Source organism: Anolis sagrei, chromosome 1 (assembly GCF_037176765.1).
Source record: "Anolis sagrei isolate rAnoSag1 chromosome 1, rAnoSag1.mat, whole genome shotgun sequence".
Lineage (NCBI taxonomy): Eukaryota > Metazoa > Chordata > Lepidosauria > Squamata > Dactyloidae > Anolis > Anolis sagrei.
The window spans coordinates 50,981,982-51,046,793 of NC_090021.1; the positions used below are offsets into that span (position 1 = coordinate 50,981,982).

The 64,812-nt window shown below is 41.3% G+C and overlaps 2 protein-coding genes across 3 annotated transcripts in view; one reads left to right on the forward strand and one right to left on the reverse strand.

Moving 5' to 3' along the window:
- Positions 1-11,394: 11,394 nt before the first annotated feature.
- Positions 11,395-50,624, forward strand: RMDN2 (regulator of microtubule dynamics 2). Of its 2 annotated transcripts, none has more exons than XM_060753988.2 (11): positions 11,395-11,512; positions 15,813-16,275; positions 23,858-24,053; positions 25,800-25,902; positions 27,159-27,219; positions 34,228-34,303; positions 35,845-35,922; positions 38,392-38,490; positions 40,598-40,651; positions 40,756-40,836; positions 48,533-50,624. In XM_060753988.2, the coding sequence occupies exons 2-11, from the start codon at positions 15,821-15,823 to the stop codon at positions 48,584-48,586; spliced, it is 1,257 nt and encodes a 418-aa protein (XP_060609971.2). In that variant the 5' UTR covers positions 11,395-11,512; positions 15,813-15,820; the 3' UTR covers positions 48,587-50,624. The 2 variants fall into 2 exon arrangements, with proteins under 2 accessions (XP_060609971.2, XP_060609972.2); XM_060753989.2 differs by having other exon boundaries at positions 11,395-11,508.
- A 6,788-nt stretch (positions 50,625-57,412) lies between these two features.
- Positions 57,413-64,812, reverse strand: part of CYP1B1 (cytochrome P450 family 1 subfamily B member 1) — a 16,976-nt gene continuing 9,576 nt past the window's right edge. The window contains exon 3 of the mRNA XM_060753987.2: positions 57,413-63,175. Within this exon, the coding sequence (XP_060609970.2) occupies positions 62,569-63,175 (607 nt within the window). The 3' untranslated portion in view covers positions 57,413-62,568. The remainder of the gene's footprint in view (positions 63,176-64,812) is intronic.

The following is a 64,812-nucleotide window of genomic DNA, read 5'->3' on the forward strand; positions in this document are numbered from 1 at the left end:
AACCACTGCTCTAGAGAGAAACATGCCAAGATTAAGGCACGTCAAACAAGCATTGCTTTCCAGCTGGAAATGTATGCCCTCACTGTGAAAGACTGTGCAGATCCAGACTAGGTCATTACAGTCATTTATGGATCCACCATCAAGATTCTGCCTTTGGAAGACAATCATACTCGACCACAAATGATCTCCTATGATGATGATGATACATTTCCCAGCATTAAAAAGGTATGGGGCTGCTTAGCTTCAGCAAAATGGATGCCTTAGAAGTCCTCTGACCTTCAGACAAGTCTTCTCCGCCCTAGAAAGGAAAGACAAACAAACTACGTGGTCTGGCTTCTCAGGTAACATCTACCAGCTTCATCCCAGACACTACTAGCTTATGACTTCATCCCAAGCCTCCACCTGCCGCTATCCACTTGCATCTCCCCATAAATATCCACTGCTTCATCACATTCACTCTGTGTCTGCTATTTTCTGAACACTTAGCCCCAATCATACGTGCTCCAGACTCCACTAGTCTGGATGCTCCAAGTTGTTGGAAACATGCTGACTGCTCCAGTAGCTTTGTCCAAACGAACAAGAAGTGTGAGTCTAGCTGAAGTCAAACTGTCCAATGCTAGACAAATTGAATTCAGAAGTTGGTAGAAATCAAGACAGAAGAATTGCAATGTCAGGTCCAAGTCACAAAATACAAACAGGTGTTAGAACTCAAATCAGATTACCAACATTGTCCCCAGAAAGGGAGTGCTGGTAATGACTGGATTTATAGCTCTGGCTCAAGGTCTCAGCTGCTGCCTAATTAATGAGTGCTTTTCAGAAAGCCAAAGAGATCTACGAAGCCCCACCCACTGCATTAATCTCTGTAAGGGTGTGGGTATATTTAATTGGACTGTAACTTGCCGAGAAGTGCTTGCTTCAGCTCCATTCACTGGAACTTACACACACTGCTGGAAGATGCTTGCTTCAGCTGTTGACACTTTTCTCTGCTCATTTTCAGCACTGACTGAGCTAGACCATTGCTTGCTTCCATTTCTTCCACTGGCATGTCTGGAAACTCTTCCTCCTTGCTGTTCAAACTGGGCATGACACTCATACCTGCATGATCCATCTCCCTGTCTTGAGGAGGACCAGGTTTGGCAGGGTACTCCAAATGAAACTGACAAATGATGTCAGGGGTGTGGATATCCTTGACATGGTATCTTCCTCAAGAGTGCTCCTCCAGTCCATGCCAGTCAGGTCAATGAGATATTGGATGCCTGTTTTCCTTCTCCACAAGTCAAGAATTTGAGCCATCTCAAACTCCTCCTCCCCATCCATCAATATAGCGGGGGTGGAGGCGATCTTCCTGAATGCAAATGATCATCTGTGGCAGGAACTAAGAGGGAACAATGGTACACTGGATGGATCCAGAGACTCTGGAGCAGTTGTAACTGTGGAATGACCTGCTGAAAGAGACCCAACAACTAAATCAGCTGTCAGAATTTAAGACACAAGCCTTACCTCTTCTGGCAGGGCTATCCAGTCAATTTTAACTTATGGATTTTAACATGCATTTTATTGGTAAATGTTAAGCTACATTTTACCTATGTGTATTTGTTATATATATATTTAATGATGCTTTGTTTTACCTCACTATTTTAACCATGTTGTACCCTGCCTCAAGTCGCAAAGAGGTTCTTGATGCATGGAACATAGGACATTGGTGGTTCTTGATGCATGGAACATATGACATTCAAAAATTGGATCTGTCAAGGAACAAGGTCCAACATTGCTGCCACTGGTTCAATTTCCAGACAGTCCGTAGGTATGCCAAATTCCAGTGATCCATGTGTGCCTCTACCAGATGAGGGTCCCCATCAAGGAGATGTTGGCAAACTTTGAAGGCAGCTTCAGATGCCAATATCTTATTTTCCCAAATGGTGTAATGGAGACAGCTGCTGAGAAGAAAAGGCATATGGTAGAATGTGTGTCCCAGAGGGCTGAAGGAACAAGGTACCAATGGGAACATCCAAAACGTCTATCTGAACTATGAAAGGGGTCCGGGGATCTGGATCATGCAATGAAGCGCCCAACGTGACATACCAGACTGGGCAATCACCTCTGCCTGCCAGTTTGTGTCCCACCAGGTGGGCTCTCCTTCCCAATCAGGGCACTCCATCGTAGCATGTACTGGTTGGCTGCAGGTGTATATAAACAGGCGTGTATATGTACCTTCACATTGCCTGTTTACTGGTGACCCCATTAAGCAGGCCCCGGTCAGTTGCCTTTGAGCTCTTGAAAGTGCAGCATTAGAGCACAGTGCAGTAAAAAAGAGGATCAAGAATCAGCAATGAGGAAGAAGGACTGGAAGTGGTGGCAAAGGAAGATGCAGTGAGGAAAGAGGAAGGTGATCATTAGGGGCTAGTGCAGGGAACCCTCCCCCAACCCCCTTCAGGTTACCCCCCCCCCCCCCAGTGCCACACCAGTACCCAATGGAGGACTTTGTCACGCTAATTGGGTAAACATTCAATTGTACAGTGTTTGAGACATTTAGCAGACATTTAGCTCCTTGATGGGCCACTCATCATAGAATTTGTGCAATTTGGGGCTGAATGTCCTTCTTAGTGGGGTTTAACGTGTTGCCTGCATGGCAGGAGAAATGGAAACAGGATCTGAGCTACAAGTCCAATCAGATATGGCTGGTCGCATTGGGTTTGGTTCTATGCCACCGGTACACCATGAGGTGGCCAGGCAAGTGGAGGGATGGTGATATCCTTAGGGACCTTATCATCCTGGAGTTCTTCCCCATCCATGTAGCACTCTGAATTTAGACAAGTTGTAGGTCTTTAACAAGACTCTGTAAGTTGTTAGCTGGCTCCAATGACCACTTTGGAAGCAGAAAGATTTCCACAGAGCTGAACTGGTAATAACTGCCTTAACAAATAACTTGTTTGGTCTTTTTTCGCATACTTCCTCACACTACTTATTTTATTCTATTCTGTTTTATTCTTATTTTATTCTATTCTATTATTTTATTCTGTTTTGTGTATATGTACCTTCACATTGCCTGTTTACTGGTGATCCCATTAATTTCATAGGGTTTTCTTAGGCAATATCATGTATTATATATTAGAGCAGTGGTTCTCATCTTGTGAATCCCTAGGTGTTTTGGCCTACAACTCCCAGAAATCCCAGCCAGTTTACCAGCTGTTGGGATTTCTGGGAGTTGAAGGCCAAAACATCTGGGGACCCACAGGCTGAAAACCACTGTATTAGAGGAAAGGAGGTATATATTATTTCCTAATATTTGGTGATCTCCCATCCAAATACTAACCAGCACTAACTCTGCTTAGCTTCTGATCAGACAGGATCCGGTGCCACAATTATATCTATATTTCCCCTTTTTGTGGAATGGTGGGAGTGTTTTGTGTGTTATAAAATGTATGTTGCTGATGGGGGATGAAATGAGACCTGAAAATCCATCATCCCTCACCATACTAAAAAAGGAGCAAAAAAGAGCATAAGGTGGAAGTCTCAGGAAGCATATTGTCAAAGACTGCACCAAAGGTGCCCCCGTGTGGACACTGCTGAACTATCATCAGCAGAAGGAGGTTCTTTACCTAAAAGCTTATTCAGAATAGTCTTAAAGACAATGTTCTGCCTTCCAAGACAATATTTTGCCAGTGGGAGTGTACTGCTTGTTAACAGGATTTAGATTTTGCAGAAAAGCAACATTTTAATCTCATTTAGCAGGCAGGGGAAAGATCTGGAAATAAATGAATAGCAAAACCCATTGTGACTTCATACAATTGCAATGTAATTGTATGTTTGCTACATCTGTTTAGAAATATGAGGCTTACTCACAGATAAGTGTGTTAAGGATTGAGGCCATACAAATGTCTGTAATGCAATATAGTCATCCGTCCACATTTGCAATATTAATTTTTGCAGATTTTATTATTCATAGATTTAGTTACAAATGCTCTCACTAGGAATCTATGATTATACTGGAAGACCTACAGATTTCTAGAGAGAAATTGAGGAATCCTTATATATATATATATATATATATATATATATGGCACATAAAATAATTATTTCAATTTTCTCATGAACTTTGCTTCAAATTTAGAAAGATGGGACTAAAAATTCATCTGTTAATACACACACTCCTATTATAGCATTTTGATTACAATTATATTGTAATTATTATATTGTAATTATATTGTAATTACATATATCTCCCCTTTTGGGGGGAGAAGAGCGAGGTATAAATATAGGAAATAATTAAACATAAAAATTATTCTATATGAAATTAAAATAATAGTATAAACACTAATAATCATTAATAATTTAATCCTCCACAGATCTCCTGTGACAACATCGCCAACCTCCAGGGATCCCCGGACCCCAGGTTGAGAAACTCTGATATAAAATGTTGCAAATAAAGGTAGCACACAAACACAACATTCTTACAACTCAGGCCCCATCTACACTGCCATGCAATGCAGTTTAAAACTGCATTATATGGTCACTGTAAATGGAGCCTTGGTGGCCAGATTATGAGGTTGTTATGATAACCCAATCTATCTGTGTGAAAGAATGCCACCATATGCCAAAAGTTGCTATCTAATTACACTGACAAGGTTGAAAGCTTTCATCAGCAGTTCAGCAGCACAAGGGCTTAACCCATTGCACCACCCATGGTAAGTAAGAGTTGGGGCCTTTAAGGCACACAAAGCAGTTGCCAACAGCTTCAAAAAGATGGGAATTTTTAATGCACTAGAATCTGGATCTAAAGATGAAACACTGTGGCATAGCGACAAGGAAGTAAACACATCTGAGATGAGTGGTGCCAAGGACAGCGTGTCAGATAACAAAACCAAGTATAGTGGCACAGAATCTTCAAACACAGAAGATTACTTTGTACTAATCACAGTCCTAATCTTGCACCAAAGATTTTGTTGTTTATTCATTTGGTCGCTTCCAACTCTTTGTGACATCATGGACCAGCCCACACCAGAGCTCCCTGTCGGCCGTCACTATCCCCAGCTCCTTCAGAGTCAAGCCAGTCACTTCAAGGATACCAACCATCCATCCATCTTGCCCTTGGTCGACCTCTCTGCCTTTTTCCCCAGCATCATTTTCTTCTCTAAGCTTTCCTGTCTTCTCATTATGTGGCCAAAGTACTTCATCTTTCCCTCCAATGAGCAGTCAGGCTTTATTTCCTGGAGTATGGACTGGTTGCATCTTCTCGCGGTCCAAGGCACTCTCAGAATTTTCCTCAGCACCACGGTTCAAAAGCATCTATCTTCCTTTGCTCAGCCTTCCCTATGGTCCAGCTTTCACATCTGTAGGTGACTACGGGGAATATCATTGTTTTAAATATGCAGATCTTTGTTGCCAGTGTGATGTCTCTACTCCTCACTATTTTATCGAGATTGGTCATTGCTCTCATTCCAAAAAGTAAACGTCTTCTGATTTCCTGGCTGCAGTCTGCGTCTGCAGCAAACTTTGCACCTAGAAATACAGTCTGTCACTGCCTCCACGTTTTCTCCCTCTATTTGCCAGTTATCAATCAGTCCGGTTGTCATAATCTTAGCTTTTTTGATAGTTTAGTAATAAATATAGTTCTGTAGTAAAGGATGTTTAATTAATACTGGCACTTTTTCAAAGAGTTTCACCTAATGCTTGCACCCCATTTTTTGGCCAAAAACATTGACATCAAATCTGCAATAATGATGAATATGATACATCTGTTTTCCTTTGTGTGTTGGGGGAAGATGTGGTTGCGAAACTTTACAAATTGAATTTGAATAACTGGAAAGGTGTGTGTATGTGTGTGTGTGTGGGGGGGGGGGTGTTTCTTTATATTTTGTTTTCTTTATACCAAGTGTTTCAAAGTACATAGAGATTAAAAAGCATTCTTGTTTGACTTGAGAATGGCATTGTGCTTCCATCAGTCAGGAGATAAAAAGTCATTTTCCAAGGATAATGTTCAACTAGCAGTTGCACAACAACTATAAAGAACATAGCTTCAGGGTTGATTTGACAGGAGATGTACGCACCATGCTCTTTGAGATTTACGGTATACTCCTACACATCTCTAGCCCTTTTTAAGTTGTGGCTGAACAACTTACTCGTAGATGAAGTGAATTCCTTTTAACCTAGCAAAGGCTGGCTTCAGGCAAGGTCTGTAGGAAGAGCAGGAAGTTGAATAACAATTCTCTAGCAAAAAAACAAGCATTACGACAATGATATACCACATATAGCTTGTAGTCCTCTGGATGATGTTGGGCTGTAACTCTTATCATCCACCACCATTCATGATGCTAGCTAGAGCTGAAATGCATTCCAGGAGGTCTACAAACTGACCCGTTGCATATACACTGTAGAAAACAATGCAATCTGACACTGCTTTCACTGTTGTGGCTCCATGCTATAGAATACTGGGAGTTAAAGTGTTACAATTCTTTAGCCTTCTCTAAAGGCCGGAGCCTCGCCAAATAACAATTCTCAAGATGCCATAGCATTGAGCCACGGCAATTCAAGTGGTGTCAAACTGCATTAATTCTCATTGCAGATGCATCCATAGTCATACAGAGTTGGAACAACTTTTATTCATACCAACAACAGGTACATCATATTGAATTCATTGGTGGCTACTTGGAGTAAATTGATGTCGACGATGCTGCTGCTGGAAGCAGGCAGGGACATCTAATTACCTCCCAACAAAAGTTTGCCCCAGGCACAGTCAGGCCATTGTATGCTAATCAAGGCGGTCAGTTGAAACATTCACACCTAGCTCCAGCAGACAAAAGTCCTTTGTCTCACCCTGGTCATTCCACAGATATATAAACCCTTTTTCTGAGTTCCAACAGACCTCACTACCTCTGAGGATGCTTGCCATAGATGCAGGCGAAACGTCAAGAGAGAATGCCTCTAGACCATGGCCATATAGCCCGAAAAAACCTACAACCCGATGCTGCTGTTTTTTATTATATGTTATGTTTTTGCTTTTTACATGTTGTGTGCAGCTTTGAGTCTCAATCTTGGAGAAAAGTAGGATAGAAAAATATAATCTATATATATAAATCTGTTAGGCTCCCCCCGCCGCAGCACACACACACGCAACCCCACGCTCCATCACTCCCCCCCGCCACCGCACACAAACAAGCAACCCCACGCTCCATCACTCCCCCCGCTGCCGCACACACACACGCAACCCCACGCTCCATCACTCCCCCGCCGCCGCCGCACACACACACGCAACCCCACACTCCATAACTCCCCCCGCCGCCGCACACACACACGCAACCCCACTCCCGCCGCCACACACACACGCAACCCCACGCTCCATCACTCTCCCCGCCGCCGCACACACATACACAACCCCACGCTCCATCACTCCCCCCACCGCCGCACACACACACACAACCCCACTCCCCTGCCACCGCACACACACATGCAACCCCACGCTCCATCACTCTCCCCGCTGCCGCACACACACACACAACCCCACGCTCCATCACTCCCCTGCCCCAATCTTACCTCCTTTTACTTCACACCACCTCCAAACCCCACCCCGCCCCTTCCCGCCCTGTCAAAATCCAGGAAAGACAGGAAGGAAAGAAGGAAGAGAGAGAAAGGGAGGTAAAGAAAAAGGGGGAAGGAAGGAAAGTTAGAGAAAGAAGGAAGAAGAAAAGGAAAGAAAAGAAAAGGAAAGATGGAAGGAAAGAAAAGAGAGACAGCAGAAGAGAAAGAAAAAGGGGGAAGGAAGGAAAGAGGTAGAGAAGGAAGAAATGAGAGACAGAGGGAGGGAAAGAAAAAGGGGGAAGGAAGGAAGGAGAGAAGGAAAGAAAAAAGGGAATGAAGGAAGGAAAGAGGGAGTGAAGGAAGGGCGAAGATGTAGAGAAAGAGGGAGGGAAGGAAAGAAGGAAAGAGAGAAGGAAGAAAAGAGACCAGAAGAGAAAGAAAAGGGGGGAAGGAAGGAAGGAGAGAAGGAAAGAAAAAGGGGAATGAAGGAAGGAAAGAGGGAGTGAAGGAAGGGCGAAGATGTAGAGAAAGAGGGAGGGAAGGAAAGAGAGAAGGAAGAAAAGAGACCAGAAGAGAAAGAAAAAGGGGGGAGGAAGGAAAGAGATAGAGAAGGAAGAGGAGAAGGAAAGATGGGAGGGAAAGAAGGAAGGAAGGAAGGAAGGAAGGAAGGAAGGAAGGAAGGAAGGAGGGAGGGAGGGAGGGAGGGAAAGAAGGAGGGAAAGAAGGAGAGAAAGAGGGAAGGTTGGCCACAGCAACATGTGACGGGTAAAGGTTGTTATTTCTATTATTATTATGCTATTATTCCTATTAGACCCTGGGGGAATGGGAGAGGTGTCAGGTCCCAGAGGCAATGCATTGCATTCTTGTTATTGTTATGATGGTGGTGAAATAAAAGGAAATAAAAAGAGAAAGAAGGAAGCAAACAGGAAGAAAGGCAAAAGAAGAAAGGGGGAGGGAATGAAGGAAAAAGAGAAGGATGAAACCAAGGAGCGAAAGAAGGAAAGAAAGAAAGAAGTAGAGAAGGAAGAAAGGGGAGAAAGGGGGAGAAAAAGGGGGAAGGAATAGGTAGGTACCACTCTATCATAATAGTCCAGATATCAACCTCTACTTTGAAAACATTTACTATAGGCCACAGCAATGCGTGGCAGGGCACAGCTAGTATAATATAATATAGGTCATGTCAAGACAATGTGCACCTAGTAATTTAGAGCACAGATCCTTCCATTAAGCATTTGCAGAATAAAGCAATTTATAAGACTTTATTTGACTGCAATGGACTGATTTGGATGACGATTTTAACCTGGCGAACTGTTTTTAATGTATATTTATAACTGTTTTATGTATATGGTTGTATTTTATATGTTTTATATTGTGTCAGCACTGAATGGTTGCCTGTTGAAAGCCATCCTGAGTCCCTCTTTAGAGGTTGAGAAGGATTGGGTATAAATGCAGTAATCTTGGCACCTAGAAATACAAAGTCTGTCATGGCCTCTGCGTTTTCTCCCTCTATTTGCCAGTTATCAATCAGTCCGGTTGCCATCATCTTGGTTTTTTAAATATTTAACTGCTACCCAGCTTTTGCACTTCCTTCTTTCACCTTGATTAGAAGGCTCCTCAGCTCCTCCTCGCTTTCGGCCATCAGAGTGGTATCATCTGCATATCTAAGGTTGTTAATGTTTCTTCCAGCAATTTTTACCCCAGCCTTGGATTTGTCAAGCCCCGCACATTGCATGATGTGTTCTGTATACAAGTTGAATAGTTTGGGTGAGAGTATACAACCCTGCCCTACGCCTTTCCCAATCTTGAATCATACTGTTGTTCTGTCGTCTGTTCCTACTGTTGCTACTTTGGTCCTTATACAGATTCCTCAGGAGAGAGACAAGGTGATTTGGTATGCCCAAACCACCAAGAACTTGCCAAAATTTATTATGATCCACACAGTCAAAGGCTTTAGAATAGTCAATGAAGCAGAAATAGATGTCTCTGCTCTTCAGAATTTTATTGATAATGGTCACTCCTCCCAAGAAATAAACGTTTTCTGATTTTCAGTCTGCGTCTAGTAAATAAAATAAAATAAAAAGTTTGTTTTAAAAAAGGACAGACCCGGTATGAACTTGTAAGCTAATCAGGGTCAGCTCTGGTTAGTACTTGGAGGGGAGGCCAGCAACACATACCAGGTGCTGTGAGCTTATATTTCAGAGGAAGGAAACTGGCACAAGAACCTCCTGAGTATCCACTGCCTAAGGAAACCCTATGAAATATGTGTGTGTGTGGGGGGGGGGGGGGGCATATATCAACAGATAACAGAATCATAGAGTTGGAAAAGACCTCATGGACCATCCAGTCCAACCCCCTGCCAAGAAGCAGGAAAACTGCATTCAAAGCACCCCCAACAGACGGCCATCCAGCCTCTGTTTTAAAGCCTTCAAAGAAGGAGCCTCCGCCACACTCCGGGGCAGAGAGTTCCACTGCTGAACGGCTCTCAGGAAGTTCTTCTTCCTATGTTCAGATGAAATCTCCTTTCTTGTAGTTTGAAGCCATTATTCCGCGTCCTAGTGTGCCTTCCCAGAATAAGGAAACCCTATGCAACATGTTCCTAAGTGCACTTTACTAATGATCTAGGATTGTCTGCTCACTCCATCTCTCTCCAAATACCTATCCTAGTTATATGTCGCCTTGTCATGCCCAGCATTTTTAAATTTTTAATTATTACATTTGGACCTGCCATAGGTTTTTAATGTGACGTGGTGTTATTGTTACTGTTCATTGCTTTGTTTATGAGTTTATTTATTGTTTGTATTCCTGTTGTTGCTTTTTTATTGATGTATTTGGGCTCGGCCTCTTGTAAGCCGCACCGAGTCCTTCGGAAGATGGTAGCAGGGTATAAATAAAGTTTATTATTATTATTATTATTATTATAGTCTCCAGGGCAGCAGAAAACAAGCTTGCTCCCTCCTCCCTATGATTTCCTCTCACATATTTATATATGGCTATCATGTCTCCTCTCAGCTTTCTCTTTTCTCAGCACCGGGATTGTGGCGCAGCTGGCTGAGTGTCAGCTGCATTAAGATCACACTGACCAAAAAGGTCATGAGTTCGAAGCCAGCCCGGGTTGGAGTGGGTTTCCAACCAATTGTGTGTAGCCTGTTGTCGACCTTTGCAACCCGAAAGACAGTTGCATCTGTCAAGTAGGAAAATAAGGTACCACCTTAAAGTATGGGGAGGCTAAATTAACCGATTTATGAGGCCATAAAGGAGACTCCAGCAAAGCATTCCAGCGGGGAAGCATGCGGGGAATGCGGAAGTGCTTCATCAGCGACGCAGATGGACGATGAAAGCGACAGCTCCCCTGGCGGCCAGAAAAAGTTAAATAGCCTCTGTGTATGTCTGCATATGTTTGTATGTCAAAAATTGGCATTGAATGTTTGCCATATATGTGTACACTGTAATCCGCCCTGAGTCCCCTGCGGGGTGAGGAGAAGGGCGGAATATAAAAGCTGTAAATAAATAAATAAAAAATATAAATTCTCTTCTTCAGGCTAAACATGCCCAGCTCTTTAAGCCGCTCCTCATAGGGCTTGTTCTTCAGACCCTTGATCATTTTAGTCGCCCTCCTCTGGACACATTCCAGCTTGTCAATATTTCTCAACAATGTATATATCCCCCCAATGACTGAATGAACCAACTCAAGAACTAGCCAGGCCTGGCCCTGCTCCCTTCCCAAGACCAGATGGCACCTGGAACCTTGAGGATATTGACGCTTTGGGAGCCCCTCCTTAACTCCCACTCCTCCCTCTTCCCTGCAAGGAAACATCTAAGGCCTCACTTTGCCCCCTCTTTCCCCAGCAACATCCGGGTCTCCGGGGCAGTGGGCGGGGCTTGAGAGGCCCCGCCCCCTCGCTTCTGCCCGCTGAGCAGCTTCAAGAGCAGAGGCTGCGGCAGTGTTTTCAGAGCTGCGTCTTCCTAAGGAGCCGCCCCTCGCTTCACACCCTTGTAGGTGAGAGAGAGAGAGAGAGAGAGAGAGACCTCATTGGGAGGGCAGGGGGTGTTAATGCACTTCGACAGCCCTTTAATTGCAGGGGCTCAAGTCTATGGCATCCTGGGATCTGTAGTTTGGAGAGGCACCAGCCCTCTGTGGTAGGGAAGGCGCAGGACCTTGTCGAACTACAGCTCCCTGGATTCCATAGGATGGCAGTCAAAGCAATTGTTCTGCAGCAGATGCACCCTCAAGGCAGTGCATTTACACTGCAGAATTAATGCAGTTTGACACCACTTTAGCTGTCATGGCTCTATGCTAAGGAATCTTGGAAGATGTAGTTTGACAAGGTCTTTTGCTTTCTCTGCCAAAGAAGGATGGGGCCTCTCCAAATTACATTAATGCATTAATTCACTTCGACAGCCCTTTAATTGCAGGGGCTCAAGTCTATGGCATCCTGGGATCTGTAGTTTGGAGAGGCACCAGCCCTCTGTGGTACGGAAGGCGCAGGACCTTGTCAAACTACAGCTCCCAGGATTCCATAGGGTGGCAGTCAATGCTGTGTCAAACTTCATCGGTTCTGCACTGTAGATGCACTCTCAATGTGTCTACACTGCAGAATTAATGCAGTTTGACACCTATTTAATAGTCATGGTTCTATGCTATGGAATCTTGGGAGATGTAGTTTGACAAGGTCTTTTGCTTTCTCTGCCAAAAGGGGATGGGGGCTCTCCCAAGCTACAGCTCCCAGGATACAATAGAATTGAGCAATGGCCGTTAAAGTGGTGTCAAACTGTTTTAATTCTACAGTGTAGATCAGGCATGGGCAAACTTCAGCCTACCGGCTGTTTCCTAACAGCCAGTAGGCTGTTAGGAATGGTGGGAGTTGAAGTCCAAAACACCCGGAGGGCCGAAGTTTGCCCATGCCTGGTGTAGATGCACCTCCAGTCCTGGCTTTGTGGCTGTTTTGCATTGTGTCCCAAATTTCTACTTTTCCGCTTCTTTTGGACTTTAGCTCTCAGAATCCTTGATTGTTGACCTTTGGTTGCTAATGGTGAATTTACACTGTGAACTAATGTGGTTTGTCAACCACTTTAGCTTTCACGTCTCCTCACTACGGAGTCCCGGGAGATATAGTTTTACAAGAGAGATATAGTTTTTCTTGAGGCTTCTGGGAGTCAAAGTACAAAACAACTGGAGTAGGACTAGAGGTTGGGAGTGTCTACTGGGCTGTTGGTACTTTCCTCTTCTTCGGAGGTTTTTGAGTAGAGGCTGGATGGCCATCTGTCAGGAGTGCTTTGACCGTGGCAGAAAAGAGTTGGACTGGATGGCCCTTGTTGTCTCCTCCAACCCTATGAGTCTTGCTTCTAAGGTCATTCCCATTCAGGATTTTGCTGAAACAACAGGATGCTTGTTTTTCAGAGGAGAAGCCAACCTTCGCAGTGGCCCAATTTTTCACTGATTAGCATAATCTTTGTAAACATCCTGAGCACAACTTGTTTAGCAGCAAAAACAACAAGGAGGACTTCGTCACCATACGGAGAGAAATTGTTTATGGTTTCAATGGAATCCCATTCACAAAAAATGTATGCAATACCATGGCAGAGGTGTCATGGGCAGGAATGGAGAATTTGTTGGGAGTGCAGCTCCCAGCAGCCCCAGCCAGCAACGCTAAGGGAAGAAGCAGTGCGTGACAATACCTGGAGGGGTGCGGTTGCTTGGCCCTGGTTATGTATGGATTCCTTGTTTACAGGCCTCCTTAGGCAATTGGACTTCATTGATATTAATATAAATTGATGGACAGCCTTTCTGGAGTCACAGGATGCCTGGTTTTTGCTGCATGAGTGTCTCTTAAGAGATGGTTCCTTGGAACAGATTGTCATAACATTTATGTCTACTACATAACATAATTAAATTATGTAGCTGTTGTATTGACTTATCAAGTAAGAGTTTCTCAGGTATGATCAGCTTATATTGAGGTTACTTATTAGTATTCCATATTATTATTATTAGTAGTAGTAGTAGTAGAAGAAGTAGTAGTAGTAGTATTGATTTATTTATACCCAACATTGGAGCCCCTGGTGGCACAGCAAGTTAAAGCGCTGAGCTGCTGAACTTGCTGACCGAAAAGTTAGCAGTTTGAATCCAGAGAATGGTGTGAGCTTCCGCTATTAGACTCAGCTTCTGTCAACCTAGCAGTTCAAAGACATGTAAATGTGAGTAGATCAATAAGTACTGCTTCGGCATTCCATGCAGTCATGCCGGCCATATGACCGTGGAGGTGTCTATGGACAACACCGGCTCTTCGACTTAGAAATGGAGATGAGTACCAACCCCCAGAGTCGGACACGGCTAGACTTAATCTCAGGGGAAAGCACAGTGGGTTAAACCCCTGTGCCGGCAGGACTGAAGATCGACAGGTTGCAGGTTCAAATCCGGGGAGAGGCGGATGAGCTCCCTCTATCAGCTCCAGCTCCTCATACGGGGACATGAGACAAGCCTCCCACAAGGATGATAAAAACATCAAATCCTCCGGGCGTCCCCTGGTCAACGTCCTTGCAGACGGCCAATTCTCTCACACCAGAAGCGACTTGTAGTTTCCCAAGTCACTCCTGACACGACAAAAAAAACCAAAACAAAACAAAAAACCCCTTTCTCTCCTAAACAATATTCAAAGCTACATACTTCCAAAGAAGTGTTTTTTATTTGGGGGAAAAAAACACCAGTCCACTGAGCTCAGTTGTGCTTACTCCTAAGTTAGTGGTCTGGGAATAATAATAATAATAATAATAATAACAACAACAACAACAACAACACAACTTTATTTTTATACCCTGCCACAATCTCCTCAAGGGGACTCAGAGTGGCTTACAAAGGGACAAGCCCGAAGATTACAGATAAAAACAAACACATTAAAATAAATCAAATAAAAACATAACACAATCACAAAGCAATGTGAACAATATCATAGAATCGTAGAGTTGTAAAAGACCTCATGGGCCATCCAGTCCAACCCCCTGACAAGAAGCAGGAAAATTGCATTCAAAGCACCCCGGACAGATGGCCACCCAGCCTCTGTTTGTATCATGGCTGAAACAAAAATCGAAGCTGGGTTAGGACTCAAGTAACTGCAATGATTCCTAGGTAGAGCCAAGGGAAAGTGCAAAAATTCAAATGGGCCGGGCTAGAAGGGAATACTCTTAGCCGCAAAGTGTCGAGGTTACCAGAAGGAGCTTAGATAAGGTCGAACCAGTTCTCTGGTGAACAGCCTAATCAAAAGCACAACGGAACATCTAGGTTTTTAAGTCATGTGACCCTCCAGATATTGTTGAATTGCAACTTCCATTAGCCCTAGCTGGCATAATTAGTGGTCGGGATTGCTGGGAGATGTAGTCCTGCAACATCTGGAGGGCCACATAATGCCGGCCCACAGTGCATGGGATTGTATCTGGATTTTTTGGACCAAATGCGTTTTACTTTGAAGTTAGCTGCAGCTATTAATTTCCTGGTAATAATGATAACAATAATTTGATTTCTTATGCATGAGATAGGGCCCAACATAATTAAAATGCATTAACAAAATGAAGGACCATAAACATATATTTAAAAAACATAAAACACAGATTAAAATACAAATGTAAACTTAAAATGCATAATTTAAGGCTAACTGGGTAGGTTTGCTGGAGGAGGTAGGTCTTCAATTGGTTTTTGAATTATGACATCGCCTTTATCTGTCGAACCTCTTCCAGCAGGTCATTCCACATTTTAGGGACAGTGGATGAAATAGTCCTCTGTGTGACTGTTGCCAGCCAGGTTGTGCCTGTTTGAAGCTAATGTTTCCTAGAGGACCTAAGTGTCCAGAGTGCGTTATATGGGTGAATGTGATCCTGTAGATAACCTGGACCCAGATCATGTAGGACTTCAAAGGTTATAACCAACACTTTGTACTTTGCCTGTAAGGTAAATATGTATAGCGCTGCAATCCTAACTTGCAGAGTCAGTTCTGATCTTATCTTCCCCAGGAGGCAGATGGCTACTTCTGTTCACAATAGAGAATGAACTGAGACAGAGAGATTGCAATGTGCCTGTGATCTCTTACATGAGTTGGGCTTTTTGGCTAAGTGCCCATCTATACTGTAGAGTTAATGCAGTTTGATACCACTGTAACTTCGATAGTGCCTTTGAATTTACAAGTTCTCTTATTACTGGCTTGCAAGTGGAGTTACCATGTCTCTTTAGTCTACATTACTAAAAAAAAAAACAACCCTAAGCAAAGAAAGAATTGAATGACAATTCTCTTCTATTTTGTATGTTGTTTCAGGAGAAAAGATGACCTACTCTGAAAACAAAAGGCTAATATTTGGCCTAATGGCAGGGGCTGCTGGAATAACTTTGTTGGTAATCTGGTATCGTAAAACAAAGGAACACAGGAAAACCGTATATTCGCCCACATTTGCAAATCCAGAGAAGAGCTTTGATTTAATAGATTTTCCATACGACGCTCATCATGATCAAGGCACAGTGATGCTCTTGCAAGGCAGACAGCTTCAGATCCTGGAGAAATTGAATGGCTTATTGGTGAGTGTGGACAAGCTTAAAAAAGAGGTGCAGTCTTTAAAGGAAGCGATTCCAAAGTTGGAAGAACTTGTTCGAAATGAACTCGAAGGCAAAGCTGATGTTCGCAGGACCAGCCCTTTACATAGAGCAACAAAGAAGAGGAAGACTGAAACGGCCCAAGGAGGGACGGACACCACCAGTTCCGAAGAGGCAGAAAGTGAAGGCGGGTGGGTATCTCAACATATTTCAGATCTGTCCCAACTTTTAATAAAATATGTACATTTTGGTGCAGGGACGACTTAAGTTTCATGTTAAAATTTTCAGATTGTTTAGTCATTCTTTTCAGGAATATAAAGGTTAAGATAACGATTTTCCCCTGACATTAAGTCCAGTAGTGTCCAACTCTGGGGGTTGGTGCTCATCACCATTTCTAAGCCGAAGAGCTGGCGTTGTCCGTAGACACCTCCAAGGTCATGTGGTCGGCATGCCTGCATGGAGCACCGTTATATAAGCACCAGAAAATACTGACTTGCTGAGATTTTGAACAGTCCTTGATTCAACTGCTTGGTGTTGTGTGACTGAGACTTCTCATCCAGCGCAACTATGTAAAGGAGACTTCTAGCTTGGTTCTTTTTGCAACTAACTCTGTTACGTAATTTAATTCCTATTGGGGCCATCTGTGCAAAGTTTTATCTAATTTGTCCAAGCAAACGTCCAACTAAGATTTAGAATCCCATTTTGTTTGGGTAGGCCTTAGTTAAAACTTAACTGCAGTTTGTTGTTTGGTCAATATAAACTTTGGTTAGTTGAAAGCAAAAGCAAACACGTCCTATTTTGCTGTGATTTAGAGAAAAACCTTTTAGTGTTGTATATGAATCACGGCATGGGATGAGGGAGAAATAACATTGGGAATGAGTTCCATAAAATGAAGTTTTACTATTGCTTTTGGATATTTAAATGTTTTAGGAATTAGTGTTTAAAGAAGACGAATTGCTTCTGCCGGCTGTGCAAAGTTGAGTTGATTAGATATATCTAATCCTTCTCATTTTGACCTTTGTATGACTTGTTCGGGTTTTGCTTTGCCTAACCTCTAGTAACCTGTGATATAATTTGTGTCCCTTAGTCTTGTCTTATCTTTAAAGCAATTGACGATGGCAAATACAATTCCTGTGGTGAAACTTAATTCTTCTTCTTTAGTGCCTGCAGCTTTGCCAATAAGCCTTAATCTGACATTGGATATCTCTTGCTCCTAGATCGCTTTTCAGTGCTGATGCTGCATGGAAAGAGCTTAAATAGTTAATTCCATCTAGATGTAACACGTAAAGTAGGATAAAGGCAACATGCCAGGAGTCAAACTGATCTCATGGCCATTGTCCTATGGGGTCCTGCAAGGCTCAATATGAAGCCGCTGGGAGACATCATCTGGAATTTTGGAGTTTGGTGGAGTTTGGAGTTTGGTATGCAGATGACACCCAACTCCAATTCTCCTTTCCACCAAAAGCCAAGGAAGCAGCCCAGACCCTGAACCAGCGCCTTTCAGTTGTTGTGAACTGGGTGAGGATAAACAAATTGAAATTGAATCCAAACAAGACAGAGGTCCTTCTGGTCAGTTGTAAGACAGATCAGGGTATAGGGTGGCAGCCTGTGCTGGATGGGGTCACACTCCCCCTGAAAACACAAGTCCGCAGTCTGGGGGGTCCTCCTGGATTCATCGCTAAGGCCCAGGTGTTGGCAGTGGCCAGGAGGGCCTTTGCACAATTAAAATGTGTGTGCCAGTTGCAACCGTACCTTGAGAAGCCAGACGTGGCCTTTGTGGTCCACACCTTAGTTACATCCCGTTTTGACTACTGTAATGGATCCTACATGGGGCTGCCCTTGAAAAGTTCCTGAAACACCAACTAGTTCAGAGACCTGCAGGCAGGTTATTGACAGGTGCTGGACCCAGGGAGCGTACCCCCCCCCCCCCGTTACAGTACCTACACTGGCTGCAGATACGTTTCTGAGCCCAATTCAAGGTGCTGCTTTTAACCTTTAAAATCCTAAACGGTTCAAGCCCAATTTACCTATCTAACCACATCGCCGTTTACCAACCTGCCCAATTATTAAGATCTTCTGAAGAGACCCTTCTCGTTGCTGCTGGCGTCACAAATATGGTTGGCAGTGACGAGAGAGAGGCCTTCTCGGTAGCTGCCCCGGCCCTTTGGAACTGTCCCTTCCCTGTTATCTTTCGAGAACCAGTTCAAGCAAATGAATTTAATTGCTAAGGACAGTAAGGTCGATTTGCCCTGAGCTTAGCGAAATATGCTATTTAAATGATGAGTCTCCACAATAATTGTTATTAGTTTAAAATGTTTTGAATGCTTAATATTTATTTATTTCTTATTTATGGACATTATTATGCTTTGTATGATTTTATCTTGTATTTTACGTTAAATATACTTGGATTTGTTTGGTTGTTTGGGGGGGGCTGTGTCAGGAGTGACTTGAGAAACTGCAAGTCACTTCTGTTGTGAGAGAACTGGCAGTCTACAAGGACGTTGCTCAGGAGTTGCCCGAGCCGCTTTGGGTCCCATTAGGGAGAAAAACGGGATATACATAAAGAATAATAATAATAATAATAATAATAATTATATAAAATCAGCAAAATATGCATGCACTGTGACATGTAGTATTCAAGGTGTTTGTTAACGTCCAGTATACTATGAATTTAAAATATACCTGCCCTTTTCATAAATCTATTACAGTTTCCAATTATATATTTCTATTAATGAAAAGTTAACAAGACAAGGCATTTAAAAAGGTGACAAAACAGACCCATCCATTTTAATGGGGAAAGAAAGGAGGAAATGGTTCTTAATTATAGTAGCTATCCTCCAAACCCACAAATGTAGAGGATGATAGCACTTCACTAAAATCGAAGGACTGAATTAAGGATTTTTTGAAAATTGGAAGGTGAACCAAACAGTGTCTTTTATACTTTGTTTTACAAATATGATTTAGTGCTTTTTAAACATGAGCTATTTTTACTCCATATGCACATCACAGTATTTGAATATGAAAAGCATGTCTATGAGAAAGAGATGGGCAAGGGCCAAACAACCATAATAGGCTGTGAGTACAAAAACACTGGATCTTTATGCATTTGAAGTTAATTCAAACCTTTAATGTGATCAGTGCATGGACACAGAGAAACTGTGTGTGTCATGGGAGGCAATCCATAGATTTAGTTCTGGCTGCAGACCTCACTAGCAAAGGACCCTAGTATAGTGCTTTGGGGAGAGACAGTGTATGCAAGACTGAACAGATCAAAGATCCCGTTTTGTCCTGAATTAGCAGTATGTCTACATGTAAGGTGCTCTTTCTTGTATTAGGAGAAGTTAATAAAGTTTAGAGCTCGCATTATGATTTGCTTTTTATATCACCTGGATGACAGCACTTCACCTTCCCTTCTCTGGTTTGTCCCTTCCTTTATAAAATGAAAACAAGAACCTTGGAGTGCTCCCAGCAAGACTTACCTGGTTTGTAGTATTATGCAAACACTTTGAATTACCATATATACTCGAGCATAAACTGACCCGAATATAAGCCAAGATACCTAATTTTACCACAAAAAACTGGGAAAACATATTGACTCGAGAATAAGCCGAGTATGGGAAATGCAGCAGCTACTGGTAAATTTCAAAATAAAAATAGATAGCAATAAAATTACATTAATTAAGGCATCGATAGTTTAAATATTTTGGAATATTTACATAAAACTGCAATTTAAGATAAGACTGTCCAACTCTGATCAAACCATTATTCTAACCACCTTCAATGTAAATATCCTTCCAATAATAATAGAGTAAAATAATAAATGTAATAATAATAATAGAGAAAAATAATGGAAATGTAATAATCACAGTAATAATAAAGTAAAACAATAAATATAATAATAATAATTATAGAGTAAAATAATAAATGTAATAATAATAGAGTAAAATAATAAATGTAATAATAAATAGAATAAAATAATAACTGTAATTAAAATAATAGAGCAAAATGTAATAATAATAGTAATAGATTAAAGTAATAAATGTAATAATAATAATAATAATAATAATAACAACAACAACAGAGTAAAATAATAAATAACTTTGACTCTAGTATATGCCGAGGGGACTTTTTCAGCCTAAAATAGGGCTGAAAAACCTGGCTTAAACTCAAGTATATATGGTAAGCTGATTTTGCTTGGCTTACTTTTCATGAACCTTATACAGCATTCAGAAACCAGAAACTAACTCCAAATTATTGCATATGCATAATATAAATTAAATCATTATGAGAATAATTCCTCATGTGTTAAATTTTGTTGTACAGCAATTTTTGTAAGGTCAATTACAGCATTTTCAGCCTTGTAAGAGCAAAGCCTTGACAGACCTTCTTTTCAACCACAGGGTTGTTTTCATTGGCAGAGAAGAGATAATACCTCGTAACTCAAGGTCTGTTTTTCAATGAAGAACATTTTCTCCCATGGGAAATTAAAATGCCTATGTGCCTCAAACGGTATTTGATATAGTGACAAAGTACTTGTTAGCTCAAAAACCCAAATCATGCAGGGATCTCTAGTTCCGTTTTCTAATTTTTAACCTTCACTGTCATTCATTATCTTCAAGCGCTAAGTTCTCTTTTATAATACATAAATATTTCATTGTGAAACAATACATGGGATTAGTATGCAGTGGGAAAGATGAGTGGCTACACTTCATGTAATTCAACCTTGAGTTGACATTTAAAAAAAACAAAGCACTGTAAAGACTATATTTTCCCTACTATGGAAAACAAATGCCGAAGGACCCCCTGGATGTATAGAACTAGTTAATCAGATCTGAAGATTCCAGGACCACAACCAAAAAGGTTTCATGGGTTACAATTACTGCATATATTCACATATTAATCTCACAATTTTAGTGCAAAAATCCCTCAATCATTTGTTGAAGCTTTTCATGGCCGAAATCACTGGGTTGTAGATTTTTTGGGCTGTATGGCCATGTTCTAGAAGCATTCTTTCCTGACGTTTCGCCTGCATCTGTGGCAGGCATCAGAGATTGTGAGGTCCTCACAATGACGACCTCACAACCACTGAGGATGCTTGCCACAGACGCAGGTGAAATGTCAGGAGAGAATGCTTCTAGAACATGACCATACAGCCCGAAAAACCTACAACCACCCACCCCTCAATCAGTTTAGCCATGGTTCAGTGTAAGTGCTGTACCTTAACTCTTATTTTAAAAAAGGAAAGATTCCCTTCTCTGAGTAGAGTGGCAAAAGTCAAAAGCTTAGTCCATCCCTGAAGAGCCTAAAAGAAGAGCAAGCTCCTATACCAGTGGTTCTTAACCTTACTAATGCTGTGATCCCTTAATGCAGTTCCTCATGTTGTTCTGACCCCCAACCATAAAATTATTTTCATTGCTATTTTATAACTGCCGTTTTGCTACTGTTATGAATCGTAATGTCAGTAACAGATATGCAGGATGTATTTTCATTCACTGGACCAAATTTGGCACAAATACCCAATACGCCCAAATTTGATTTGGGGTTGGGAGGGGGATTGTCATTTGGGAGTTGTAGTTGCTAGGATTTATAGTTCACTTACAATCAAAGAGCATTCTGAATTCCACCAACAATTGAATTGAACCACTCTTGGCACACAGAATTCTCATGACCAACAGAAAATACTGGAAGGGTTTGGTGGGCATCGACCTTGAGTTCTGGAGTTGTAGTTCACCTCCATCCAGAGAGCACTGTGGACTCAAGCAAGGATGGATCTGGACCAAACTTGGCACGAATACTCAATATGCCCAAATGTGAACACTGATGGTGTTTGGGGAAAAGAGACCTTGACATTTGGGAGTTGTAGTTGCTGGGATTTATAGTTCACCTACAATTAAAGAGTATTCTGAACCCCACCAATTATAGAATTGGACCAAACTTCCCACACAGAACCCCCCATGACCAACAGAAAACACTGTGTTTTCTAATGGTCTTTGGCCACCCCTTGCAATCCCTCCAGGGCTCCTGACCCCCATGTTGAGAAACGCTGCCCTATACAGTGCTCTACTTTCTCTGCCATGGTGCCTCTTCTGGTCTTTTTGAATGCCTGGGTGGGGAAATAGTGGTGGTAATGGTGGCCCTTTGGCATTTTCCTTTAAAGAAATTCTTAGAGAGTAGATTCGTAGAGTTGGAAAAGACCACAAGGGCCATCCAGTCCAACCTCCTACCAAGAAGCAGGAAAATAGCATTCACAGTACCCCGACAGATGGCCATCCAGCCTCTGTTTAAAAGCCTCCAAAGAAGGAGCCTCCACCACACTCTGGGGCAGAGAGTTCCACTGCTGAACAGCTCTCACAGTTAGGAAGTTCTTCCTCATGTTCAGGTTGAATCTCCTTTCCTGTAGTTTGAAGCCATTGTTCCGCGTCCTAGTCTCCAGGGCAGCAGAAAACAAGCTTGCTCCCTCCTCTCTATGACTTCCCCTCACATATTTATACATGGCCCTCATCATGTCTCCTCGTAGCCTGTTCTTCTGCAGGCTACATATGCCCAGCTCTTTAAGCCTCTCCACATAGGGCTTGTTCTCTAGACCCTTGATCATTTTAGTTACCCTCCTCTGGACACATTCCAACAATTTCTACATCTCCCTTAAACTGCGGTTCCCAGTTTTACCTTACTTTGAAAGCCACTCCACGTCCCATCTTGGGAAAGCAGTAGCACAAAAAACTAACTCATTCATCCATGCATTATGTGCCTGTGAACATATCCTTTCAAATACTGAAACACCGCTGTCAAGTTCCCCTCTCAACCTTTTCTTCTCCCATCTAAATATAACTAGCTCCCTAAACCACTCCTAGCTCCGAGTGGATGGGATGTTTCTTTTAGATTTACCCTTGACTTTCACCACTTGCCTTTCACCACTCCATTCAGAGAAGGAGATACACCTTTTTTGTATATATAAGTTAAGACTGTACATTAACTTTTTATCAAGGAATCACTCCCTTCTCTGAACAGAGTGGCAAATTGCTTGGGTTGGGAAATGACTGTGGCCATGAATTGCAATTTGCTTGCACTGACGCTTCCCCTCTCCACTGAATGACACTCAACTTATCCGTGGATGACATCAAAATCCACAAATTTGGCCCCCAAACCTTCCCTCGACTTATACCTGAGGTCAGTTTTTTTCAGAGTATAATAACATAACTTTTTTACCCTTAAAACAAAAGAGACACATAGTACAATCCTATTCATGTCTGAAGTGAGCTATAATAAGTTACATTGACTTTTTGGGGAGGTAAGTCTGGATATCAGATTACAGTTTTAGAAATGCGTATTTTTTGCTGAATTGTATAGTTTAAATTAAATCCCTTCATAACAACTGTTGAAATTATTCTATGTTCAAAACCACAGGAAATAATGCCAGGAATGCAGTGTATATATTTTTTTCTGAATTTGCAGGTCATGTTGCAAATTGAGTTTTATGGTACACCAGCTATAACTTGTTTTCTGTTAATTTAACTGAAAAGAAATTCAGAGATTACGCACACAAGTGGGTGTAAAACTGTAAGCAGTAACATGAACCTGGGCACTCTTTTCTGCCGAAGATTTTTGGCCCTGATACATTTTGCTTAATGGCCATCAATGAATTGGCATGTATTCTTCAAAATGAATGCAAACCTAGTCTAAACTAAACAGCATGTGTTGATAAAACAGTTGAACATTGCATTGAAGCAGTTATTTGCAGATTTAGAAAGATTTCCACCTCTTGATTTTTTTTAGTTATGCGACAGCTCATACTGACACTGAAGGAGAATCTGAGGAAGAAAAAGGATGGATCGGTTCTTCCGCATCTTCTCTGACACCAGAAGAGAAAATAGAGCTCTTCAATCTTCTACAAGATGCCGACAGGTTGCATTCAGGTCCAGATAATGAGAAAACAGAAAGCTACAAACTCTTGCTTGAAAACGAGGAAAAGGTACAATGGGCATGTGCCATGCTAATGTTGCTTTCATATCACATAGTTAATGTGTGCCCTTCTCTTAAGTGTGCCTATAAAATGTGGACTAGAGAAGGTACTCGCGTGGGTTTGTCTTGTGAAAAGTTGCTTGGACCTTGTCACTGTGATATCTAAGAATACTGACTCTCATCCCTAAAGAGCAGGGGTATACTTTCTGACATTGTTTACATGTGGTGCCAAATACATTCTGGAAGAATTTCAAAATCCCAACTAAGTTCACCCTGTACTTAGTTGAATATTTGTATGGAAATCAGTAAATTTCTTGAAATATGGTTCAAGATCTGCAGCAAAGAGCTTAGAAGACTTCCTTTTATATCTACAACACCCATAATTCTGAGAAATTCTGGGACCTGTAGTCTTTAAAAATCCCATTCATTGCTTTATTGCAATTCATTGCCTTACCCCAAACAATTGATAGAATTAAAAATGGTGGTGTCAGAAGTTGAAAATGTGAAAGGAGAAACTGACAGAGATCTGGCTTTATCTCCTTCTCTGTAGCAAGACAAATGGCAGGGTTTGGTGCATAGTCTGCAGGCAGGAGATAATTCAGGGCCTGTTGTCAGCCTTCAAGTTGTTTCTGACTTCATAGTGACCCAAAACTATATATTTTTTTGCAACAAATGACAAAAATGAAGAGGCAACAGCAGAGACTTGGACATAGTTTGCAAAGGGATATTGTAGCACCTTAGTAACTAAGCAAGAGAATGATGTTTTGTGGAGATAGGGTGCATCTACACTTGCAGAATGAATGCAGTTTGGCCCCACTTTAACTGCCATGGCTCAATGCTGTGGAATGCTGCAATTTGTAGTTTAGTGAAATGCCAGCCATCTTTGGCAGAGGAAGTTAAATAGTGTGTAAAACTACAACTCCAGTGATTCCATAGCATTTAACCATGGCAATTAAAGTGGGGTCAAACTGCATTAATTCTACAATGCAACCTAAGTCTACTTCCTTAGATATGCTACCAACTTCAAAACAATTTTTTTAAAGAAGTTTCTTTATCACCGGCTTTGGTAACTGAGGCATGTTTGCATGAATTTTCATGTGCTGCAGGAAATATTTGCAGTAAACTATGAAGCTGTCTTGAAATGAAGAAGTAGATCTTAGTGAACTTTAGCTTATTGATTTGCACATTTCTACTGCTTTCCAAGTTCTAACCTATTTGTTACTACAGGTGATGTAATACTGTATGTAGAAAAGCAATAAACAATACTACAGTATGTTGTCGAAGACTTTCATGGCCAGAATCACTGGGTTGCTGTGAGTTTTCTGGGCTGTATGGCCATGTTTCAGAAGCATTCTTTTCTGACCTTTCACCTACATCTATAGCAGGCATCCTCAGAGGTTGAGGGGTCTGTTGGAAACTAGGCGAGTGAGGTTTATATATCTGTGGAATGTCCAGGGGTGGGAAAAAGAACTCTTGTCTGCTTGAGGCAAGTGTGAATGTTGCAATTGGCCATCTTGATTAACATTTAATAACTTCTGAAGATGCCTGCCATAGATGTGGGAGAACATCTGGAACATGGCCATACAGCCTGGAAAACTCACAGCAACCCAATACTACAGTAAATAAATAAGTCATGTCAAACCCAATGAAGTTTTTTAGTTCTATGGTAACATGTTTGCTAACATATTATACCCATGTTAAAATATTTTTTAAGTGAAGACAATCTAATATATCTAATATATCTGCTTGTGTGCAGTACAGAAAGTCTGCTGGCTTTCTTTGGAGACTCGCCCGCGCTTATGGTGACATGTTTGGGATGACTGCTGATGCTGAACAAAAAAAGAACTACGCTTCTGAAGGTTGGCTGGGCAATAAACCCTTTTTATAAAGTGTGAAGTGATATCTGATTGTTCAGGTCAACATAATTGCAGGGGTTAGGGTTAGGAACTCACAGCAGCTCAGTAATTCCGGCCATGAAATGCGATGCCAGTTTGATTGGAGCCAACATACTGCCCCAAACACAGCTGATTTTGCCTGCTTTGGACAATTAAGTTAGTTCAGATCTGGTTAGTATTTGGATGAAATAAAACCAGAGAATACTAGAGATCTCTAGATAGAGCAAAGAAAGAGTTTTGTCTAAACCCCTGAAGAGTTGCTGCTAGTCGGAATTTCCAGGACTGGGCTAGATGTTATTGTGATTCTCTTGATGCAGTGGTTCTCAACCTGTGAGTCCCCAGGTATTTTGGCCTGCAACTCACAGAAATCTCAGCCAGCTTACCAGCTGTTAGGTTTTCTGGGAGTTGAAGGCCAAAACATCTGGGGACTCACAGGTTGAGAACCACTGCTCGAATGTGTTTTGCTTTTGTGCCTATGTTGCTTTCGCCAATGAAATATTGTAAGGGATGTGCTTTATTCTTATTTCACTTCAGTCAGGATAGTTTGGGTCTTTGTCTTCTTCTTTGCATGCATGTCTTAATTTTTAAATGGCCAACTTAAGCTCTGGTAGTCTTTATCTGGAAATATGCCCTACCAAAACTACCACTGTTTTCCTCAGGACAAACGGGTCCAGTTTGGATCATCATGATTGTAAGCCATTTTTCTTTTTTAGGTTGATTTCTTGATCTGAGAGAGTCTGAGTCAGTTATAATGGAAGATGGATTTCTTTATATATGTGTATATTGTGTGTGTGCTTCCTTTTGTGTATATGTATTTACACATAAGTAGCTGGTTATTTTATGGCAACTCAAGGGTTTATAGACAAGAGATTAATTCAGAGGTGGTTTTGTGAGTTCCATGATCTGAAATGTAGCCTACAGCATCTGGTATTCTTTGATGGTCTCCCATCCAATATTAACCAGGACTGACCCTATTTAGCTTTCCAGATCAGACAGAATCTGGTGGCTTTAGAATATGTAAGTTTTTTATACTTTTGTATATGTTCTTAAAACAACATTGTTTGGCTTGTTGCAGAGACAGGGAGTGTGTGTTCAACTGCAGTTCCTGAAATCTCTTACCATTAGCTGGGTTAGCTAATATTTGTGGGAACAGTATCACATGCTTGGTTTATGCTCTGATCATATGTAGTATTAAAAACCCTAAAATATACCTTTTGCAGGTAAGCTTGTAGCTGAGAATGCTATCAACCTGGATTCATCAGTCGCTGAGAGCCACCAATGGTAATGTATTATTATTATTACTATTATTATTATTATTATTATTATTATTATTATCTGATTTGTTATTGAGCCACTCCTTTGGACTTAATGTAAATCTACCATTTGTCAGAGTATATGATCCTGTGCTCTTTTCCATTTTTGACCAGCTTAAATTCGAATAGTGGTAAGTTCGCATAAGCGTATTCTAAAATAGTACACTGTGCTTTAGAAAAGATACCTCCAAATTCCTTCAGTATGACAAAGAAATATGAATTCCCTGATTAACACCATGGAAACATTCATCTAATGCAGTGGTTCCCAACCTTTGGGCCTCCAGGTGTTTTGGAAGTCCAAAACCCCTGGAGGCCCAAAGATTGGGAACCACTGATCTAATTGAAAAGACCAGTATGTTAGGGAAATGAGCAGACTGAGCAGTGTTCACATTCCTGTCTTGGCCATTAGATGGAGTATGTGTTCCTTCTTTCCCCTTGGTTTTCTAGCTTAAGGCATGTTTATTGTTCCAGAATAGTCTATACAAAATCTTTTCTAGGTGGAACAGTTATTTAACAGTCCACCAAAACTGCAGTTCAGCAGACAGTTGAGTAGTTTAACTCCCATTTGTGGGATTTTAGTGAAACAAAACCCTCCCAACTTGCATGATTACAGCTCAGATCTTGCCTGATAACATCCGTACACCTCATTTCACGACAAAAACAAAACCTCATTTTCACCTTCCCTTTCATCTTGTGGCCTACATTATTTTCATTTATGTCTCCTCTTTTCACCACACTTGGACTAATGTAGATAAATATCCAAGCCCCTTTGAGTTTACACATTATATGTACCCTTTACATTTCTTCAATTATTTTTTGCTGTGGGGTCAGCTATAATATTTCCACCGCTATAATTAAAATGCAGGAGAATGCTTTTGGTTTCAGTGATGTGTATCACGTTTCACCCCTAGTCACTTTGTTTTTCCTACCTGCCGGGAATTTTGACCTACACGGCATAACCAGTTCTACTGTAATTTGGCATGTCTTTGTTTTTTAGCCTTACAGCTATCCTTTCCCTCTAACTTCATTTACAAGGCAATTTCTTTAGAGATTTTTATTTATTTATCGTGTCGGAAGCGAATTGAGAAAACAGTTATAATATATAGAAAAACCACAAAGTTTAAAAACTTGGCATTATACTAAATTTCCTTTGACCAGAAGCTGGCTACTTTGATTGCCTCTAGTGTCGCTGTAAGTAGATCCTCCATTGTGCATATGGCAGGGCTCAGACTGCATTGTAGTAAGTGGTCTGTAGTTTGCTCTTTTCCACACTTGCATATTTTGGACTCCACTTTGTGGCCCCATTTCTTAAGGTTAGCTCTGCATCTCGTGGTGCCAGAGTGTAGTCTGTTCAGTGCTTTTCAAGTTGCCCAGTCTTCTGTGTGCCCAGAAGGGAATCTCTGGGCACACAGAGGTTCTGATTGAGGTTCTAGGTTTTAGCCTGCCCCTTTTGGACTCTTGCTTGCTGAAGTATTCCTGCGAGCATCTCTGTAGATCTTAGGAAGCTATTTCTTGATTTAAGACGTTGGCTTGCTGGCTGATATCTAAACAGAGGGTCGGCCGGACATGTCAATGCCTTGGTCATTTCATTTCTGGCTTCTACTTCCCGGTGGATGTCAGGTGGTGCAATACTGGCTAAACAGTATAATTTCACCAGAAGCAACATACAGGCATGTTTAGAGATATGTGCCTGGCTTCGCATTACTTTGTCCCTGAAAGATAGGTGTTTTCTCTCTTGATTCCTTTCTTACTTACTTACTTACTTACTTAGGCGATCCCTCGTTGGACGAGTAAGATGGTCTTCCATCATGGGTTTCCCTGTGGGTCCGCATGTGGCTGTGGAGCCCTATTCTTGCTCTGCATCTTCTTCCGCAGTGAGGGCATTGGTTTCCAGGTGGAAGGCGGTCCCGGTCGGGGTTGGCTTGATGCGCCTTCCTCCTGGCACGTTTCTCTCTTTCACCTTCCACTCGTGCCTCCTCGAATTCTGCAGCACTGCTGGTCACAGCTGACCTCCAGCTGGAGCGCTCAAGGGCCAGGGCCTCCCAGTTCTCAGTGTCTATGCCAGAGTTTTTAAGGTTGGCTTTGAGCCCATCTTTAAATCTCTTTTCCTGTCCACCAGCATTCCGTTTTCCGTTCTTGAGTTCGGAGTAGAGCAACTGCTTTGGGAGACGGTGGTCAGGCATCCGGACAACGTGGCCTGTCCAGCGGAGTTGATGTTGGAGGACCATTGCTTCAATGCTGGTGGTCTTTGCTTCCTCCAGCACGCTGACGTTTGTCCACTTGTCTTCCCAGGAGATTTGCAGGATTTTCCGGAGGCAGCGCTGATGGAATCGTTCCAGGAGCTGCATGTGACGTCTGTAGACAGTCCACGTCTCACAGGCATATAGCAGGGTTGGGAGGACAATAGCTTTATAGACAAGCACCTTAGTATCCCTACGGATGTCCCGGTCCTCAAACACTCTCTGCTTCATACGGGAAAATGCTGCACTTGCGGAGCCCTTTTCTCTCTTGATTCCTTTCTAGTGATTGTTTTGCTCATCAGTTCCTCCATGTATATTTTAAGTTGTAGCAATTCCTCAAATAACATACTGTTTTTTAAATCATGGGATTGCTGCAGTTAGCAATTCCCATGTGCAAGAATATACATAGCGTTAAACACAATTTTTTATAAAAGCACTGTCCCTATTGCAACTATGTCCTACCGTAGTATGTACATATAGACTCTACTGGAATACATCAACTAGAGAGGCTGCTTATAAACGCTCTTGCATATTTGACTGTTCTGTGTTCTGAAAAAGAATAATACAGGAAGATTAAATTTGCACTCACTGTTCTTAGTTATCTTTTGCTTTTCTTGTAGTAGATTAGTTTTCTAGCTAGAGGCAGTTTTTTGTTTTAGTCTTTCAAATTTATACTCTTTCTCTCTTATATCCTACAAAGTGGCAGGATATACATACCTGCACTTTCATTAAGATCAGAGGTGGGCTGGCCTAGGGCCCAGGCTTTTGCCTCTGTTGTCCTTTTTGGGCTTTATCGGCTGTGAAACGTCGTATTTTTAAAACAAACCTTAAATCACAAGTTCACTTCTAATATTTGCAAAGAAAAAGGGGAAAGTAAAGGTAAATATTTCAAATCTCTCCTGTGACCTGTTTAAAAACCAAATCCATAAAGTCTTGAAGGCTTCCAGGAATGTTGTTCACAATAGGCAGAAATTCAGAATTTTCCATGAAAAAGGCAGTAAGGGAGGGAGAGTCAACACCTTAAAAATCCACATTGGAAGGCTTCGTTAAACTACAGGGGTTCTCCATTTCACACATCTGATCCAGATGCAATGTTTGTTAGAAATGCATTTCAGGGTAAAGTGCAGGAATAAGGGTTTGTTTTTGTTTTTTGTTGCTACATTTTGTGTACAGATGATTTTGTTTATTGTCTGCACTATTATTGTGTGTAAGCTGCACCAAGTCCCTTAGGGGAGATGGTGACAGGATACAATTAAAGTGTTATTATTGGTTGCTGTGAATTTTCCGGGCTGTATGACCATGTTCCAGAAGCATTCTCTCCTGATGTTTCGCCCACATCTATAGCAGGCATCCTCAGAGGTTGAGGATACCTGCCATAGATATGAGCAAAATGTCAGTAGAGAATACTTCTGGAACATGGCCATACAGCCCGGAAAACTCACAACAAGCCAGTGATTCCGGCCATGAAAGCCTTCGACAACATCATATTATTATTATTATTATTAGTAGTAGTAGTAGTAGTAGAAAGTAAAGGTTTCCCCTTGACATTAAGTCTAGTCATGTCCGACTCTGGGGGTTGGTACTCATCTCCATTTCTAAGCTGAAGAGCCGGCATTGTCTATAAATGTCTCCGGGGTCATGTGGCCGGTGTGACTCAAGTGAGCGCTGTTACCTTCCCGTTGGAGCGGTACCTATTGATCTACTCACATTTGCATGTTTTCAAACTGCTAGGTTAGCAGAAGCTGGGGCTAACAGTGGGAGCTCACCCTGCTCCCCAGATTTAAACCACCGACTTTTCGTTCAGCAGCTCGGCAGTTTAACCCACTTCTATTATTATAGAAGCCAGTTAAAGTGTCTTTTTAATCTAAGGGCAGCAAGATAGTTCTGGGGCACAAGGAAACACAACTCTGTCCTCCAAGAGAGGTAAATAGTCAAGGGGCTTAATCGGCATAGTTCCCTTTTGCTACCTAATAGAAGGTATTCCTGTAATATTTGATAAGAGTGCTATAGGTAAGCAATACAATCTCTCCATGTTTACTCAGAAGTAAATTTCTTTCAGTCCTATGAGACCACAAAGATTTTACAGATGCATTATAAATGTTAAAAGACTCTTTGTTTGTTCTGTTACCAAATTCTTCGGATTTGCTTCATTTACTGAAATTGCTATCTCCGGTACCAGTTTCCCACTCCAGGTTATTTCTTTCCTTGAACTGAAATTCAGTTTAGTCCCTCTCTTCCTTTTTTCAGTTCAGAAAGGATAGATGTACAGAATATCTATATGCCTTTCATTAAGTTTCTCCCATCTATGACTAAGGTACTGATTGAATGCTGGGCACACCAGTTTGGAGTTAGCGTGACTTTTGCACTAAGAAAAATAAGCAGCTTTTTATTTGTCTGGAAAGGCCTTTACATGTAAAAGTATCACCCTTAACTGGTTTAACCCAGCACCTTTCTTCCCTTGTCACGCACAGACGTGGAGATTCTGCGAAACCCAGGATTAGCTTGTTTGCATTTCATTGTTTTCTTTTCTAGCTGCAATCCGTTTAGCTATGGTATGCTGAGTTTATCTGATTAGCACCTAATGAGCCAAGGGAGGTTGGACGGAAAATGTTCCCTGCATGTCTGAAACCTACAGGAAATTAAGTTTTTTTGTACCCTTTTCTCTTCCAAATACTTAAAATTCCTTGTCTTTCGTGCTTAGAGTTGTCAGCAGGGTTTTGTGGCGCAGGGGGCTAGCGGGAAAACTGGCTAGTTGAGAACGATCTTCCATCTTGCCCTCCTTTTTGGAAGGAGGAACACAATAAATTAGTACCACGAAGAAAATGCAGATTTCTTGAGAAACATGCTTTCCTCTGTCCCTATAGAAATGAAAGTCTTCCTACAAATATTGGAAAACATTTCTCTCCCCATTGCCATAAATCATTTCTGTATGTTTGTTGGGGAAAGAGGTTTGCTGAACTGGTGGAGAAAATATAGTGTGAAGATTACGTTGTGTGTTGAAGTAGTCCCAAATCTGGGTAAAAAGAAAGATATAAAGTTGTTAACAGTGGTAGTAACATTAATGTGCAGATATACTCTGGGTAGGATTGTTACCTGATTAAGGGTGTCTTAGTTGTGTTGTCGAAGGCTTTCATGGCCAGAATCACTAGGTTTCTGTGAGTTTTATGAGCTGTATGGTCATCTTCTGTCTTGACGTTTCACCACATCTGTGGCAGGCATCCTCAGAGGTTGTGAGGTCTGTTGGAAACTAGGCAAGTGAGGGTTATATATCTGTGGAATGCCCAAGGTGTAAGAAAGAACTCTTGTCTGCTTGAGGCAAATGTGCATGTTCCAAATGGCCACATTGATTAGCATTTAATGGCCTCACAGCTTCAAAGCCTGGCTAGTTGCTGCCTGGGGGAATCCTTTGTTAGGAGGTGTTAGCTGACCCTGATTGATTCTTGTCTGAAAATCCCCTGCTTTTTGAGTGTTGCTCTTTGAGCGAAACACTAAAATCAGGACAGTAAATAAACTTGCCTAGTTTCCAACAGACCTCACAACCTCTGAGGATGCCTGCCATAGATGTGGGCGAAATGTCAGGTGAGAATGCTTCTGGAACATGGCCATACAGCCTGGAAAACTCACAGCAACCTGGTTTCTTAGTTGATCAAGAACCACTCAGTCTCTTCTTGGCCTTTTCGCTAAGATCAAGTGTGAAGAACCATTCAGTCCGTCTAATGAAATAAGTCCTAAGCCTGTTTAGTAGAGTGTAAGTCCTATTGAACACAATGGAGCCAGCCTCTGATTAAATAGGGATCACTACATAGAATCGAAGGATGCAACCAATTATTCTGGGGGAAAAACAACCCTAAAGTTATTGTTGAAGGCTTTCATGGCCGGAATCACTGGGTTGTTGTAGGTTTTTTGGGCTGTATGGCCATGTTCTAGAAGCATTCTCTCCTGATGTTTCACCTGCACCTGTGGCAAGCATCCTAACCTTACAACCTCTGAGGATGCTTGCCACAGATGCAGGCAAAACATCAGGAGAGAATGCTTCTAGAACATGGCCATACAGCCTGAAAACCCCACAACAACCCAACCCTAAAGTTACCTTTGTTTTAGATCAGGTTGGTGCCACCTTTGTGCCTCACGAGCCTTTAGGAACCATATAATCTATTGCAAAATAAAACAGCCCACTCACCCATCCACTCCCATGGTTGGAAGTCAACTTCTGATTCTAAAAAAAAAAATGTTATTGAAAAATAAAGTACAGGGAAGTTTTGCAATCTATTTAGAAGTTGTTGCCTTTGAAGGCTTCCAGGAGCAGCAGTTGCTCTTCTCTTTTTGGCCAGAAAAGGGTTATTTTGAGGATTTGGGAGGTGTGAAAAGCCACAAAAACATATTTCCAGCTGTTAGGAACCTTGGGAGTGGAAGTCCAAAACACCTGGAGGCCCAAAGGTTGAGAACCACTGTTTAGGGGCAGGGTTTCACTTACCCATCCCATTGAAGATGGTGCTGGATGTGAACTATGCATAGAGTACCTAAAACAGGTTGGGCATGGGTCAGCCATAAGAGGTATTTTTGCCCTTAGTGAGAGCAGAGGAATACTTTTACTGAGATGCTACTGCCTCTTGTTTTATTTTTCATTTCTTTTTACTGACACAACCAACACATCTTTCAAAAGGGCCTGTGCCAGGCAGGATTCATTGTAATCGGAAATGTCACAACAAATCTTTTTTCTTTCTTCCCTCTTTTAGGTTTGCAATGATGTGTGGCTACATGTCTCAGTTTGAAACCATACAGAATAAAATCAAGAATGGCTATCTTTTTAAGGTATGCTTTTGGGAGCTCTTTTAAGCAGCTGCCGTTATTAAATTACTTCATCCTGACAATTGTGAAGTTTGTATTTAGAGGGAAACGAAATATGCCTGGAGGGCAGTGCCAGAATTACGTTGAGAAGAGGAGATGATTCCCCCCCCCCCCCCCCCATGTTCTTAATAGTCATCATGAACTGGCTTTTAAACTAAAACCATTTAAGCATGCCTTTGTTGAACCAGCCACAAGACTGTAACTTTCCCTACTCTGAACGCTGAAAGAATTGCATGAGAAAGGGAAGAATATGTCTCTTTAATTATACGTTTGCATTTCTTCTGTAATCCATCATCATTTTTCCTTCATTTTTTTAAAAAAAATCTGTAGTTGGCTCAGAGCTATTTTTCTGAATCTAATTTCCCACAATAGCATTGTAAGTGTAGTACAAAAAGTAACTTTTTCTAGCTCTGCTGTGCTTATGTTTTGTTGATGCTAGTTGAGAAGTCTCTCTGTTGATCTCAACAGAGCAGGATTGAAGCAGGATTCAAGCTTTAATTATAAAAAAGAAATTACCTTATATACTCGAAGGTAAGCCAACCCAAATATAAGCCGAGGCACTTAATTTTACCACAAAAAACTGGGGAAACGGATTGACTCGAGTATAAGCCAAGGGTGGGAAATGTATCAGCTACTGGTAATTTTCAAAATAGATACCAATAAAATTGCATTAATTGAGGCATCAGTAGGTTAAATGTTTTTTTAATAGTTACATAAAACTGTAATTTAAAATAGGATTGCCCAACTCTGATTAAACCATTATTCTAACCTTCTTCAATGTAAATGTGATTACATATCCTTCCAATAATAATAAAGAGAGTAAAATAATGGAAATGTAATAGTAGCAGTAATAATAGAGTAAAATAATAAATGTAATAATAAAAACAATAATAAAGTAAAATAATAAATGTAATAACAATAGATTAAAATAATAATAATGATAACAATAATAGAGCAAAATAATAATTGCATTATTGTTATTTATTTATTTAGAACATTTATATCTCATCCTATTCTTGACCTCTGAAGAGGGACTCAGGGCGGCTACCAGCAGACAACAATTCAATGCCAATACAATATAAAAACAGCAATAAAATACACAATTACATAAAATGATTATAAATATACATTAAAAACAGTTTGCCAGGTTTAAAACATTCTCCGAATCTGTCCAAATTGCGGTCCATAAAATCTTAATGAATAATAATAACAGAGTAAAATAATAAATAACCTTATTCTCAAGTAAAAGGCAAGGGAGACTTTTTACATATAATTTTGTTCTTAGCTATAGTTCACAGGTTATTTTTTAAAAAGGGATTTTTTTTTCTAAATCTGTGTTTGTTTGTTCATCCTAGTTTGTGACTTTTTAATGTACATATGGCTTTTGTAAAATATAATATTTACAGAGTTTCTGGACAAACAATGCTGTCTTGGGACTTAAACCAATAGTCAGACAATGAAGAACGAGAAAAGTAACCCTTCACTTTCATCTCCTTTTTTAACAGGAACATATAGACAAAGCAAGAGAGCTTAAGCCTCAAGACCCTTTTTTGTATTATCTTACTGGAAGATGGTGCTATGAAGTAAGCGTACCGTAAGCCTCAAGTTATATGCTTGGTACTAGTTACACTCAACTCTTTAAAAATTGTCATTGAGCAGTTTTACTTAACATAAATTTGTATCCAGTGCAGTGCTAGTAGTAAAAAGTGTAAGAGCTGGTGTTTTCCAGTAGTGGTGGCTCCAGGAGCCACTACAATAGGTCATTTAAGCAGAATTTTAAAAAATAGAGCAAGGGCAAAAACGGGCTTTTCACCAGTCGATAAGGCAGTGCTCTAGCCGAGTTCTTTTAGATGCACTACATCAACTTGAAGTTCTGTTGAGCCAAATTTATAAACATAAAAGAGGCAAGATATAGGTAATGGTAAAGGTTTCCCCTTGACATTAATTCTAGTTGTGTCTGACTCTGGGGGATGGTCCTCATCTCCATTCCTAAACTGAAGAGCCGGTGTTGTCACAAAACCCTCTTGTAGTGTCGAGTCTTATTAATTATGGTTTTTGGTGGGCAAGCAGATGGCAACTACTGGATGGCATATGTTTTGTATCAGAAACTAGAGCTGATGTGGTCTATCCAATGCAATTTTCTGAATCAGCACTCCAAATAACCAAACCCAATCTAAAGTTGACCAAAAACTGATTTATAACCCTTTTGGTACTAATGTTGGAGAGTGGTCCCTTGTCAAAGTGGTCCCTGGTCAAAAAAAAGTTGGGAACCACAGTCTTAGACCAATGAGTTCCCTTTTCCTGGAGTCAAGGCTGCTCTTAAAAAGTGTTGATAGAATATAATAGAAAAACTTTATTAATGTCTCTTCTTGGAAGAGAGACAGAATAGAAATATGGTAAACACATGATGATGATGATGATGATGATGATGATGATGATGATGATGATGATGAAAGTTCTTCATTGTATAAATTGATGCATTCCTTTTGGATAATTGGTTTCATTCTTAAGAGCTAGACATTATTCATAGATCTGCTGCTATTGAAAATGCCAATTTTAAAATACTTCTGTAGCAAACCTCGGCAATGAAAATACTCTTGTACTTGGCACATTTTACTTTAAAGCAGCTAAAATATAAAATCAAAGCTGTGCATACAGCTAATGATGTTATTTTAGTGCTACTTTCCCCCCTTTTTTGAAGTTACTACAGCCAATAAAACAATTTCTTTGTGGGGATGGCTTGTTGAACAGTGCCAATCAAATTCTGAGCAAATCAAAAATGGAAACTGAATCTCTCTCCATTACTTCTTATTAAATGTTGTAAGAAAACATACATAGTGCCAGACAGACCTCATACTTTGAGAAACTAATTGTACCTTCCAGTTAGAAGTCTCTATAGGATGACATCATGGGTAAAACTAGTGTGAGATCCATCAGTTTTTGGTATTCCGTGTGTATATATATAGATGTTTGGGTGGTCTACAGAAATTTTTATATATGCAGTATTTCATCTAATCATATATGCTTCAGCTGAATTTAAATACTTTAACTTTCAAATGTTCCTATAATTCTAGGACTACAAAGTTACCGCAAATACTGCACAAAATTGTGTGAAAGAGCTTCAGGGTTTTACGGATTGGGAATAGGGTATCTGATTTGGAGGGGTCTGTGTGCTTCCACGATGGTGGTTTCTTTCCTCCTGGAGTCTACAGTGGGGTCTTGGTATCTGTTGGTGTTTGGTTCTAAGATCACGGCCACCACTCTGTAGATGTGAAAACCTTTGGATGCTCAAGTCCCACTATATACAGTGACATAATAAAATTGTGTCTGTTATATAAAATGGCAAGATCAAAGAAAGACTATAATTGACATAGCTGTAGTAAATGGAATCAAGATACTCTACCCAGATAATGTTGGTCCCTATGTGTTTTGTATTCTGTGGCTAAATGCTGTCACAGTTTTTGGACTTTATAGCTTAATGCTTCAGAAGTACACAACATTGAATTAAGTGGGATATCTAATACATTTTTCTTGGGACTAAAACCAGTGCCAATTTTGCCTTTAGTGGTCCCATTCAAATGAAGAGTAACTCAAGTCCCATTCCTGTCGCTGGATTTACAGTAGATAGAATTAACAGTGGAGTTCATCTGTTTTGTTTTTGCAGTTGGCCTTCTATACTAGAAATTATTGTTTACTTATGAAAAATACTTTGAGAATGTGTGTCCCAGGCCTTTCCAACCTAATGTAATCCAGGTCTGTTGGACTACAACCTCCATCATTCTAAGGAAACATGGCCACTGGTTAAAGGTGATGTATGTTGTAACGCAATAGCCTGGAACACAGTTTTGAGAAATGCTGTTCTTTCCTTTAACAATGTCTCTTTCTGTTTCTCCCCATCACTACTCACCCTAGAAGTTGTTTAAAATATATATTTTTTTGGCTGGAAGGTACTTAATTATGGTAGCTTGCTTGCAAAACATTTTGTTTCTTATCTCTAAATCATCTATAAACAAGCGTATTTTTTTATCCTTCTTTCTCTGGGGTTTCCAAAGGTGGCTCAGTTGTCTTGGCTTGAGAAAAAAGTAGCTGCTGCTCTTTTTGGGACGCCGCCAACTTCAACAATACATGAGGCTTTGCAGAATTTTCTCAAGGTAGATATTATTCTTCTCCCCCTCCTTTCTCCTCCCTAAAATCATTTCTATTTAAAGCCCACCTACCAAGTGGCTGGTGTTCAAGAAATTTGCTCAACAAGTTGTTCTCAGCAGCTATAAATTCAAAGCTCTTCTAAAGGCCAAAGATTTCCACAATGATACTGAACATCAGCTAAAGTTTCAGGAACTTTCTTTATTAATCTCCTTGCAACTGTGGCAGATGTACAGCTCTTTGAATTCCTCATGAAGAGTTGTTTATATGTTCACCATGTGCAAAATTTAATCTGTTACAGCCTTTGCGGTATCAGCAGAATCTGGATTGGAACAGGTCATGGCAGCCTGTGCAGTTCACAGTCCTTCCTTTGGTCCCTGGCATTGGCGCCAGGAAAATACTAGAAGCATAGCGGTTGGAAGGATCCCACAATAGCCTTCTAGTCCAGCCCCTAATGATCACCATCCATTTTATAGACTTCTTAAGAAAGAGTCCACTACCTCCTGAGATAGTTTATTCCAACATCAAATAGTTCTGGCACTGAAGAAGCCCCATCCTGGGCCTGGGTCTGTTCAACATCTTTAGTAATGACTTAGACGAAGGATTAGAAGGCACAATCATCAAGTTTGCAGACGACATCAAATTGGGAGGGATAGCTAATACCCCAGAAGACAGGAGAATAATTCAAAACAATCTTAACAGATTAGAGAGATGGGCCAAAACTAACAAAATGAAGTTCAACAGAGACAAATGCAAGATATTCCACTTTGGCAGGAAAAACGAAATGCAAAGATACAGAATGGGGGATGCCTGGCTCGATAGCAGGATGTGAGAAAAAGATCTTGGAGTCCTCGTGGACAAGTTAAACATGAGCCAACAATGTCATACGGCAGCAAAGAAAGCAAATGGGGTTTTGGCCTGCATAAATAGGAGTCTAGTGTCCAGATCCAGTGAAGTCATGTTACTCCTCTATTCAGCCTTAGTCAGAACATACCTGGATTACTGGGCAATGCAGTTTAAGGGAGATGCTGACAAGCTGGAATGTGTACAGAGGAGGGTGACTAAAATGATCAAGGGTCTGGAGAACAAGTCCTATGAGCAGTGGCTTAAAGAGCTGGACATGTTTAGTCTGCAGAAGAGAAGCCTGAGAGGAGATATGATGAAGGCCATATATAAAGATGTGAGGAGAAGTCATAGGAGGAGTCAGCAGGCTTGTTTTCTGCTGCTCTGGAACAATGGCTTCAAACCACAGGAAAGGAGATTCCACCTGAACATGAGGAAGAACTTCCTAACTCTGAGGGCTGTTCAACAGTGGAACTCTCTGCCCTGGAGTGCGGTGGAGGCTCCTCCTTTGGAAGCTTTTAAGCAGAGGCTGGATGGCCACCTGTTGGGGGTGCTTTGAATACAATATTCCCGCTTCTTGGGAGGGGGTTGGACTGGATGGCTCACGAGATCTCTTCCAACTCTGATTCTATGATTTTAATGTTTAAGTAGAACATCTTTTCTTTTAATTAGGTTTGAATTCTAGTTTCTGGACCAACAGAAAAGAAGCTTGCTCCATCTTCTACATAACATCTCTTCATATCACCTCTTACTCTATTTCCCAAGATAAACATATCCAGCTCCTTAGGTTTTTTCCTCACAGAGCTTGGTTTCCAGGCATTTTCCCATTTTAGCCATCCTACTCTGAACATGTTCCAAAGTTCCTGTTCCAGACATTGCTATAAAATAACTTTGCACTACCCTGAATCTGCCCTTGTGTTATAGTGGTTAAGAGTGTTGGACTTTGGGATATCCTGATACTAGATGTAACTAGGCCATATGACTAAGAGGAAGGCCTTGGATTAGTTACTTTCTCTCTCATACCTAACTAACCCCACAGGATTGTCATCAGCAGATAGCCATGGATAACCATGGATCTTCAGCTCCTCAAAATTCACTTTAGCCTTTCATTTGCATCTTTCACAGAAATGAAGAGAGATGCAAGAGTATGTGTTATGCTCTTGCACCTTTTTGTTTCCTATTTGCTACTGGCTTTTTTTAACGTGCTTCATGTTCAATATGTTATTGCTTTGCTGAGGTGGTCATCATCTTCTCTTTCCTCTTTCCACTCAGGCTGAAGAAATTCATCCTGGATATTCTAAATATAATTATGTCTACATGGCAAAGGTAACCGGGATTGTTCCATTTTTTATTACCCTTTTAAAATGATGGATGCATATAGTCTTTATATTAAATCAACGTTGGTGTTTTTTTTTCTTTGCCACTCCCAGTGCTACAAAGAACTTGGGCAGAAGAGCAATGCCCTGAAGTCCTGTGAAACTGCACTGTCCATTCTGCCTGTCAACAAAGAGGTGAGTCTGAAGCCAAATATCTGGTTTCCCTTTCTGGTATGCTTGCTGCAACAAAGTCTTCTGTGCCTCATCAGTAACATATAAATGTTAGGATTGTGAGAGGAGCTCCTTTTTTGGATGAAAACTCCCAGAAATCCCCCAGACAGTCTGTTTAATACAGCGATTCTCAACCTGAGGGTCCCCAGATATTTTGGCCTTCAACTCCCAGAAATCCTAACAGCTGGTAAATTGGCTGAGGTTTCTGGGAGTTGTAGGCCAAAACACCGGGGGACCCACAGGTTGAGAACCACTGGTTTAATACAAGGGGCGTTCATTAAAGATTTCCCCTGACCCACTTTGATTTATCACAGGACACTGAAACTGCACATGTGTGATGACAGAAGTCTCTATAGGTTATGTGCCAATTTACAACCCAGAACTGATAATGGTCTTGATTTTACAAGTGATGAAATGGCGTAAGGTTTGATAATGGATCCAAAGGAATACAGAGCAGTCATCAAGTTCCTTTGCTTGAAAGGCCACACACCAAAGGAGACGTTTGATGAAATGAAAGAGGTTTATGGTGATGATTCCCCAACATATGATGTAGTCGAGAACTGGCATCGTCAATTCAAATGTGATTGGACGTTGGTGGAAACAGCTCCAATTCCAGGGTGACCCCACTCTATTGATAACCACACTATTCAGCAATTGGAGGTCACCATTTTGGAAAATTGCCACATTAACATTCACCACCTGGCCCAAAATGTCAAGATTACTGTGGGGTCCATGGAAAAAAATCATCCAAGACCATCTTCACATGCATAAGGTATCCACTCACTGGGTTCCCCGGCTGCTCACACCTTTCCAGAAGCAGGAATGAGTCAAGCAGGAATGATACTTGGAGGAATGAGACCCACCACGTCCATCCTAGACCCCTGCCCATCCTGGCTTCTGAAGGAGGCCAGAGGGGGATTGGCCGAGTGGGTAACGGTGGTGGTTAATGCCTCCCTTCGGGAAGGCAAGATTCCAGCGAGCCTAAAACAGGCTGTTATAAAGCCGCTGTTGAAGAAACCATCACTTGACCCCACTAAATTGGACAACTTTCGGCCTGTTTCCAATCTTCCCTTCTTGGGCAAAGTCATGGAAAGCGTGGTGGCCTCACAACTCCAGGTATTCTTGAGAGACACGGATTATCTGGATCCGGCACAGTCTGGTTTCAGACCGGGACATGGTACCGAGACGGTCTTGGTCGCCTTAGTGGATGATCTGCGCCGGGAGCTAGACAGGGGGAGTGTGTCCCTGTTGGTGCTCCTGGACCTCTCAGCGGCCTTCGATACCGTCGACCACGGTATTCTTCTGGGGCGCCTTGCAGAGATGGGTCTCGGGGGCACTGCTCTGCAGTGGCTCCGGTCATTTCTGGAGGGTCGCACTCAGAAGGTGTTACTGGGGGACTCCTGTTCAACGCCACAGCCGTTGACCTGTGGCGTTCCTCAGGGTTCCATCTTGTCCCCCTTGTTGTTTAACATCTACATGAAGCCGCTGGGTGAGATCATCCGGAGTTTCGGGGTGCGGTGTCACCTGTACGCAGATGACGTCCAACTCTGTCACTCCTTCCCACCTGCTACTAAGGAGGCCGTCGAAGTCCTGAACCGGTGCCTGGCCGCTGTAATGGTCTGGATGAGGGCGAACAAACTGAAACTAAATCCAGACAAGACAGAGGTACTCCTGGTCAGTCGCAAGGCCGAACAGGGTATAGGGTTACAGCCTGTGCTGGACGGGGTCGCACTCCCCTTGAAGGCGCAGGTTCGCAGCTTGGGTGTGACCCTGGACTCATCGCTGAGCCTGGAGCCTCAGGTTTCAGCGGTGACCAGGGGAGCATTTGCACAGCTTAGGCTCGTGCGCCAGCTGCGCCCGTATCTTGGGAAGTCTGACTTGGCCACGGTGGTACACGCTTTGGTCACATCCCGCCTCGACTACTGCAACGCTCTCTACGTGGGGCTGCCCTTGAAGACGGCCCGGAAGCTTCAGCTAGTCCAACGTGCGGCAGCCATGTTGCTAACGGGAGCAGGACGCAGAGAGCATACAACGCCTCTGCTGTCCCAGCTCCACTGGCTGCCGATTCGCTACCGGGCCCAATTTAAGGTGCTGGTGTTATCCTACAAAGCCCTAAACGGTTCCGGCCCAAAGTACCTTGCAGACCGCATCTCGGCCTACGAGCCCACGAGGGCCTTGAGATCATCCGGGGAGGCCTTTCTCTCGGTCCCGCCTGCCTCACAGGCTCGTCTGGCGGGGACGAGAGAGCGGGCCTTCTCGGTGGTGGCCCCCCGGCTGTGGAACACCCTCCCTGCTGAAGTTAGACAGGCGCCCTCCTTGATGGCCTTTCGTAGGAGCCTGAAAACATGGCTCTTCGAGCAGGCCTTCAACTGAGTGTATCTTGGAATGACATTGGAATGAACTAGGACTATGAATTTTCGGCTATGACCCCAGGACTCGACGAAGCGGATTTTTAGTATAAGTATATGTTATGTTGTATCTGTCTGGTTTGTATTGTCGTGATTTACTGTACACTGTTTTTCCTTGTTGCTGTTCACCGCCCCGAGTCGCCCTCGGGCTGAGAGGGGCGGTCAATAAATGCAAGAAATAAATAAATAAATAAAATAATAATAAATGCTCCCAGGCTCTATTGATTATATGCCGTGGAAACCAGGAGGACTTTTTCAGCAGACTGATCACACAGGATGAAAGCTGGGTCCATCATTATGATCCTGAGACTAAAGTCCAGTTGATGCAATGGAAGCACCATGACTCACCACCTCATGTGCCCAACTCTCGGCAGGCAAGGTCATTCTCACAGTATTTTGGGACCAGCACTGAATAGTATTGATGGATTTCCTAGCAAAGGGTACCATGATCACTGGGGCATACTATGCTTCACTGCTGTGGAAATTGCGAGAGGCCATCAAAACCAACAGACATGGCATGCTCACCAAAGGTCTGCAAGGCGATGCACCAGTTCACAACTCACATGTTGCCAAATGGAAGCATGCTCCTGTGGCATTGAAAGTCTACCGCATCCCCCTTATTCACCTGACCTCACACCATTGGACTTCTACCTCTTTCCAACAATGAAGTTATTTTTGAAGGGCAAGGCATTTTTCAGATGATGAGACTCTGATTTCCGAAGTCACAATATGGCTTTTGGAGACACCTGTTGACTTCTACAAGGGAGGTGTTTACAGTTGCTTCGAAAGATGGGAGAAGAGTGTGTCCCTAGGTGACACCTATATAAAGAAGGAATAAAAACTGTGCCAAGTTTCATTGCTCTCGGTCCACAGGAAGTGTCTTAAGAATCTTAAGACCTGGCTCTGCCGTTGTGCATTCGGAGAGTAGCCACATAACTTTATGCTAGTGCTTCCTCAACGTTCTTGTCCCAGGAGTCCCGTCCCCCCCCCCCCCGCCCATGTACGAAGGTTTGTTTGTTTTCCTATCTCTCTGAGTTCACCCTTACAATTAGTTCTGCTCCCTTATCTCACCCGGAGTTTTTAAAACATTTTATGTACATGCGGACCGCTCTCTATCATTATGTTTGTTTCCTATGTTCTGTGTATATAGTTTTATATGTTTTGATGTTTTACATTTTAATGTTATGTTGTTTATTTTATTGCGATTTGTATTATTATATTGTAGTTTGTTGTTTGGGCTTGGCACCATGTAAGCTGCTCCGAGTCCCCGTTGGGGAGATGGTGGTGGGGTATAAATAAAGATGATGATGATGATGATGATGATGATTATTCGTGGGGTCAGGGAAATGAATGCCCCTCATCCCTATGCTGGCTGGAAAATCCTTGGAGGCATAGTTGAAAAAATATAAATAAGCTCTGTCACTTCCTGCATGTCAAAATCTCCTTTCAATTGCGGTGCCCAGAATTGGACACAGTGTGATTCCACGTGTGGTCTGACCCATAGCGGCAACTGGGGAGGCATTGCAAGGACATCTTGTGCTGTTCTCTTTCATTTCAGTGGGGCTTGAAGAAGAGAATATTTTTGGTGGACGGTGCCTTGATTTCATGAAGTTAATAATTTTTTATAGAGGTATCGTGCAAAGTGTGGCAATTGGATGTAAAGTGGAAGTGACTTGTGACACTCTGGCATGGCTGGTCGCAATATAGCACATGGAAAATGTGGAAAGAGGGTAAAGACCTTTGTTATGCAACAGTGTTTGAGCAGATGACGTTCACAACGGTGATGTCAATTTTAATGGGGAACTTGGCAGCCTGCACTGTAATTAGTCACACAGATCCCAAGACACTGTTGCTGTCTAATTTTGAAGTTGAGGTGTTTCGGAATTGCCACTGGCAGTTCAGTAGTTACTTTATCCTCTGGCAGGGCTCAGCACTTCCCAGCCAAAAGAACCACCATGTAAAACATGCTGCAGTTCTGCTAGGAAATAAAAGAGAGGCACTGGGTGGGAGGCAGCAGTTTCAATTCAGGGAAATCAAAATCATGATGATTTACTTTTGCAGGAATTTGGCAGGGGGGGGGCGACACAATTATAGAGTGCAGACTTTGGGCAAGGAAGCTAAGATATTGAGATTTATCTGACATTTCTTCCTGTTGCTGACAGTCTTTTGGCAAAGATGCACAGTGATTACAATGAATACCTTTCAAGGTGTTGAATATGTGAATTGCTGAAGTAGTTACGTCTTACTGCTTTTGAAAGAGCTATCTCCTGAAAACATTTCATCAGACACATAAAGGACTTGGATGGATTTCCCAAGTCATTTAGGTTGAAGGTGAAACCCTTTCATTTCTATTGCTGCTTAAAAGTATTTATTTTGCTGTCAGGTAACAAAAAAATAAAATTGCACTGCTGAGCATTTTCTGTTTGAGTGTGTGTGTGTGTGAAGTCTGGCAGCTAAGACTGATAGTTGTAGATTGCAATATGTGCCTGGCCAATGACCAATTTTGACTGACACTCTCACTTTGTGTGAATTTGAGAGCCAATTCAGACTGTGAAGGAAACTGCTGAGACTAGAAACATGTCAGTGCAGCTCCACAAAACAGTAAAACTGCTCCATGTCATTCAGGTAAAGGGAAAGATAAAGGTTTTCCCCTGACATTAAGTCCAGTCGTGGTGCTCCTCTCCATTTCTAAGTCGAAGAGCCAGTGTTGTCCGTAGACACCTCCTAGGTTATGTGGCTGGCATGACTGCATGGAGCACTGTTACCTTCCTGTCAAAGTGGTACCTATTGATCTACTCACATGTCCATGTTTTCGAACTGCTAGGTTGGCAGAAGCTGGGGCTAACAGCGAGATCTCACCCTGCTTTCCGAATTTGAACTGCTTATCTTTGGTCAACAAGTTCAGCAGCTCAGGAGTTTAACCTGCTTTGCCACTGGGGGGCTTATGTCAATTCCGTTAACAGCAATAAAACCCAATTTCAGTGTAACGTTTTGTGATAATGGGCATCCCTCAAGCTTCAAAATTCCAGGAAAGTTTAGGCTGTTAAGATACAACCAGTATTCCTGTAATAGCTGCCAAGGGTTCTATGCCGTCAAAAAAACTCCTGTTCTTGCATAAGTGACTGTATTAGTTCTATTTAAGGAACCAGGTATCCAAAAACACAGTTGTAGTGGTCTTCTACTCAAACAAAACAAAACAAAAAAACATTTAAGAGATTTTTGGTGTTTTCCCTAGATAAGCAGGAAGTCTTTTCTTTCTCCTTTGCTCAAGCAGTATACAAAGTATATACAAAATATATAGACTTGACACCATCTTCCTCGCTACACACGGCAATAATTCTTCCAACACACTATCCAAACCACCACCTCTTCAACCTTCATCAAACATACTCAGTATAATGACAACCTATATATTTCTCCCATTGCATTAACCACCACACCCTAATTATTCATTATTTATTTATTTACTTCACTTGTATACTGCTTTTCTCACCCCAGCGAGGGACTCAAAGAGGTTCCCAACACAATAATGGCAAAATTCAATGCCTCATATACAGAAACTTAATATAACGATAACACACAATTATCAATTAAATCATAAAATATGATGTCATTTAACATTAAAACTTTGAATTAAAAACCTATCAATATAAACAATTAAAACCACACAATCCAACAATCGTACTCCAGGCTGTTCCAAATATATTTCACATAATCCCTGACCATTCCTTGTACTGCTCACTGCCCAAAGGCTTGGTCCCACAGCCAAGTCTTTACCCTTTTTTTGAAGGCCAAGTGTGAGGGTGCTGATTTAATTTTGTTGGAGAGGGAATTCTAGAGCCGAGGGGCCACCACTCCGAAGACCTGTCCCTCGTCCCCACCAGTCGCACTTGCAAAGGAGGTGGGACCGAGAGCAGGGCCTCCCCAGGCTGTCTTAATCCCCGAGATGGTTCATAGAGGGAGATACATTTGGACAGGTAGGCTGGGTCTTAACTCTTTTACAGGTGGTTAGGCCAGAGGTTTTAACTTAGAAAATGTTGGGTAGTTTCCAGATCCTGACAACAGCAAATGCAGTTCCTTTCATTCACCATTAACAGAAAGTTGTGACTAGATTCTGTAACATAGCCCGTGTGTTTCGCAAGTGCAAGATTTCCCAATTTGACATAGAATCGTTAAAACTGCCCATTGAAGCTGTGCCAAATGTTAGATTCAAAAGGCTACTTAATTTTGTATTTGAATTGATCATGAAGTTCAAGAATAATGCTCTGCTTCAAGACACCTAATAATGTAAGAATGGAAACAGCTCCAAAAGCAGCACAACTATTGGAAAGTGCTGTACAAAATCCCCGAATACCTGCTTTAATGACCTAGGAAGCGTGAATGAAAATGATCGAAATTAAGCACAGCAGGCCACAGGAATGCCGGGTTAATAGAAACGCTTTCAAAGGTGGTACTTGGGAGGATGAAAACCTCTAATTATAGCCCATTAGGACTCTATGAAATGAATCCTTCAGTGCACTCATTTAGGAGGAAGTTGGAATGGACAAGCACAGTACGTGCGTAGGGTCTCCCCACCTTTCCCCAGTCTGCTTTATACTCTGCTGTTGTATGGTCACTAAAAAGAGGAATTGAATGAGTTATTCTTTTCTGAACTATTGGCACTGAAAATAATCTCCTGCATTGATACAGAAATTGGCATCAGGTCCAGCAGCTGGGCAGGAGAAGGTTGTGGGGATCTGTAAAATACACCATGATGTAATGGGTTTGACTGGAAAGACATGTGTCGGTAGTTGATTGGCTGAGCATGCCAGGAACCAGAGTTCTGATTGGCTACTGTCACTGCTAAGACAAACGGTTTTAACTGCCACTTTCAGTTTGGAGAGTGAAGAGAATGCTAACTGGAAACTGCCAGAAAGGATATGGCTGCCAACTCTCTGAAGCCTGATCATTTCTAAGGCATGAAGCATATTGTATAGACTATTTAAAAGGACTGTTTTAATTCCCCTGTTCTTTGTATGAATTCAGAGAGACTGCTGTATATATTGTTGCCCTGTTTGTCCTTTTGAACTGAAATATAGATACTGTTACTTGTTACATAAGCCTGAGTGGCACTTTATTATACAGCAGGGTATATCTTGGTTCAGAAACTGTGGTAATGCTTCTGTTTATTTTCATTTACCAACCTCCACAAAGGATGTTTTGGAGATGCAATTGCATACATGTAGTTTTCTTCTTTCTTTTTTTGCTTTAAGGATGAAGAGGCCGAAAAAGAATTAGAAATGTTGCTTCCATCTCTGAAACTGTGATGAAAACAAGAAGAAACACTCTTGATTGTGTTGGTTGAATGGAAGAATGCTGAGAACTCCAGTCCCGGCTGTGAAAACACATGTGTCAAGAGTTGGGATTTGCAGTTATTTGATGAATAGGATCGGGGAAGATAATCTTGAAGAAGGAAGTTTAATTCTGAAGTTAGAAATGCAAATAAAAAAAATGATGGGACAGAGTTGTCTTGGCCCAAGTCAAGTTTCTTCAAGGCCAGAAAGAAAAAGATGACAGGTGCTTGTGTATTATGAATGCCATATTCTGAACAGAACTGTCTTCCACATCACCACAAGGTGGGTTTCTTAAGGACAGTCAAATACTCTGGCTAGTATCCTGTCGGGAGTTTACACTTATGTAAATGTCCAGTTGTGCAAGTTGCACTTTTTGCTGCCTTGTATAAATGGGTCTCTCAGACCTCCTTGTGCAAATAGCCCCCAGGAATAAGCAAGCCTCTGTGGTGTGCCTGGAAAGATCGACAGGTCCAGCTCTTCCTCCTCCTGCCAATGAAATGTCTTGGTTTTCTTTGTGACCAAACAGCATGGCATTATGATGTGCCAGCTCCCATAACATTTCAGCCACAGAGTATCTGTATGTTTTTTCATGTCAGGAGCAGCTTGAGAAACTGCAAGTCGCTTCTGCTGTGAGAGAATTGACCATCTGCAAGGATGTTGCCCAGGGGACACCCAGATGTTTTACCATCCTGTGGGAGGCTTCTCTCATGTCCCCACATCAGAAGCTGGAGCTGACAGATGGGAGCTCATCCCGCTCCCCATATTCAGACTGCCGACTTTTCGGTCAGTAGTCCTGCCAGCACAAGGGTTTAACCCTTTGCACCACTGGGGGCTCCTAACTGTATGGTAACATATGGAAGGATAAACAGTAGGGATAGACTTTTTAAAATAAAATGACATGTACTGAAGACATTGACTTGACCAAAATGAAGCTGCTTCTGGAATGAGTTTTCAGTCATTCCTTTAGAATACGTGGAGGTTGTGAATCCTGGCACAAAAAGATGGGTGCTGTTGAACATATGACAAGGAATAATGAATTATTTCCATTTTAAATCCATAGCATCTATTTTTCTAATTTAAGTTTTAAATCTCAGCCAGAATATTGTCGAAGGCTTTCATAGCCAGAATCACTGGGTTGTTGTGAGTTTTCCAAGCTGAATGGCCATGTTCCAGAAGCATTCTCTCCTGATATTTTGCCCACATCAATGGCAGGCATCCTCATAGATTGTGAAGTCTGTTGGAAACTAGGAAAATTGGATGTCCAGGGTGGGAGAAAGAACTCTTGTCTGTTTGAGGTAGGTGTTAATGTTTCAATTGGACACCATGATTAGCATTTAATGGCCTGACAGTTTCAAGGTCAGGCTTCTTACTTCATAACAGTAAATAAAGAACAACACTCAAAAATAGGGGAAATCCAGACAAGAAGCAATCAGGGCCAGCTAATCACCTCCCAACAAAGGTTCCCCTCAGGCAGGAAGCAGCCAAGCCTTGAAGTTGCAAGGCCATTAAATGCTAACAAGATGGCTAATTGACACCTACCTCAAACAGAAAAGGGTTCTTTCTCCCACCCTGGACATTCCACAGAAATATAAACCCCATTTTACTAGTTTCCAACAGACCTCACAACTTCTGAGGATTCCTGCCATAGATGCAGGCAAAATGTCAGGAGAGAATGCTTCTGGAACATGGCCAGACAGCCTGGAAAACTCACAACAACTCAGCCAGAATCTTCAAAAATGGAATGCACTGCTGACAATGGATGACTTGTAATTGCTGGTGGTAGATGTTGATTGTGTGGGGAATTATTAACTAGTTAACACTGTATGCCTTTCAACAAATACATGAATATTTTTCTGATGCAAATGATATGGAAGGAAGTGAATTATGTGTGTATGTTTCTTTGCATTTTGTGTCAGAAAGTACAAATTTGGTGTTAGAACTGCACTTCATGACATCATTTTAGTCTCTGGAATATAAATAGCAATAAAATAAAGATTTTATAAACCTGTTATTTATACATTGTGCTACTTGAAAAAATTAGATTTTTCCTGTTGACATTTCCTGTTGACATTTCCAAGTAAAATTGAATATTGAAGCAATGGAATTAACATGTTGATTTGCCATCCGATAATAAATTGAGTGTGTCTATTCTCATTCAGAGAGCTAATATGAATTAGGCTTAAATGAGATAGGATAGGATGGCCTGCTGTGGTGGAATCTTCATTTACCTGTAGCCGGTAAGGGTAACTGCAGAGGCGCCCATCACTCCCTGGCTCCCCACATCTACAGCAAGATTAAGAAGGTGATTGAAAGGAGATCACGTTTCTTCCTGTTGCCACTTTTGGAAGGACTGCAGAGGAAAAGAGGATTTGAAAGTTGTATGGGATTTGGGGGTACTTGTAGGAAGGGAGGTGGTTTTGCATGTTTTCATTCATCTCGGAATGAAATGGTTTTGGGGAAAACTGTTAAAAATCAAAACAATATAGATAGGGGGAGGGGGCTTTGAGGGACTGGTGAGGGGTTTCAGGAGACATAATGAAAACAGGGATCTTATAGTAGACGTCAGTCCTACGCATTGCCCACCCTGATCTACAAGGACAAAGTTCCTCTCATAGAAGTGTTACTTCTGGAGAACGTAGATAGAATTTTTTTTCTCAACCTTAAGTTCAAAATGTTGGTATCGTCCAACCAAAACATATTTCACATAGCATATAAACGATTGAGTTCACTGTCCCAAGGTGTTGCTCCTAATATAGAATACAGTAGAGTCTTGCTTATCCAAACTTCGCTTGTCCGACATTCCGTCTTATCCGACACTCTTATCAGACACCCCCTTTTCCTCCAGCATTTCTCCTTCCACTAAAGGAGTGCTCCCCAACTCTCTCTCTATTCCCAATAAGTGAAAAGGGCAAGACTAGGAGGAGAAGAGAGGAAAGTGGGAAAAGAGGCAGGACCAGAAGCGGAAGCATCCTCCCTCCTTCCCTCTGTGGTTTCCACATTCCTCATCCACATCCAGGCACTTTCTGCTGGGCCACTCTAGCCCCGGGGTGTTGCTTTGCCTTAACCTTTTGAGTCCCTGTTGTTAGTTTTCTAGGTATCTAGTGCTGCGTCGGACAGATAACAGTAGGAGACTCCATATTATCTGACATTTTCATTTATCCGACATTCTGCCAGTCCGTTTATGTCAGATAAGCGAGACTACTGTAGCTTCCGTTATGCCTTTGGAGAGTGACCATATACTTCTTTCTTGTTGTTCCTCCCATAATGTTGTCCTCATATTGCATTTCCCTCCACCTTTCTGAAGGCCTGTCTCCACTATTCCGACCCCTACAAGCTCCTCCCTTACAAAGATACCTTTTTTTATTTTGTATCTCATCCAGGGTTTTATCATTTTATGTCATACATGTGGCCCGCCCATTGCGTTTGATTTTTCATTTTGTTACTTTGAACTGTTTTATTGTACTTTTATGTTTTTACTTATTTTATTGTGTTATTTTTGTCTTTCTGTATTTATTTTGCTGTAATGTATTACCGGGCTTGGGCTCATGTAAGCCGCCTCGAGTCCCCTTTGGGGAGATGGTGGCAGGGTATAAATAAGGTTTATTATTATTTATTATAGCTTTAATTATATAAAATGAAATTGTTATGTAATGCCAGGGCCACCTAGTCCCCTGCAATGGAGGAATATACAATTAAAGCACATTCAATCTCAGGAGTGGGTGGAGAAAATTAGAGAAATAAAGGATATAGACGAATTGACTTTTTTGTTGAAGAAAAACACAGGCAAGATAATGAGAAGAACAAATTGGGACGATCTTCAAGACAATCTGGACAATGTGAGAAAATAAAAAACAAGAGAGACAATTCTACTATCTCTTTTCTCCTTTTAGTAAAAAAAATATTTTTGAGTAATAAGAAAATAATAACCAAGAAGATGGAATGGAAGTCACTTTTTTTGTTTTTAGTGTGTTTTTTGTGTTTTTGCCTTTTTCCCATTTTGCTTTTTGTGTGAGTATTTTTGTAGAATGTGTTTTATCTTTATCTCTTCTTTTCCCCCCCTCATTTTTCTATACTTTTATTGTTTTCACTCTTTCGTTGTATTCTTTATAAAATCTAATAATTTTTTTAAAAAAAGCACATTCAATCTCTTCTGTCCTTATGCGGGCATAACAGAAGCTTGCACTTGTGTATGTCAACACAGACAATTTCAGCCAATACATTCACATGGGATCCTTCTCATCTCCCTATACAATTCTTTCATACAGAAATTGAGACACTGGAAGTAGTACGACACTATGCAAGTTTCTTAAGTTTCCTTTTCACATTGGACCTACCTCTCTATGTTTGCAGTATTGAGAGTGTTTGGGTCCAAGATGTGGACAATGGCTCACAGCCCAGGTTACATTTCCATTAATAAAGCACAAGCAAATTCTAGCGGAGTAGAAATGGATTTTGCCAAACCACTAATTGCTGTGTTTAAGCAGTTAATGCCTGCCCTTGTGTGACTGACAGATTACTTCCATACCATACATTAGGAACTTTTTCTGTCAGGGGAGTATAGAAAAGTAAAAAATGGATTTTCTTTGTCTTTCAGTTTAGTCTGCTTTCTATCACCAAATGAAAATATTTCATGCTACAAACCCAGTCTCCTTAGAGAGTGATATTCAATATCCCTTGTTTCTGATGAGAGTTTTAAACATGGAGCCATTTATTATCCGTGTTTTGCAGTATTTTAATCTATGCAATGTCTTAAGATGATCCTTCTCTCTTATGGAATAGGCTATAATTTGCTTTTCAAAAAAGGACTTAAGCCTACTGAGAGTCTCAACTTCAGTAGGCCCAGTAAATTAATGGGATTTCCAATAATTTATGTATTTTTTTATTTATTTGCAGTATTTATATCCTACCATTCTCCCCCCAAAGGGGACTCAATAAGTGTTGGGTCAGCCCAGCAACTTATTTAAATACTCCAAGCTAGGAAATGATATCTGCAGCACTTTCCCAGTAGTCAAGCATACAATCAGTGAAGCGTAAATTTGCAGTTACACTGAGAAATCAGCAACATCTATTCCTGAGCGGTTCTAATCTGGCATATTAATATGGCACATTAGCCATGCCTTGGCTCCATCATACTTAAACACCTACTACAGGCTGTGCAAGGGGTAGCCTTTGAAAAGTGTCCAGCACGTTCAGAGGGTATAATGGTACTGAAATCATATTATACCAATGTTTTAAAAAACCTGAACTGTTTGCTCAGTTGTATGGTCAGCTCTCTTCAGGGTGTTAGTTTCAAAGCCCTAAAAAGCTATCTCAGGGGTTCTGCAGGGAAGGTCATTTCTGCCAGAAGAAGCATAATATTTGGGTATAAAAGTAAGGGAGATATATTATGAAATTGTTTTCTTCAAGTATGTTTACCTTCTTTCGGCCTTCAAAAGGAAGATATCCTTTAGAGTTGTTTATCGTGGCACGTTTTAAAAAGTTTTCTTAGTGAAACATTTGTGAACCCACCTATGAGCATCTGGCAAAAAGTATTGTAGAAGCATTCTTAATAAACAATATATTTTATTATCAGTAGCTAGAATTAATACGGTTAAGGCAGGCATGTAGCCGGGGGGGGGGGGGGGGGGGGGGCTTGAGGGTCTTCAGCCCCCCCCCCCCAAATTCTCATGGTGGTTTGCGAAAAGGCCTTACTGGTGCATTATTTAAACTGTTATGTTTATTCATATCATGATCTGATCACCCTGCTCAATATATCCCATATGCATGGGGGTATTGGGGTAATGATACAAAAGGTTTGCTAGGCTAGACCCTCTTTCACTCAGACTCAGCCCCCCCCGAAACTCAGCCCCCCCCCAAACCCCCCCCTGAAATTTTTTTAACCCCCCCCCCCCCCCCCCCGAAATGAAATCCTGGCTATGGGCCTGGGTTAAGGGATGGAAACATGCTAAGAAAATAGATCTTTCATGGTGGAAGATGCTATGAAAACTGCCATTACATGAAAAATGAAGAGATTAATTTAAAGTTCTTAAAGGGGTAAGTGCAACAGACAAGTTTATTGAAATATGATAGATAGGTAAAGGTAAAGGTTTTCCCCTCACATTAAGTCCAGTCGTGTCCAACTCTGGGGGTTGGTGCTCATCTCCATTTTTAAGCCAAAAAGCCAGTATTGTTCGTAGACACCTCCAAGGTCATACGGCCAGCATTACTTCATGGAGTGCTGTTACCTTCCCACCAGAGCGGTATCTATTGATCTACTCATATTTACATGTTTTCAAACTGCTAGGTTGGCAGTAGCTGGGGCTAACAATGGGAGCTCACGCTGCTCCTCGGATTCGAACCTGCGACATTTCGGTCAACAAGTTCAGCAGCTAAGTGGTTTAACCCACTGCACCACCGGGGGCTCCTCAATATGATAGTATTAATTACTTTATGACAGACTTTTTTCATTACTGGATTTTTGATACATTATTTTTTTGAAAGTGAAAAATGTTTTAAAAAAAAAAAAAACTACCAGAAAACTGATTCTATCTTTGGGATGGTTTCTTTGTAATGTGTTCTGTGATATATGTATTATGTGTGTATGTATATATACATACACACATAGTACTTATTATATACTGTTTATGTAGTTGATTAAGCCATCCATTGGACCCTGTCAAGTGTTTGTCTTTGAACAGATTTTTGCTCCGCTGTTTTTGGGGCTCTCTCTGCCCCCTTCTCCCTCTATAAACACCCAGAGAGTTGCTTTTCAGTTGGCTCATTCCATTTTCTAAATCCCTCATCCTCTGCAACAATACCAAGACTTGGTTTCTGTTGTGTGTTTTGTTTCTCCCACTCCAGACTGGATTAGCTGCTCTTCAGCCTATTCTGTGTGGCAAGCAAGCTCCCTTCTCACGCAGTGAGGTTAAGACATGACTTGGCAACAAGGTACAGGATGTTAGCCAAAGGAGACACCCAAAACAAAGAAAGAAACGGAAAGAATTGAACAGAAAGGAAGAATTAAACAGAAAGACACGGGGAAGGCAGAAGAGGTAGCAAAGAGACCACATTGCCCTTTCTTCCCTTATTCACTTGTGAGTTTGCTCATGAGGCACATTGCTCTGGGTTGTAAATGCCAGTCTGCCTTCTCCCTTCTTGCCAGGAATAGAGGAAGCCAATGCAGTTCATGTTTCACTGCAACAAGCTCCAACAGGACCTTTTCCCTTCAGAATGAAGCAGTTCAACTTAACTGAACTTCAGCAACAGGAAGGAAGCATAGTTGCGCTGGCCTAGACTTCAGAGAAATCCCTCAAACAAAGCTTCCTTTACACTCCAGAAGTTATCTAGGAAAAACATTTTAATCTTCAGTAATATTGTTCTGCTTGAAAGAAACAAATCAATCATCTCAAACCAGCGTTCAATCCAAAATCCACAAGCAAAGGTGGGAAAGGCTCTATTAGAATGAAGGCTGTGTTTATACAAGCCCAGAACTAGAAAGGATTAATGCTTATGTTGGCTTTCCCCCCCAAACGATCTTCATAGGAAGCAGGCCAGGCACCAGTGCTTAGAATAGAGGGAGCTCCATAGGGTCCACCATTGGTGACACCTATTTGGGGATTTTCACACCCGGGCTTGGTGCTGGGTGTGAAAATTTTAATTCCTCACAATGCACCAATAAGGGAAAGTTGCATTTAGTGCTCCAGAATCTTTGGCAAAATAAAAAAGGATGCTCTTGGAGTGCAGCTTCTGCTTCTACTGTCAGATCTGGCCATTGTCATCCATTCCTTGGTTACATCTGTCATACTTCATTAATAAATTTGCAAAGGATCTGTTAATCACAAGGTTTTTGTGGGGGGGGGGGCACTTTCAGATATAAACTTAGCTAATGGAGCTGTGTCATCATAGCTCCATGTCATGATGCAGGATCTTGACCTAAGTTTACAAAGCATAGAGATCTCTTATGTGATAGTGACCTTCCTGAAATTCTACTATCTGTATTTATTCAAGTATAATGCACCATTGAATGTAAGGCGCACCTCAATTTTGAAGGTGTGCCTTACAAACAAATGATTTGCTGTCAAATGTAATGCAAGGTGGTGGTGGCCACCAATAGGCCGGTGTGAAGCTGCACCCCTCCACCTGGCCTTTCCATCTGCCTTTCTGTGGCCACAGCTCTCTCTCCCTCCTATCCCTAGTTGGTACTCCGATTCTATCGCACATTGAATGTAATCTGCACCTTAATTTCAGTGACGTAATTTAGCCAAACAAGGTGAGCGTTAGACTTGAGTAAATATAGTATATGCACCTGCATATCCAATCATGGCCCCCCTGGTGGCACAGTGGATTAAACTGCTGAGCTGCTGAACTTGCTGACCAAAAGTTTGGCGGTTTGAATCCGGGGAGCAGGGTGAGCTCCCACTGTTAGGCCCAGCTTTGAATCTAGCAGTTCGAAAACATGCAAATGTGAGTAGCTTAATAGGTACTTCTGTGGGAAAGTAACGGCGTTCCATGCAGTCATGCTGGCCACATGACCTTGGAGGTGTCTACAGACAACGCCGGCTCTTCAGCTTAGAAATGGAGATGAGCACCACCCCCCAGTCTGACACGACTGGACTTAATGTCAGGGGAAACCTTTACCTTTATCCAATCACATCATAATCGGACTATATTTGTGATGAAACATTCCTACCATATATTCTGCTCACAACTTCACTTTTGAAGCAGAAAGCCAGGAAAAGTAATGTGTGATGGCTGAAAAGAGGTATGAAGTAGAGTCTAAGTAGGTATAAGACTTAAAATGTCAGGAAGAAAAAAACAAAGTAGATCTAGCAATAGATTACCTTTAATGAATAGTTGGGTGATACAATCATCTATTTTAGAAAAAAGATCCAGAGGTCTAATGGCCATTAAACCAAACATAGGATTTAAAATCATACCAGGGTAACCATACAACTGTTCAACAGCATGTACAAATGTCATATTAATCAGACATATGTATTTTAAAGCTTTGGTGGGGGAAAAAAGTTAAAGAAAACTGCAATCAGCATTTTCTAAAATTAATGATCATGGGAAATATCCATTGAAGCCTGACATGCTCTAATCTATAATATGCATACACCTTTACAGAAGTACAATTGAAAAAAATATATTTCCCAAATGACAGATCTAATGTAGACCTGGGGATCAAAATGTTTTGCACTAGAGAGCTTTTCACAGGTGAAGGCTAAGTTCTGCAATATCAAAAGCACTTTTTATATTCTACAAAATACCTGAGGACAGTCTCCTTCCAATAATGTTCAACTTTGTTTATAGATTCTGCTTTATGGATTCTACGACAATAAAAATAGGAAAAGAAAGAACACTGAGTATATGAAAAATTGCTTGAGTTTACTGATTCCTTTTAGTAATCAGTAAACTGCCTGGCTCTCCAGTTCTCGTTAGACTTTTAATGCCATAATCCATCTCCATTAGAAATACTAGTTAAGGCTGACAGGGCTCCAGTGCAGCAACATCTGGAGGTTCACACAACTTCCACACAATCATAGATATGTGAAGACAACTTGGCACAACTCCCTCTCCATGACCGACAGAAAATACTGGAGGGACTGACCCACCTGGGTGGGAGTTGTACTTCACCCTGCATCCAGAGAGCACTCTGAACCCCACCGATTATGGATCAGGACCAAGTTTGGCACACCAAACCCCCATGACCAACAGAACATACTGGAGGGGTTTAGGGGAAATTTGTGGGTGACAGATTTCCAAGACAGCTCCAGTTTCCAGAGAGCACTGTGGTTCCTACCAATGACAGATCTGGACCAAACTTGGCACACAGCCTCCGTCCCCATGCCCAACAGAAAATACTGGAGGAGTTGGGGGGTTGACCCTGGATTTTGGAAGTTATAGTTCACCAACATCCATAGGCCACTCTGAATCCAACTGATGATGGATCTGGACCAAACTTGGCACACGCACCCAATATGGCCAACTTTGAATACTGGTGGGGTTTGGAAGAGATCGACCCACAATTTTGGAAGTTATAGTTCACTCACAATCAAAGAGCACTGTGAACCCAACTGATGATAGAACTGGACCAAATGTGATATGCATACCCATTATAGCCAACTTTGAAAACTGGCAGGGTTTGGGGGGATTGGGCCTTTAAGAGTTGTAGGTCACCTGCATGTTGAGAGCGCTGTGAAACAAACCAATGGTGGATCTGTACCAAATGGCATGTATTTTCAAAATGGCCAACTTTGAATACTAGTGGGGTTTGGATAAATTAACCCACAATTTTGGAAATTGCAGTTCACTCACAAGGAAAGAACACTGTGAACCCAACTGACAATGGCTCTTGACCAAACTTGACACATATATCTGACGTGACAAACTTTAAATACTGGCAGGGTTTACAAGAAAATGATCTTTGATACTGTGAGTTATAGTTCACTATATCCTTCTACGTTTTCTAATGGAAGCATTAATAAAAAACCAAAGCATTAATAAAAAACCAAAGTTAGTCTTAGAAAAAGACTTTTTCTAAAAGATAGCTTTACAAATTACCTAACCCAGGCATCACCAAGTACCTAAGCTAGTCTTTATATAAAGTATGATCCCCCGCTCCCCATACCCATATCAATACCTACAGTTTCATCTGCTGACGTTCAACAAAACATGTCCCCTCTAGGACTTTTCTAGATCCTCCAAGGCAACTTTATGGTCATTTCTGATAGAAGTTGTTCCTTTTTATTATCCCCAATTTCCTGTTTCTGTTCAGGAACGTATTCCTCTGTTGTCTTGTGTATTACCGTAACCCATTAACAGAGGGCTAACAAAAAAAGTTAGGCTGGTTAAACGTAAATCATTTTTCATTAATAAAATTAAGGCACTGAATAAAAATATTGCATTATTTCAATTTATGGGTTAATGTAAGAGAAGTTGACAATTCACACATCTCTTTAAACTCAGTCAAAATATGCTGAGTAGATGTAACACATAATGCATGCTCACTTATACTTAGCTTTCAGAATAAAATGGTGTAATCTTTCATTTATTTTTTGCATAAAAAGCCTGAGTTGAAATGTTAAAAATATCTGATTTCCAAGGCACTGAAAAGCATTGGTTATTCACAGTTACAATTCCAACATCTCCTTTTGACAGGACAAAGGGAGAAACTGCAATATCAGATGTTAAGGCACTAGATCTTTAACCTTCATAGCTGGTTAGGGAAGACCTAAGGTAGATTTAAGACTGATATATTTTACTGCCAATTATTTCTCTTCTACTGTTAATTTGCAAAGAGAACTGTAACTGGCTTTCTGTATTGTAGTACAAGGAATATTCCAGTTTTTATACCATAAATACTCATGTATAAGTTGGTTTCCTGTGTAAGTTGAGGGCAAATTTTGGGGCCAAAATTATAGATTTGATATGATTCATGGACAAGTTGAGGATCATTCCACAGAAAAGGCAGAGTGCTAACACTTCTTCAGGAGGCCAACTGGTCCAGCCGACATTGCAATTTTTGCACCCAGACCTTCAAATAGGCCAGAAGTGGCCTAAAGTGGAGAGTAGAGGTGAGCAATCTGGCCAAAAGGCATGCCGTTTCAGGGTCCATTTTCGGCTAACCCCTCATTCTGTACACCGATAAATTATTCGAATCAGGAGGGGTGTTGTTGTTTTGGCCCATTGACTACAATGAAAAACTTTAAAGGCTCAATATTCAGTCATTTTAAGGCCTATCTGCATGAAACCTACCTCAGTTTTAGACCCCATTTATAAGTGCAGGCCTGCCAAGTTTCAAAATATTTCACCAACCTACTGATTTTTTAGACTTATTTTAAGTTTTATATATAACATTTTTTTAAAAATAAGACAAACCGCGAGAGAAGGCTCTGGGAATTGTAGTTGTTGGTTGTGTCCATTCTCAACCAATCGTAGAATGGACACAACCAGACTTTTTATTGGCTGAGATACAGAGAGAGAGAACTTCAACTCCCATCATGCTCCAAGAGGAACTCAGAGACATTTCAATGCCTGCTCCATGTAAGTGCTGCTGGGAAAGCGAGTTGTTAGCAGGGCCCTCTCTGGAGGAGGAGCCTAGGAAACTTTCCAAAAAGAAAGGGAGAGACGCTGCTGCTGCTGCTGTTGGAGAGGGAGAAAAAGACATTGCAATAATCCCATTTTCTCCAGGAGCCTCACAGCAGACCCCTGCCTTGGGTATATTGCAGGCTTAACTCTATCCTTTCCTATAGCTGATAAAATCTGGCTCTCTTAATCCATTTTGCAAAGCTTTTCGATTCTCTCCTACCTATTGTTTTCGGAGATTATATGAAACAGACTTCAGAATATTACAAATTATTTTTGTTCAGACCGATTTGGGCCCAAGCCTAGCAGAGAGAGTATAGGGGGTCAGTGCTTCTAGTACTTACTGACTTGTGGATAGGTCAACCCAGATTTTTGAGTTGATGTTGTTACTAAAATAGGATAGGTTAATTTTACATACAATTTACCTGTATCAATGAAAAAGACACAGACCCCACTGGCTAGGAAGGATAAAAGCACATTGGTTGAGCATTTGAAGTGAACCATACATAATCTTAGCAATGGGTTATATTTTATCACTCTGTTGATTTAAAAAAGGTAAATCAGAAAAATTACACACAGAGACATTAATACTTCAACGAATGTGTTGCTGTGGTGTAACATTGAAGCAATTTTTAAAAACCCAGTTGTATTTCTGAAATTGTAATGCCTAGAAATATATCTTTTTAACTCTTTTTAACTCTATCATTTCAAAATTTAGCATTACAGTATTAAAGCTTGTTTTCTGGTGCCCTGGAGACTAGGATGCAGAACAATGGCTTCAAACTACAGGAAAGGAAATTCCACCTGAACATGAGGAAGAACTTCCTAACTGTTAGAGCTGTTCAGCAGTGGAACTCTCTGCCCCACAGTGTGGTGGAGGCTCCTTATTCCGCCTCCTAGTCTCCAGGGCAGCAGAAACAAGCTTGCTCCCTCCTCCCTATGACTTCCTCTCACATATTTATACATGGCCCTCATCATGTCTCCTCTCAGCCCTCTCTTCTGCAGGCTAAACATGCCCAGCTCTTTAAGCCGCTCCTCATAGGGCTTGTTCTCCAGACCCTTCTCTGGACACATTCCAAATACTACTTAAATTGTTAGCTGTGTCATAATGCTTTAATACTATAATGCTAAATTTTGAAATGATAGAGTTAAAAGATAGATAGCTTTGAAGCAGAGACTGGATGGCCATCTGTTGGGGGCGCTTTGAATATAATTTTCCTGCTTCTTGGCAGGGGGTTGGACTGGATGGCCCACAAGGTCTCTTGCAACTCTATGGTTCTATTATTCACCTTTTAAAAATCATTTTAGCATTCATTTGGGTAAGAACTCCTGGGTTCCCTCAACCATCATGGCCAATTTTCCAAGCCCTGAATAAGAACGGTTTCAAAAATGAATCTGGGTGATAAAACATGCTGAGCTGAACATCACTCGCCTTAAAACCCAACTTGAGAAGATGGCAACTTTAAAGATGGAAAAACAACGAAAGATTTCGGCACTTGTGAAGAGGAAAAGCTTTCTGAGGCTGAGAACAAAAAATGGAAAACTTTAGGGAACATATGAAAGATAACAATTAGAAGATATTATGTGAATCGTTCATAAAATGTGGATAAACTAAGCATGGCAATTCAACACTAAATTCAGTGGAAATACCCTCATCTTCAAAAAACCATTTTAGAAAATGACTCTGATGCCTCTAGCTCTTAAATATTAATAGAAATGCCACTCACAAACCAAACAGAGGTTTTAAAGAAAGAACAAGTTCTTCTACTTCGTATCATACTAAGTAACTGTGATAAATACATTATGCTTTAATACAATTCATTTAAATATAAAATGAGGAAAGTAGAACAAGATCCTTACACAAGTACTACAATGTCAAACTTGTGAGCTCACATATCGGACAAAGAATTCTCAGAGTCTTTTTCTGCCTGAAGTCTCTGGACTGCTTTATCTAACAAATCCAAGTTATCTCTCAGTTTGACGTGAAGTGTAAATGGCTTTGGTTTAGTAGTCAAGCCATAGGTGAAATCCATTTTAGAATCTTCCTTTGGATTGGCAGTGAAATTGCACTGGTGGACCAGGATGGCAATAAAGAGAAAGAGCTGGAGTTTGGATAACTCTTCCCCAATACACCTGCGCTTGCCCACCGAGAAGATCATGACGCTGCTGGTGAGGTCTTTATTAAGGGATCCATTCTCATACAGGAATCTGGCTGGGTTGAAATCCTCCGGCGACGGCCATTTCTCTGGATCGTGATTTACGGACCACTGATTGACGAAGACCACTGTGTCTTTAGGGATGTGGTAACCCATCAAGGTGGTGTCCACTGTGGTGAAGTGAGGAATGGTAACGGGCACAAAGCTGCTGAAACGCATGGTTTCGTAAAGGAAAGCCATCACATAAGGCAAATGGGGCTGGTCCTCGGCACAAGGCAAGCGGTCTCGGCCAACTACTTTATCTATTTCTTCTTGCAGTTTAGTCTGCACTTCTGGATACCTGGGGAGAAACAGCAAGAGAACCACAGCTGATTTTTGGGAACAGACAACATCTGAGACCATTCTAACAACCACCATGTCAGATTACGCAGAGAAGTCATTGAAATCCATAAGCATGTGGACAATTTCAACAAAAAGGAGGAAACCACAAAATCTGGCTAGCAGTAGAGTCTTGCTTATCCAACATAGACAGGCCAGTATAACACTGAATAAGCGAGAATGTTGGATAATAAGTAGGGATTAAGCAAAAAACCCATTAAATGCTAAATTACATTATGATTTTACAAATTAGGCACCAAAACATAATGTTTTACAACAAATTGACAGAAAAAGCAGTTCGATACACAGTGACATTATGTAGTAATTACTGTATTTACTAATTTAGCACCAAAACATCGCAATGTATTGAAACAGCTGTGGATCAGGGAGGGAGGCAGACAGTGTTGGATAATACAGAACGTCGGATGAACGAAGGTTGGATAAGCAAGACTCTACTATATTTAAAAATTCTAAAATCAAGACAGTAAATAAAGAGCAACACTCAAAAAGCAGGGGAAATCCAGACATGAATCAATCAGGGCCAGCTAACACCTCCCAACAAAGGATTCTGCTAAGCAACCATCAGCCAGGCTTTGAAGCTACAAGGTTATTAAATGCTAACCAAGGTGACCATTTGCAACATTCACACTTGCCTCAAGCAGATAAGAGTTTTTTCTCCCACCTTGGACATTCCACAGGTATATAAACCCTACTTGTCTAGTTTCCAACAGACCTCACAACCTCTGAGGATGCCTGCCATAGATGTGGGCGAATGTCAGGAGAGAATGCTTCTGGAACATGGCCATACAGCCTGGAAAACTCAGAGCAACCCAGTGATTCCAGCCATAAAAGCCTTCAACAACACAAAGCAGTTTTGCCGGTATTCACAGATTCACTCAAAAGGCCACTCACCGAAACACACTGAGTGAAAGCATCTGGGGTGTTAGGCTCCAGTTAGGCAGAAATGGTAGGAGATGCTCTTTTACCCCAAGCTGTTTAGGGCTTAAGAAGTTAATTGTAGCACTTTCGCTAGGAATTAAGATGCACTATTTGCCAATATAGATGATATACTTGCTTAATACAGTCGTATCAGCCAATGTTATTATGTTACTGCTATAATGTGATCATATTACTCCTCTATTCAAAATCCTTCCATGAACAGAAGTAATCTTTTCATTTCTGGAGGGCAAAAATCTAAATCCACCCCATTATCCTGTTGTCTTTTCCCTAGCTTTTCTCTAACGAAACATCTTACCAGCACAGAGAGTAAATTACATTTTGTTTTCTTAAACAACTTTTCAATTTGGCAAGCTTCCCAGAATGTCAGTATTAGTTATTCACAAGCAATCGTGTTACTCTTGTCCGGCTGCCCTTTTGCATTTTACGTCTGTCGTTTTTTAAAGTGGGCAATATTTAGATTACCTATGATTTTGTTCTCTCTCGAAATTAGATTCTGCACCACATCTCTTTTTCCACCCCCCCAAAAAATCAAGTGGTATTTCTTTGTTCCTGTTTTAACAAAGACACTTTATTTTGTGGTCTGGGATGAAATTTTTGGTAAGAACCAATGTTTCACCCTAGACCACAAGACAGCAGTAA

Bases quoted from the DNA above. Each gene is read 5' to 3' on its own strand.
- RMDN2 (XM_060753988.2), top strand. From the start codon at position 15,821: ATGACCTACTCTGAAAACAAAAGGCTAATATTTGGCCTAATGGCAGGG. The intron at 38,491-40,597 runs GTAGATATTATT...CTTTCCACTCAG, and splicing joins CTTTGCAGAATTTTCTCAAG to GCTGAAGAAATTCATCCTGG. The intron at 40,652-40,755 runs GTAACCGGGATT...TGCCACTCCCAG, and splicing joins ATTATGTCTACATGGCAAAG to TGCTACAAAGAACTTGGGCA.